The sequence below is a fragment of the Lygodium microphyllum genome, chromosome 1, assembly GCF_053477565.2.
Source record: "Lygodium microphyllum isolate KBCC chromosome 1, Lygodium_microphyllum_v1.1.10, whole genome shotgun sequence".
Taxonomy (NCBI): Eukaryota; Viridiplantae; Streptophyta; class Polypodiopsida; order Schizaeales; family Lygodiaceae; genus Lygodium; species Lygodium microphyllum.
In genome coordinates this window covers 49475050-49547138 of record NC_141135.1, presented here as the reverse complement: position 1 = coordinate 49547138, position 72089 = coordinate 49475050, and the positions used below count along the sequence as shown (strand labels likewise).

At 40.6% G+C, this 72089-nt stretch overlaps 1 protein-coding gene and 1 pseudogene across 2 annotated transcripts; both read right to left on the bottom strand.

Annotated features, from left to right (window-relative positions):
* Positions 1-17348: 17348 nt before the first annotated feature.
* Positions 17349-19346, bottom strand: LOC148041089 (ribonuclease TUDOR 1 pseudogene; annotated as a pseudogene).
* Positions 19347-31389: 12043 nt separating this feature from the next.
* On the bottom strand, positions 31390-44978 carry LOC148041088 (ribosome biogenesis regulatory protein (RRS1) family protein). Of its 2 annotated transcripts, none has more exons than XM_087676783.1 (8): positions 44783-44978; positions 44386-44539; positions 43924-43975; positions 43685-43813; positions 32487-32613; positions 32220-32403; positions 31997-32110; positions 31390-31876 (listed from the first exon to the last, which is right to left on the bottom strand). In XM_087676783.1, exons 1-8 carry the CDS (start codon positions 44899-44901, stop codon positions 31727-31729), a joined length of 1029 nt encoding a protein of 342 aa, XP_087532909.1. In that variant the 5' UTR covers positions 44902-44978; the 3' UTR covers positions 31390-31726. The 2 variants fall into 2 exon arrangements, with proteins under 2 accessions (XP_087532909.1, XP_087532916.1); XM_087676790.1 differs by having other exon boundaries at positions 44386-44536; positions 44783-44973.
* Between the last annotated feature and the right edge of the window lie 27111 nt (positions 44979-72089).

The following is a 72089-nucleotide window of genomic DNA, read 5'->3' as shown; positions in this document are numbered from 1 at the left end:
AATTGTAGAGCTTATTACACCAGGAGGTAGCCAAATGTCGGATGAAGCAGTTGCACGACCTTAAAGCAAAGAAGTATACCTTTCAAAAAGGGCAATTAGTTCTGTATTATGATGCGCGTAGGGAGCTGTTTTCAGGGAAGTTGGAACCTAGATGGGATGGCCCCTACAAGATTGTCAAGATAGGGAAAAATAGGTCTACGGTTCTACTAGCTGATTTGCAGGGAGTAGAATTTAAAAATAAGGTTACTCTTAATAAGATTAAACCTTATTACTTCTAAGTATGCTAATATGAAAAAATGCATTGCAGGTCCATGCTGGGGCTGATTTGAGATGTGCAAAAGAGCTTAAAGCTGGTTGATGGGGCGGTTAATTTCTTATTTGGAGCACCCATATCTGGAGCAGAGATACCATCAGGGGAAACTTATCTGGTGGAGCAAAGGATACAAAGTGATTGAGCAAGAAGACGGAACCTTTGTGTGGGAGATCAAAGTCTTCTGCCATCATTGCTTACGAATGTTGACAAGTATCCCTATTGAGTTTAATGAAGAAGGTGGGATGGAACCGTCAGTTCACCCTCTAAACATGCTAAAATTTGACTATCATAATTACGAATAGAGGAGTTCATGATGGCAGGCTATGTAAACCCATTGTGGACGTACACATTATATTTTGATGGGGCGTCCAGGGGCGCTAATAAAAAAGGGAGTGTTGGAGTAGTAATCCGAGATCCCCAACGTAGAGTTACGATGAAGTTAGCTACTTATCTCGGGGTAGGATTCACTAACAATATGGCGGAGTATAAAGCCTTGATTATGGGACTGCATATTGCCAAACAAGGTGGTATTCGGCGGTTGTTAGTAAAAGGGGATTCCCAGTTGATCTTGAATTAGCTAGATGGGACATACATAGTGTGGAATCCCATCCTTTGTATGTATCATCGAACTACGATGACCCTACTTGAGGAGTTTGAGAGAGTGTCTCTTCAGCTGATCCCACGTTACTGGAATCAATTTGTGGATTCACTCACAAATCTTGCTTATGAAGAGGACCTTTTCTTCAACTGTGGTCCTATTTTGGATATTTCTATCAATAATGAGACAGGACCCGGTCACTTGTGGGGAATGTTATCAGAGCATGCAATATATGGCAGGCGATGGTTGATATGGGTGATGCAAAGAGTAGCCGAGACCAATCTACCATTGTTATCCTGGACCCATAGGCTGATTAGACAACATGTTATGCGTATGCCTCTTGTTATATATGCAGGAGGGATGAGTCATAATCTTATGCATTTAGCACAGGGCTGTGGGCCCTATTTTTCCTCCTTGGAAAGGAGCATATTATTGTATATCTGTACTATTTCGGGGAGGGATGTGTAGAAGCTATTTTGTTTGATCTTGTTAGATCAAGAGGGCCAATTTTACGAGGTTTTAAATGTTTTATTTCATTAGGCCAAGAGGGGCGATCAGTTTTTGTAGTGAAATACTTTATTTCATTAGGCCAATAGGGCCAATTGTCTGTTTAGTACGGGTGCGGTTAATGGTTTCTTGTTTTAGTCTTGTGCTAGATAGGTTCGAAGAAGAGATTGGAAGGAGCCTATGTTGTGCGGAAGCTTCTCGTGGCCCTATCTGGGTGATATCTCTCCTTTACGAGTACCGTGTTTTTATGCTATATGTGTCTGTGTACTTGTAGGGGATTTTCTTTTCTTGTTGGGGACCGGAGTCCAAGGCATGAAGTCCCAAGTTTAGGTTAGGTATGTCTGAGGGAGGGCTGAGTAGTTGTGGTCTCCTGTAAAGACATTGCCAGGCATTGAAAGACCTGTTTCAGTAGGCGGTTCTAGTGACCCTATTTTGCTAGCCTGTTAAGTAGCCATTCTAGGAGTTCTTGTTAGTTGTGAGGTAGTTAGAGAAGCCTGCCAGAAAAAAAAATGATGATAGAGAGAAAAAAAACCCTGAATATCTCAAAAGAAATAAATATATACAAAGGTGTGTAAAAAGGGGTTCTACCCCCTATAAAAATAGAAAATAAAAGAAAGGAAAATTTGGAAGCAGTTGATGTATAAAAAGCAATAAATCACAAACTTTGACAAAGAGATAGGGAAAACTCAGGCTAAACCTCATGCTTTGCCACTACCATACATCCACAAAAAATCATTATATTTTTTCTTATTTTTCTAAGCCAATCACTTCAGCATACTAACATTCAATTTATCTCCCATATTCCCCCCATGGGAACACTTTTTACCCACCCGAAATGGAAAAACTACCATTTTGCCACTCAAAAACCACATTTCGAGTTTACGAGAATTAATTAGAGCATGTAAATCATTGCAAAATCAAGATTTTCTGATACACAGAAATTACTCATGATGCAAATAGCACTCACACAAATTTTCATCCAATAAGAACATAATTATCATCATAAACTATCAAAAATCCTTTATTTTCTTCATAAAAATGATCATACAGTGTTTTTACGTAACCCGAGATGCCTTGAATGACTACATAACCAGCAAAGGGAACCTTCATTGCTCTCAATCCAATGCTGTAGTTCAATCTTCAGTATCTCCATCAATCTTCATCACCATTTCCTTCATTCTCCTTCCCCGATTCCTCCATCAAGATGGTACACTTGTGCGAAGAGGGGAGAGAGAGAAAGGAGAGAGAAAGACTAGATTTTGTTCTCTTCATCCGGACAGCCATTCCTTGTGCGAAGACCGGCGATATAACCAGCCAAGAGGGAGAAGTTGCCCCCCAATCTCTGTTCCATAGGGTACATTCAGCCTCCAATCACCATGTGGGAGGATGAGGGTGAAAAATGTGTCGCCCTGCATCACACCATATCCACGTTCTCTCTCCATGATTTTTTGCATGAAATTTGAGTGGGGGTTAAAATTCCCAAAGGGCACACCCCCTTTGGTCCAAGTTGTGTCCACACTTTCAAATCTTGGCCATTTGTTGGCCTCTTCCCTGTCCAGACTCCATTTCGAGCTCTAAAAATTCATGTGCATCCGGCTTGGCATCCCACACTGACTGGCAGCTCCTGTCATCCTACACGGAAGTCGGAAAAATTATCAAAAATCCACAAGTGTCGCTCAGGCGCCTTTTAAAAGCCGTCTTTCACTTGGTGCTTAAAATCGTCCCAGCTGTAGCCGCCGCCTTCGATGTTAAATATTTTTCCCCTAAATTTTGGATTTTTTGGCAAATTTTAGGCACATCTTGGGCTCAAAACTCCGCTCTTACTAAACAAATGTACTTCATTAGATATGTTGAATTTATGCGCATCTGGCAATTCATCTACAATGCCTTGTTTAGCAACTTCTCCTATGGAGATGTGAGACATATGGTTAGTCATGTAGTGCTGCTTCCCTTTATGTATTGCCACAAAGAAGTCAAATTCTAGAAGCAAAAGGAGCCATCGAGTGATGCGTCCTATAGCACAAGGTTTATTAACAAGATATAACAAGACTTGGTGATTAACAAAGAAGGTAAAAGGCTTAGCCAAAAGATAATGCCAAATTTTATTTATAGCAAACACCATGGCCAAACCCTCTCTCTCTATTGAGTATTTCATTTTGGTCTCAATGAGTTGTCTGCTAGCAAAGCTCACTAGGTAATCTAGGTTGTGTTCACCAGGTTGGCACAACATAGCTCCTATGGAAAATTTTGAAGCATCAATGTGCACATGGAATGTGAGTGTTCAATCTAGGGCTCATAGAATTGGTGCAGTGGTCAGAGCCTTTTTCAATTCTTCATATGCATGTTGGCATTCCTCGGTCCATTCAAATATGATTAGCAACTTATATAGAGGTCTAACAATCAATGCATAGTTCAACACAAACCACCGATAATACTCAATATGGCCTAAGAAGCATTGAACGCCCTTGTAATCAGTTGGGGGTGGAAGATTAACAATGACCTTGACCTTCAAGAAGTCCATGGCAATGCCGTTCTTTGACACTATGTGCCCTAGGATGCATCCATGCTTTACCCAAAACTGGCAATTCAAGGGATTCAACAAGAGACGATATAGTCGACACCATTCAAAGACTACTCAGAGTTTGTCTAAGTGTTCCCTCCAAGTAGATGAACACACAAGTCATCCAACAAAGACCTCTAACTCCTTCCTAAGCATATCCTTGAATATAGTGCACATAAGTCATTGAAAGGGAGCTGGCGCATTTGTCAATCCAAAGGGCATGACTATGTAGGCAAAGATGCTCCACTTAGTGGCAAATGCAATTTTATGTCTATCATTAGGATGCACTTGCACCTGATTTTATCTAGAGAAGATGTCTAGAAAACTATAGGCCTCTTTGCCAGTCACTCTCTGTGGCATGTGCTCAATGTATGGCAATGGATAGTTATCTCTCTTGGTAGCCATGTTTACCTTCTTGTAATTGACACACGCTCTAATCTTTACATTCTTCTTCAATATGATGACTATGAGCAAAACTCAGTCCATGTGCTCAATTTCGTAGATGAGTCCTTCTCTCATTAGCTTGTCAATTTCTTCCTTGATGGTGTGGGCATGCTTTGGATTCATGGGATACAGCCGATGCTTGACTAATGTTGTGTCTGGTGTCATAAGTATGTTGTGAGTCACTACACTTGGGTCTATCCCTTTGAGCTCCTCTAGGGACCAAGCAAGGATGTCTATATACTCTCGTAAGAGAGTAATGAGACTCGCTTCCTCTTCATCATCGACTATAAAGACACGTTAGGGTGTCTCCCCTTCCTTGGCTAAATTGACCTCCTTGACCTTGGTGGGTCCTTTGATTGGTTTGCTTGGTTGCCCTTGTCATTTGGCTCCCATCAAGATCACTACCCTATCTCTTTTTTTGAACTTTGTGGATTGCTTTGGTAGGTCTTGTGGCTTTCATTGCTCTTCTACTTGCATTTCCTTAGGCAACTTTTGTCGTTCCTCCCTTAACCATCGGTGCCTTAGGTGGACAGGTAGGTCCCCCTTGGTGCATCTAATTTTGGAAGGTTAAGGCACCTCAAGATCATTATCTAAGCTGACTTTCAACTCAAAATCAAACTCTCTGCCTTCACTAGAAGAGGGAGTCTCTCTTGGTGGTCACAACTTGGAAGGTGAGTCCGTTCTCAGTAGTGGTGCAGCACTTGGTTGGGCTAGGCCTGCCTGCTCGTAGTCAATTGTGCCTATGTGCTCCAAACAATTTTGATCACAATCCATGCGCATGACTCCTCTCTCTAACCTAAAGTTGTTCTACTTATGTGGTTTGGAGTCAACTCTATATTTGTTCAATTACACCTTCCCTAGTGTCGTATTCTATAGTGTCTACTTTCCCTTTGCTCTCATCACTGAAAGAACAGCAGTCTTCATATTTGTCGTTAGAGCTATCTTTGTTTGACTACTCATCATCTCCCAATTCCTAATGTGTCTCTTCTTGTTTCGTCGAGGACTAAGGCCCAATTGTACATTAAGTTTAAATTGTGCACCTTGGACCATCGCCACTTAGGCTCATCTAAGAGATCTTGGAGTGGCTTGAGATTCATTGTTGGATTTCCAGCCAACTTGTCAGTCAGATATCATAGGATCTCAAGGAGCTCTTGTCTATTGTTTTGGACTCAGAATGTGACAAGGTTGGGTCTTTCGCATAAGCTTCCAGCCATCATGAAGACTAGTACTAAGGGTGTGTCCTTGGGCTTTCCAATCATCTTGATGGCTTGTTCATACTCCTCATTGTCCGAGAGTGATAGTCGATGGTAGCAAGAACATGAATCCAGTCTCGCTCATCCTTAGGACATGGGATATACTTAGTTAAGGCTCCATAGGATTTCCTAATTTGGCTGTCACCCTTCAGCATGGTGGAGATGGCATCTAGATCAACCGGCATAGTCTTCTAAGTGTCCATCTCTACCCTTACAACCTCCATCCGATTGCCTAGGAAGATGACATTGTTGCCCCAGTCTTCTATGACTCTTGAATTGCGCATGCAAGGTCGGCCTAGCAGGATATCGTAGTCCACTCCCTTCATGAACAACCTACCAATCTTGACCAGTGGGTTACCCCAAGTTTGGAACACTTCATGGCTTAGCACACTAACTCCCATTCCTATGTCTACGATTCCCTTTCTTGTGACATCTCCAAGAGCTAAGACTCGTAGGATTGCATGTATCTCTGTGCCTTCCCAGAAAGCATTGACATGCAAGGACACAGGCACGAAGTGCAGCATCAAGCTCAGTATTTGTGTTTCTATGTCGTGCTCGTGCAAGTCTGTGGCAGCTTGCTCATTTGATTCAACCCACTATTTCAACACTTGTCATAGCATTGGATGTTGTCTAAGTAGATCTCCTAAGCTTAGAGTCACATGGGTGGTCACCAATGTATTAAGGAGGTTGCTAGCTACTTGCCTCTCTCCTAACTCCGGGGTTCTTGGCCAATGGCCTTGATGACTAATTTGTTGGCCTGTAGCATTTAGACTTTGTCTAAGCGGCACTGCCTGTGGTGCAATCGCATCCCTTGATTTTGGTCGTGGGGGTGAGACTGGCATCGTGCATGTGCTCTTGAGAGATCATCGATCTTATCTTCTAGTATGGGCTCAGCATCTTTTAGGTTCTCTTGGGCTTCCTTCACCCACTCCTTCACTTTCTCGATGGCTTTGAGTTAGTACTTCAGGTTGGGATACTCCCCGCCAACGTTGGCACTTCCCTTTTCAGTCGTCTTTGGAGCTCACGTTTCTACTTCTATGTCAATGAATTTCTTTCCAGCAGGCAATGTTGTGGCACCTTTGGTTTTGAGCATGACCTTAGCATCTGGTCTCTTCTTCCTCCATTTCGGACTCTTCTTTCTAATTGAGGTTGCATTGAGATGGCTAGGCCCTAGCAATGATATGCAGGCCTAGTTTGTCTGCAAGCAGGTCATTATATGAAATGGGATAAGTGTGGCCTCCCCATCGAGTGTCTCGACACCAAACAAACCCCAATGGGACCAATGGATTGTTTTCCAAATTAGAGGATGGCTTTTGTCTAGGGAAATTGACAAAGAGGTGAGTGATTCCACACTCATCGCATATTAAGTCAGTCTTGTCTCTATTTGCTTGCTCCCTCTTGGGGCAGCGCGAAGAAACGTGTCCTGAGTGACCACAAGTCCTGGCTCTTGGGTCTACCCTCCTAGGCCTCTGCCTCTCCCTCTACCTAATGCCATCACTAGTACTAGTCGGTAGTCTATTAGTCTATAAGGACTGCATTGCCTTCTTCATCGTATGACATGTAAGGGTGTACAATAGACTCTTTGCCATTCGGCTCCTCTACATAGTGGATTGGAGTGTCACTCGATGAATGGGTTACGTAGGGTCCAGGTGGCCTAGGGATACCCGTAGGGTTTATCTCCATCCTAGGGATGGCCAACTTAGTGTTGTTAGGTGCTGGGAGGGCCAATGGGGCTCCCCTTCCAAATAATTTTGGCGGCCTATTCACAAGGTAGGATTGACCGTAAGGCTACCATGTGGGATTCTCCAAGAGGTAATTCACAATGCATGGCATCATGATCGAACCTACCACAATTAGTGCAAGTTCATGACCTAGGGTCCCAACACTCAGCTAAAGGTGGTTTTTGCCACAATACACACATTGGACGTGTGGGCATGTTGGTCATCCCATCATCTCCTGCAATTTAACTATGTCCATCTTCATTTCTGCTAGCTCTTATCCTGAATCGGTGCCCTTTCCTTTGTCCGCAGCACTTGAGCATGATCTCTTGGTTGGCGTTGAAGCTCTCTCAAAATTCTTAGCATTGGACTCTTCTTGATTCGAGATCCTAGAGCTTCTCTCCTTGAACAGGTCATTCACTCTAATAGCTTTCTCAAAAACCCTTGCAATTGCATCTTGATGTAGGCTCAAGTTGTCTGCCAAGGCTTTGTAGAGCTCTTCACTTAGTATTTCATTAATGAACACCTTGGACACTGCTCTTTTGGTTGGTCTCTTGCCCATAGGGATTCTCTTGAAGAGGCTCCTCACATGGGTCTCGTAATCTTAGATGTCCTCTTTCTCTCTCTGCTTGATATTCATGAGTCGCACCAGCAGGTTATCAAAGTATCCTAGTTTGAAGAATCTCTTAATGAAGACATTTTTTTAGGCCATTGAAATTGGCTCACTCTGCATCATCTAAACTCATGTACACCAAGTCCTACCCTTATCACCGAGGCACAGACCAAAAGCTTGCAAGCATTGAGTGAGATCAGTGAGGTCCTTGGCCTTGCAGACCTGCTTGAACTGCTCTACGAAGCTATATGGGTCATCATTTGGGTGGTATTTTTTCAGTTGCTTTGCTATTACGGGAATTTTTTATTGGCTCTTAGAGCCTTGGTTAACTCCTAACCATGTCAGTAGCGATGTTGCTAATGCTGCAGCACTCTGATCCACTGCCATGATTATCTAGCATCTGCTTCATCATCAGAAGCTCACTCAGCATGAGGTCTCCCTCCAACACTCTCTCACTCTCTATCTAATTTCTGCCTGCTAGGGCTAGCACTCTCTGGATCTCTCGTACTTCCATGCTCTAGCATAAGCTCCTAGTATGATGATCCTGGTTGTAAGTGATTATGCCTTGAAGAGCTTTGCATGCTAGTTTCCTCTCCTCCTCAAGGTCCATTATGATGTCCTCTACAGGTCTATCACTATGTTCTAACCGGGTTTGAGCGTCATATTTTCTCACTAATTGCTGGATCACCTCAAGAAAGTCTCCTAGGTCAAATTCTTCATTGCTTCTACAAGCTGATGAGATGCCTTCTTCCATGTCTAAGATTTCCTATTCTGCCAGGTTGTCAATTAGGTTGATGAGGTCGGGTAGATCCACTTCCCTGCTAGTGTCGGTCATTGTTGCATTTGGATTTTCAGCTATATTCTTTGCTTGGTCCTACACTTGGGGATTTGATCACCCATCTATATCTTGGAATCTTCTCTTACTGGTGGGTTCTTTCAAGTTTTTATGTTTGAGTAAGTTCCTTGTTGATTACAACCAGTCCTCAACTTACCCTCACTCTACATGTGTGTTTGTACACACTTTTTCGTACACTGTGCGCAATCACGATTTTAGCTTTTCTTAAGTGTGTTTCAAGTGCTAGAAATCAGAGTGTGTCTAAGTGGCTCTTGTATGTATGATTTCTTGCCGTTTTTGGTCGTCCTTGCTAGTTGATAGGGTTTTCATTGTGCCTTCCGCTCAGTCAAGATTCGTTTGGGGGTTTACCACTCCGGTTGGTGCCGCTCACATTCTGGATTGCAGATAGTCAACTAGCATCTCCCCTACATCTTTGTCTTGTTGATTCTTCTATTCCTTATGCCAGAAAGGTGTTTCAAGTGTTTATATGGCCTTCGAAGGTTCATACAATCGATGTCTAGGTTTACGACTCCGGTTGGTAGGGGTTTACGACTCCGGTTGGTGCCGCTCATAGGCTGGATTGCAAATAGTCAACTAGCATCTCCCCTACATCTGCATCTTGCTTATTCTTCTATTCCTTACGCCAGAAAGGTGTTTCAAGTGTTTATATGGCCTTCAAAGGTTCATACAGCCGATGTCTAGGTGGGTCTTTTCCAGAATTTAAAAATTTTGGGAAAAATCAAATTAGGCCCAACAGGTTCAAATTGCAAGGGCCGAGTGTATGACTCCAACGGGCTGAGTGGCCGAGGGCCGAATGGTCAAGGACCAAGTGGCTGCGTGTCTCAATGTGTGACTTGGATAGGCCAAGTGGCCTCGAGACAGGTGGTTGAGGGCCAATTCTGGGACTCGGCCCTCGAGCCACTTGGATGGGCCAAACACATCGCATTTTTTCCCGAAATGACAAAAATTTTAATGAACCGGGAGATTCAAGGCTTCATACTTGTCAAGCACTTCCAAATCCAATCTATGGATTAAGGAGAAGGTTTGGATATACTTGTAGTGGGCAACAAACTCATTGGCGGCAAGATCAAAGTGAATCCACGCAATGGAGCGCTCTCTCTCTCTCTCTCTCTCTCTCTCTCTCTCTCTCTCTCTCTCTCTCTCTCTCTCTCTCTCTCTCTCTCTCTCTCTCTCTCTCTCTCTCTCTCTCTCTCTCTCTCTCTCTCTCTCTCTCTCTCTCTCTCTCTCTCTCTCTCTATGTGTGTGTGTGCGTGTGCGTGTGCGTGTGCGTGTGCGTGTGCGTGTGCGTGTGCGTGTGCGTGTGCGTGTGCTGTGTGTGTGTGTGTGTGTGTGTGTGTGTGTGTGTGTGTGTGTGTGTGTGTGTGTTACATGTAACCTATCTATCCTCTCTAACCTTGGCCTCACTATTCTAATTTCTCTTGTAATCATAATCTTAATCTAGAACATTTTAAAGGGTTTTGGTTATTCTAATTAAGACTTTTTCACATTTCTAATGGATCAATATGGTCATGAGGATTGGCCATGAGTTTTTCAAAGCATAGTAACAACTAATATTAGGGAAAACCATACACTCATAAAAATGGTTGTGAACACTATAACCACAATTGAAATGAAATTTAAATAAAAATCAATATTAATACTTATTTCATTAAAATTACTATCGCAGTGAAAATTCAAATCAAAATTAGTATAAATACTCATTTCATCTAAATCATAATTGCATTATTCATTGAGATGAAATGGTCCATTCAACCTAACACAAAGGTATTCCTATCCTAATATCTATTCGATCCTAATCCTAAATAGGTTAGTGTAGAATGCATGCAAACTAGCACCAAGGTCTTCCTATCCTAATGTCTATTTGACCCTAATCCTAAATAAGTTGACGTGGAATACATGCAAACTAGTCCCCCAAGTTATTACTAAAATCTACCATTTGTTCATTCCTATGTAACATATATTCATTCCTAATCCTAGACACATTGATGTAGGATGCATGCAAACTAATACCAAGGTGTTACTATATATATATATATATATATATATATGTTAATTAATTAATATTTTATGATTTTTAATAACATAAGAATAAAGATATTATTCAACCATGTAAAGATAGGCTTGTTGATATTATTGAATATTGTAGTGTTATGAGCTCACATTATGGCTATTTTAATTCTTTCTTTCCTAAGTAAATGCCTAATAATCATATTTTCATATTTTTTCAATACCAAAATTGGATGGAAAAATCTTGTTTCCATTTGGTATTATACAACATAAGGATCTTCATTAGTAAGGATGGTTCATGAAACATTATACCCAAATGTCATAGCAATTTTTGCCAATGGCTTGAACCTTGCTTAGACACTTGGCTTCCCTTTCCTATATATTTTCATCTTTTCAAATATTTTATAGTGCTCCTTAATTTATAAAATATCCTAGATTATGCACCCTATTTTCTTATCTAAACTTCTAACCATTAACAAGACATAATGCTCTTATGCAATTGACCATATATCAACCTTACATCTTTCTAAAAAAATATTCCAAAAATTACATACAACCAAATCAAATCACAAGATACTTGTTGTGGAAATAAATTATGGATTAATGAAGTGGTGATGGCTAAATACAATGCTAGAAAAATAATTCATTCAAACTCAATACCACTATTAGTATTTATTTCTTTAGCATGCCCTATGTCTGAGAAATGTTAAGGTTGCTACCAAATGATTTCGCCATTAACGTCATCTTGCATTTACCTCTCTATAATGGAAAATTTAGTGATTTTGTCATATATCCCACTAAATTGAAAGATAATATGGATTCATAATGAACCAAACAAAAAACAAGCTTGAGACATATCAACTCACTATCACTTATATTATGCACAATATAAGACTCCAATATTTTAGAAATAATTTAAGGTCTCCCTATTTCAAGACTAAGTTTTCAATTTGTAAAGTATGAGTATCATGATTTTTAAAAAAAATTATTCAATCCATCTCTCTTTAAGGTGACATTTGTCTACCTGCTTTGTTTGTGGCCAAAGCTCAATCAAACTCTATTTGAGGTGAGCTTTCCCTACCCTCTATGAGATTGAGCTTTGCCTACTCTTTCTAAGATTGAGCTTGACCATGTGACCAAGCTAGCTAAAACTCTCATTCACATTTAAATTTACCTAAATTTTATTAGATTTCAACTCTCTTTTTCATTAAGCATATTCACATGTCTATGAGTTTTCCGCCAAGCATATTCACATGTCTATGAGTTTCTAGAACTATCCTTACAATACGTCCATTAAATAAAGCATCCCTAATATCTTTATCAACTCTACAAAATCTATTGATATGTGTATGGATTATTTTTTTCTTTTTCATTTGTAAGCCACATTTCACAATGTGTTTGGCTTATCTTCAATGGGAAAGCTTATAGATGTATCAAAGCCTTCATGATCATATTCCTTTATAAATAATAAAAATGAACATTGATATCATTTTTAGGACATGCTTAAAGGGTGCATCATCTACTGTATTGGCCATCCCAAAGTAGATATTCTACTTCTAGGATCCCTATTTCAATGCCCATTGCATCATGGAAAAGCTTTCCTTTCTCATGTAACCAAGAATAAATATCTTGTTTGTAACATTCATAAGTGCCTCAAAGTGTTTGAATACAATAAAAAATCCCATGATGTTTGCTATGCACACCCCTCAGTTGGTTGATTACACACACATCTAAATGTAAACTTTATGTGTGTGATCCTATTCATGCATGGTTCCCATTTCAAGTCTCCTTCTAGACACCCCTCAATTTTTTGATTAGATACACACCTAAAGGTAGACTTTTTGTGTCTGATAATATTCATGCATACCTACCATTTCAAGTCTCCTTCTAGACATTTGGTTTCCTCTAGTTGATCTAATAGTCACTTCATATACTTTTTAGGTTTTTAGGGAAACCTAACCTAGGTTTTTCCAACTTGAACATTTGATTTGATTCATTCAATGCACATGTCTTTCAATCAATTATATACAATTTCTTTGATAAATCATCCTCACAACTCTTCCTAGCTATTGCATTATCACTAGAGAACATGTTGAATATAGGAAGAAAGTACTATGTGCACAACTCAATCCGCTTGACTCTTTTCATTCTATTAGCTATATCAATATTATTTGCATCCTTAGCACCCTTTGCAAGACATATATTTTTTTGTAGCATTCGTATATATTTATTTGCTAACCCAATCATACAACAAAAAGTACTCCTACTTGGTCTTTTACCACCCAATTTTCCTTGCCTTGCACTATCCAAAATCTCGAGCTATGTCTTGTAAATGTCTTCTTCGCACATGATGACATGTACAAGATTTTGCTAAAAAGTTAACCCAATACTCATTTTGGAAATACTAATGAATCTCTACATTACACAATGCAAATAATTATTTCATTTTCTAGAAAAAAATTGTACAAACAAAATATTATAATTTTAACAAAGTAGTTGAGAGAATAGTTGATTAGGATACTTGCATCCTATTGTTGGCAATATTTGACAAATCTTGTCACAAAAGGCGCAAGTTTTAAAGATCTCTCATATATTATCTTTTGGGCTCTCAAATTCTTTAGGGTATTCTTGTAAGTCTATTTGTTGAAGTGCTCTTGTATTTATTCATTAAACAATATGGATATGGTAGCAAACACCTCAGGTGATGTATTCACCACAACGTTCTAATATAATGTTGCTTTATACTCTCATTCTCTCACAAAATTTCACCTTAATAAGTATTTATGTAGCATAAATCGAGTGTTGACCTCTGAAGATACAATAATAATGATTTTTCAATCAAAGTCTTATGTCAATAATATAAGGGAATGAAATCATAGCAATGTACTAATAACAATAATGTTTCAATACAACTCTTCTTTCACTAAAAGGGAGGAATGGAATCATAGCGATCTTCTTCACAACACTTTTTATCCGTGTCATGATACTAATAGCAATGCCATATTGTAGGAAGAAGCTAAAATAATTACGACATTTTTGCCATGTTTGTTAAGAGAGAGAGAGAGAGAGAGAGAGAGAGAGAGAGAGAGAGAGAGAGAGAGAGAGAGAGAGAGAGAGAGAGAGAGAGAGAGAGAGAGAGCATGCTTGAAGGAGGAGCTTGGTGAAAGAGGAAATGCAAAGGAGAAGGCCATGAAGGATAAAACTATGAAAGAGAAGGAGAAGATTGTGAAGGAGAGCTTCAAGGGAGAGGGCATGAGTCTTCAAGCCTCAAGGTAAACCATTTCCTTCTTCCCTTTCTCTATCCTTTCTACACTGTATTTATGGGTAACACACACACACACATACACACATAGGGGAGAGGGAAAGGAGATGGAGAGAGAAAGAGAGGGACATGGAACTAGGAAAGAGGGGGAGAGGAGAGGAAGAGGGAGAGAAAATTGAAAATTTTTAAAAATAGAGGTGAGAGAGAGAGAGAGAGAGAGAGAGAGAGAGATGCATGCAATTGGGAAAAGAGGGAGAGAGTGTGAGTGAGAGCGAGTGAGAGAAAGAGTGAGAGAGAGAGAGAGAGAGAGAGAGAGATAATTGAAAATTTTAAAAAATAGAGGTGAGAAAGAAAAAGAGAAAGAGAGAAAGAGGGATATGGAACTAGGAAAGAGGGGGAGAGGAGAGGGAGAGGGAGAGAAAATTGTGACATTTTATGCAGATGGGAAAAGAGCAAGAGAGAGGAAGAGAGAGAGACAAAAAGAGAGAGGGAGAGAGAGAGAGAGGAAGGTGGAGATGGTGTTAGATATGCTCAATGCCCCACCCTCATTAGGTGCCACCAATGATCCATGGTGCTCTAAGTTGTAAGGCCCCCATTATGAGGAGAAGCCATGTGTGAACCCAGACATTGATTGGGTCCTAACTTGCATATCAAATAAGGTCTATATGATCAGATGGCAAAAAAGTGACCTTTGTGGATCTAGCCTTTGGCTTAGACAGAGTAGTTATGATGGTACTAACTCGAGGCACAATGCATCGAGTTGTGGGGTATGGAGGTTATCAGGGATCCCTATTTTGGGTAGATGGGGAATTTCACAAGGAACAACAATCCCCTTACAAGGGTTTGAGAGCAGCACCTCTAGCTTGACATTAAATAAAGAGAATATTCCCTCAAATATTCACTTTTCATCTAGGTAAGGTTCATAATATAGCTGGATAGACCACCCAAACTACCTTTTCAAGCTATAAAAAGTAATATCCCTCCAAATCCATTATTCATCTTTCCAATCTGAGTTTTTCCAACTACCCTTAAGTTCTTCATCTATCATATGCCATGATTCACAATGGAAGTGCATAGATGGAAAAAGCCACATTTGTATCAATTCATTTGGAATTTGTAATGAAGGAGACCTAGGAGAGAGAAGGAAGAGACTGCAGAGAGGAGAGAGAAAGGGAAAGAAGATGAGAGAAGAAGAGAGAGAAAGACTACCAGAAGAGAGAGAAAGACAAGAAAAGAGAGAGAAAGAGAAGGGAAGCCATGAAAGTTGGAAGGAAGGGTAAAAGAGACTTGATTATTGATAACTAATGCCCTAATTGGATCTCCCAACACCTTAAATACCCCGTCTCAGTATAACTAGGTATTCCCACGCTAACCCACGTCCTACCCGTATGTCCCCACTCTTTTACATTCCATCCTAACCCCGAAGGTTTTGGCCCTCAAAAACAAATAGAGGACTTATGGCTCACAGCAGAAGGAGGGGTTGCAGAGTACTACTTTGTTTAGCATTACAAAGGAGAATATAGGTATAGGGAAGTACAATCTCATGTGGAATTGGGGCATACAAATGTGTATATGATGTATACGACATGTGCAAGTTGATAGTGTATGAGTTTGGCCACCAATTCTTGACAATTAGGGTCTGACAAATAGTGGACAGCATGCTGTCCAAAACATGCCTACTAAAGAAAATTGGTCACAACTGCCTATGGGCAGCTCTGATTTAGGGTGTGACATGTCAAAACAAAGCTCATGAAGTGTACTTTCAAGCCATATAGGTGACACTTGACTGTCATTAATGCAAGGTAAAAACTATTCTAGAATAGTGTGATGTCTGCGAGTTGTCTGCAGTGCAGACTAGGGCAAAGTTAGCTAATCCTCAGTCAAAATTGCACCCTTGAAGTAGGGGGAGGGCTGCATTGGTGAAATGTTGATCGAGGTAGGGCTTTTCTAAACCCATTCCTTCCCCAGGATCAAACGGATAACCTACAGGATAAGCATCAAGAGCATAAGGGTCATCCATACAAGCATGGATGTCTGTACTACCATCAGGGTCAAAAGGATAATTGTGATCCAAGGCATCCATTGTATCATAGAAGTGATTTATGGTGTCATCTTCAAGCATTGATTGTGCCACAAGATCCTCACTGACCCATATAGTAGCATGCATTTACTTGTCCATAAACACATTGGGAACCACTGTGCCATGTAGAACTAGAGCAGATGAGGCTGCAATTACTATTGCATTCACTACATCAACCCCTAGGCATTGCATGTTCGTGAGCCCCACACATTCATGGCTACTACCGGGCATTCAAAGTTAAGGTCCTTGGGCTGATGGAACACCTGCTCATGAATCTACAGTAATATGCTCCCATCATGTTTGTGACCCCCACATATTCATGGCTAATACTAGGCATTCAAAGTTAAGGTCCTTGGGATGATGGAACACCTACTCATGAATCTAGTAAGATGCTCCCATCATGGTATTGTTCGTGAGAACCATCATGTTGCGCATATGGATGCGCCTGCTGCACATAGTAATGATCAAGTGACTGATGATATCGAGCACTCTGTTTGCTAATAATGATGTTGTTCCCCATGTAGATACTCGTATACATTTGCATGATGTTTGCTATGTACATAAGGTTGTCTAGATGGTTGTTCATGTATGTGACCAGAATGTAGCTCATAAGAACATACATAGTCATCAAATGCATGCTGCTGCTCAAAATATGCACAATCATCATATACATGCTAACCATAAGTAGGCACATGATGCTACCTTTGCACATCATCCAAACCATGCATGTGGTCAAGGCACTATAATTTCCATGAGAATGCCCATGCTGCTGCTCATAATCATGTTGATCCGTCCTTTTAATTGCAGCCATTTGAGCAACTTGAGTCATAAGGGCTACAAGTTTGTCATTGATTACCTTGGCTTGATGTCGGTGACAGAGAGGATTGAGACCACTCGGTCCATCTTAGACATGAACTGATTGTGTTGCTCAAGTAGTTGATTGTGGCTCGTAGCTCGGAGAGCTTCTTGTCGCCATAGAGTAGCAGTCAATGCATTCGTTCAGGGATGCCAAGAGTGAGAAAAGGAATTGGAACTAGGAGCCACAACTAATTTGTTTTGGCATATACTATTGTCTCTTTGTTGGTGCATTTTATCCATCAATTCCTTATGTCTTTCTACATCCCTTGTATCAAGCCATCATGAAGTGTGGAGCAAAGCTCTACATTCTTGGTCACTAATCTTTCTTTTATCATTGTCCCACTTTTTCCTCCTCTCTATCTGAGCAAAGCCAGCAGCAGCATTCACAGACTTGGATGGCTCTACCTCATAAAGAGTTACACTAAACTTAGTGCATGTGCCTTGGCCTTTTACTTTTCCACCAGAAGTGTATTTCTCAACTACAGCAGCCATGAAACTCTTATGTCTAGTAGTTGAACCGAGATATTCAGTTGCCTCTTGTCCATGGTCTTCTTCCAGTTCAGGTACTTTGATATAAGCAAGGCTACACAGTAAAGCAATCCCTGGGGTGCCAAAGATAGATGGATCTAAAGGCCTTAATTTGGAAAATGAAACTAGTTCCTGGTTCCCATAATCAATGTAAAAGACTTCATAGTCATTTCCTGACTATTGGGGAAATTTTACAACCATCACCCGATTCCAAGAACCATCCACTGAAAACTATGCCATAACATCACCGTGTTTCGGTTGGAAATTCACCGATGCATGTGAGTCATTCACTCTTAAGGCTTCCAACTGCATTTGGATACTCGAGACACGTGCATCACTTGCAAACTGAGCATAAAACTTACCACCTCCAAGTACTTGTGTCATATGTACCTTGAGAACTTCCTGCTTAGATTTGTTAGCATCAAACAAACTAGCAGTATCCGCTTCCTGTTGTCCTTCAACATAGTTTCCCCATACCTTTATTGGTTAGTTTTTAGCACTTTGCTCAGCCTAAACCAATAAGTGGCCTTCTATAGTACTATCAGCTGAAAACAAAGGATGAAGCTTTGTTAGCCCACAACCTCTAGAAGAGAGATAGCCACATTTGTTTTGGAATCCCATAAGGTGCCCACAAATGTGCCCGTTCTGTCAACTGTCTCTACCTGAATCTCTACATCCCTCTATAGTATTTTGTGCCTCATAAAAGCTATCGCATCATCTGCATATGGTTCCCCATGGCCCGGGCATCTTACCCTAGACAAAGAGAATGCAATGGCACAAGTTTCTTTTGGTACAAACAATTTGTAGCGGTGCCCACTAAGCACATCATTACAGCAGAAAGCCTCTTTGCTCTCTGAAGGAAGGCTTTGAAGGAAGGGTAAAAGCTACTTGGCTTTCTGTATCAGCTTGAGCTTTCTGGTTTGCATTATGATCCCCTGGCCTAGAAGTTGGCAGAGTTAAATCATTCAGGTGCATTACTGGAGGTTCTCTAGCTGAGTGTACTCCTTTCTTTACCTTCGTAGCTCTTGATTCAGCTACAAGTAAGGCATCATAGTAATTAGACTGGTCTTCAAAATCACTGTGCTGCCTCGCAACCATGGCCATTCCTCTTAATACCACCATTTCTGCAACATTGATGCCGTGTCCAATCAGACCAAAATTATTGCCATCTGACCTTTGCATACTAGTCCCTTCCATCCGCCTAAAATCATTGCCACAATCTGCATTAAAACCAGGGCCTTGTACTCTTCTAAATACATCATCAAGTTCAGGACTAGGAATCCCAGTCCCTTCCATTCTCCCCAGAGTATCATCTTCAGGCTGTAGCATACCAAGTCCATCCATTCTCCTAAGAATGCCGTCACCTACAGGATGGAGCATATCAGCATCTTCCATCCGCCTTGCTACAATATCATTTTCAGCATGCAGCATTCCATCAGCACCTTCAATTCTTCTCAGCGTACTATCACCTTGAGAAGGTAATGTTCCAGGTCCTTCCACTCTCTTGAGAGTCTTGTCACTAGCAAGTCGTAGTATTCCATGACCATCTATCCTCCTAAGAGCATTGACATTTTCAAGGTGAAGCACATCAAGGCCCTCTCTTCTCAAATTGTTGTCATCCTCAGGGTGAAGCATAGTAGCACCATCAATCATCCTTAAAGTGGGATCCCCTTCAGGGTGCAGTATACCAGGGCCTTGGGGGCGCAAAATGCCAGCACTTTCAGGGTGCAATAAACCAAGGCCTTCCATTCTCTGTAAAACATGATTGCCCTATGGGCATGGCAAAACTAGACCATCCTTCCTTCTAGGCATGTTCATCAATATGCAACAATCAAGGTCCATCAATACACCTCACAACCCCAATAGGCCTGGGGATGCCCATGGGCCTATCTGCACCTAGCAGCCACTGCTCTCTGTCATACATCCTTAGTTCCATCATTGTCCATAAGGAGATTCACAAATCTACTCTCAAGTATGTCTATAAGCTAGTACTCAACTCAATTCATTCATGAACATCATAGCTATGAGAGGAAGGCACAATGTCTTCCACTTTCCCGTGCATTCCTATAGGCTACATTCCGGGCTCATGATGTATTAGCATGGATGATTTTCCCAAGATAGAGATGCAATCTACACCCCTGCAATGCCTAAACAAACGGATACCCTTATACCTCAAGAAGTGTTTCAATCTGCAATCATGTGATGCCTGAACAAACAGATACCCTTACTAGAACAAGGAAGACCCTTCAACAATTCATTTGATCACTATTAATCCCAGAGCATATCTCCTCATGGTATTCAAATGAAGAGACACGAATTTTGATGGGAACCTTCAATTTTATGTGTTTTGACAAACAAGGAGTGCCATGGGGAGACAGTGTCTTCTTTATGTAGATTGCTGCCCAAGGAAGTGCATTCTTGCATGAGACAATTCAGGGGGAAACATAGCCCACAACATTGTAGTTAGGGCTGCAAAAGAGGGCATGCATCTTACGCCAAAGGTGCTAGTAATGTCTACAGTTGCCTGTCGATTCCATGGAAGATGTTGCATTTAGAGAGTTTCCAATGCTACATTACTCTCTAGTGAGCATGTCTTTTTACAGCAATGCTTTGGGCAGTGCAAGCCTTGAAGGTGTATTTCTTGCTTGGAATCGCTTCTATCAAAGCCTGAGGGCTACAGAACAGGGGCTTGCTCTCAATGTTGATATATCAGCCACTGGTTTCTATGAGAGTGTACCTGTGATAGAGTTTCTCAGTAAGAAACTAAGACAGATCAATCCACATAGCCGCTTAAGTGATGCCAATCATGTTTTAGTGAAGAAAGCACTCGCCAAACTGAAAATTGAGTGGCCTTAAGCATAGCTTGAGCAAGCAAACTAAATTGCAGCTGGTTGTCCTAGTAGTATGCACCTATGATTCAACGGTAGATCTTACTGCGTGTTGTCTTACCCCAGACTGCGTGTCGTTGATTTCTAGACCCTAGGAATAATTGGAAGACAAGGCAAGAGAGGCTGCTTCTGGCAAATTGGCATCGAGACAGCAGGCTTTAGGGTAGAACAAGTTCGATTGGGTGAGGGTCTACCCTCTGCAACACTTCGCAACACTCGGGGAGATCAGGGAGTCTGATATGGATCATTGTGGTCTACAAATGGCTCAAATATTGGATCCTGCAACTATTAACAGTGCTCCAGTTATAGTAAGTAGACTACAGTTCAACACCTCAATCAAAATGGGTGATGTCATAGTGTCTCTTGTAGCAGAGCAAGACACCACATAGTTTGCTTTGATTTATTCTTCACAAACTTCTTCTTCTTCTTGGGACCTTCACACCCTCAACTAGTACTCCAAACACTGAGGATGAAGTGGAGAAATCCATGACAACACCCATTTGCAAGGGAGGAGCAAGGTCTAAGAGATATGAAAATATCTTAGCTTGGTACTCCATGGAGGCTCCAAAAGGGAGCTTATAGGGAAGAAAGAGAAGCCCTCTTTTCAAAAGTAACTCTGATTGGATCTCTCATTAACTCCTGAGAGTCCTTCTTGGCAAGTTTACCTCTAAAATTTGACTAGGGATTGAAAACGAATTGCCATTTTTATCCCCCTTGCCTCCAATTTTTCCAAGCCTCCTGCCATAGCTTGTGTGGTCTTCAAGAAAGCTGCCATCCCCCTGTGGTACTCCATCACTACTCCTTACAACTCCTGTCCTTGCTGTACCTATTTGAACTAGGGCTTTTTTTGTAAAATGTAACTAGATGCGAGAAAAGAGAAAATCAAAGGACCAAATACCTATGCTCTGATACCAACTGTAATGAAGGAGACCTAGGAGAGAGAAGGAAAAGACTGTAGAAAGGAGAGAGAAAGGGGAAGAAGATGAGAGAAGAAGAGAGAGAAAGACTAGCCCAACACCTTAAATACCTTGTCAGTATGACTAGGTATTCCCATGCTAACCCATGTCCTACCCGTCTATCCCCGCTCTTTTACAGAATTAAAGAAGTTATTGTTCTTCTCATATTTACTTTGTATTTTCTACTCTTTGCTCAAATTCTATCCACCGTTGTGTCATGTACTTGTTACATATGGAGATAGAGAGAAAGAGAACAAGATAAAAATATTAAAATTGAGACACATAGAGAGAGAGAGAGGAGAGAGAAAATGGGAGACAAAGAGGGGAGAGAGAGAGAGAGAGAGAGGGATATGGAGATGGAGAAGAAGAAGAGGGAGAGAGAAAATTTCAAAAAAGAGTGAAAATTTTAAAATTTTAAAAGAGAGAGATAGATAGAGAATGAAATTTTATTTCAAAATATTTTTTACTTTAAAATATTAACTTTTTAATAAAAATAAATTATTTAAAAGTACTAATTTTAATGTAGAAATATTTACAAGATAAGAGAGAAAGAAGATGATGTAGAGAAACAAAAGGCATTTGAGAGAGAGAGAGAGGGTGGGGAGGTGGGAGGAAGGGAGCAAGAGAGTGTGTGAGAAAGTGAGACATTAGGTGAAATATGGACTTAAAAAGAACCTTGTAGGAAATTTATTAGAAAAATTTAATCTTAGATTAGTCCCTCTTCCATGGTCATCATTGCATGTCTTTTTGTCCCCTAGCTTCCTTACATTCCTAGGCTCCACCTTTCTTTTTTTTGTGGATTCCACCTAGAAAGAAAGGAGGGAGTCTCCCCTACTTTTCACTCAACTACCACTTTTCATCCTCCAAGACAGAACCCACCATTCTTCAAAAAGTGCCATATCAATAATTCAAATTTACTTTTACCCTAATAAATGTTTTTTTTATTTTTCAATGAAAATAAATTCTTTTTCTCAAAATGTACCTATTCATAGTACAAGTTGAAATACTCATTTTTATAAATTATTTTGTATTAAATTACATCCAAATCAATTTACTTTTTGTAATATGTATACATCTATTGTCTAGGACCCTATAGAGGTAGTTACATACCTAGTTTATGCTTCACTACTTTTCCTAAGTAGCACATTAGTAGGGTGGGTTAATTTGACCCCACAAAGTGACTTTTTTTTCTTCCCTCTCAAAAAATGATATTTTCCATCTCTAATGGTACCTAACCATATTATCCATTAATCTAAGCATTTTTTTTGCTCTAACTTTCCCTCCGATCCTTCTAAATCAATATTATACCAAAAAACTCAATCTACATCATTTTCTCTCTTACATTACATCTCCTACTAAAATCACTTAGGGACATAAGTAACTATAAGAGAAAAGTGGATTTGCATGTTTATGTGGAGGATGAAAAGTATGTTATTACAAAGATCCCTTATAGCAAGAATGGCCTAGATGTAACAACTACTTTCTAATATCGTTTAGAGAAAAAGAAAAATATTGATTGTTGAATAGATCGTTTCTTGTGTCCAAATGACCTTAGCACTAGGCTAAATCCACCTTTTAATTCAATTTCTTACTTGTTCACTTTTGTTGGGAATGATGAACAAGGTCTATTAGCTTATTGCAAATGCTTAGGTGGTAATATTGATATGCATCAATATTATCAATCAATGTTATATAACACTCATCAATCTTTGTCATGATCCCAAGATTCTTTAAATGTGTTGCAAAAATCCTTGTAAGACTAGGAAAACAAAGTGCAAAATGTTGAAGAAGAATTGAAGCAATTCTAAGACAAGAAACAAGAGATGACAAAGGATGCACAAAGAAATTCGATCTTAGAGGATTAGAATTCTCCACTAAAATTACTTTTGGAAAAAATGAAGAATGATAAGAACATTGCAAAAGCAAAGTTACAAAGGTGCAAGCAAACTCCCATGGGTTATAATAAAAGAAAATATCTACTACTACTAATCTTATCATTATCTCTGAATAGTAGAGTGTGAACAAGGCATGTTCAAGCATTGAGACTCATAATCTCCCATTAACCAACAATCTAAATTTACTATATTCCCTAATAATATGTATTCTTTTTAAGGAAATTTTTCAATGATGCTAGAGGCCAAGGAGAGGATTAGCAATTTTTTAAATAATCTATCTTTGACTGCCATATTCCATTTATGAATGTCATCCCTAATCATAGCATCATCATAACAAGAAGGCTCACTACAATCCATGACCATAACATAGTCTAGAGATGGAGTATATCTATCTATTGGTCTAAAAACCCTTGTAGACCTATGTAAAACTGGCTCAACAAGAGTCTCTACCTATCCCACCTATCTATCCTATAAGATATGAGGTTTTCCACCATTCCTTGGTACTCCCACCTCAGCATTTGCTAGCTATCCAAGCCCAATAACATGTGGAATAGGCCATACATTATGCTCATATGCTAGTTGCCTATCTTCTTAAAATACCACTCTGCAATATCTCAATTTTTTGATAGTTTGCTTATGCATCTTATCCTTATTAAAAATGATAGTATGGTTGTGTTTACTATCTTCTTTAATTTAGGACCCCAGAAGCGATAGTCAATTTCATCTAACTCCCCATAGCCAAGAAAAATGCATTTCTTAGACTTAGAATCAAGCTTACTTTGCTTGTCCCTAGGTATATGCATAATGCATTGCAAGTAAAAAAGCACAAATGATCATAAAACGAAGTCCCTTGCTAGACCATAACTCCTCTGGTATCTTACTATCCAATGGCTTGCTATAGGAGAAGTGTTGATCAAATGCACTATTATCTTCACAACTTCAACCCAAAATCCATTAGTGAGATCAGTATTAGAGAGCATACTATGGACCCTTCCTTGAATGATCATGTTCATCTTCTCAACCATACCATTTTGAGGAGGATTCTCAGGACTTGTCAACTCTCTCTTGATACCATAGTTGCATAAAAGTTCATAAGGCCATGTGAGGTCTACTCTCAATGTGATAATCATTAGCCCCCACATACTTAAGCTTCTTGTCTAACTGATTATTCATAAATATCACGAACTTGAAATGCATCCAGCATATCACTCTTTTTGCAAAGAGGATAAGCCCAAACCTTCCTTATGGCATCCTCTATAAAGTTAACAAAGTAGAATGCTACTCCCAATTAAGCTATGGGTATCGGCCCATACAAATATCTATGAACTAAATCAAGAAATTTTGATTTTCTATCCCCACTACCTCTCTTATGGAATGTTTTAATTTGCTTTCTAAAGGGGCAATGGTCACAAAAATCAAGGTTAAAAAATTTTAGATAAGAAAGATAGTTCAAATGGCACAAAGCTTTCATTCCAACGACTAACATATGCCCCAAACAGTGATACCATAAAGGAAAAGATGGTTGTTTAGTAATAGCCATAATATGGCCTTTAACACCAAAAACATGCAAAGAATACAAAGCACCAGATTTTGGCCCTTTGGCTACAACAAGGGATCCCTTATGCTACCCTATGCTAATTAAACTTTTTGTCAAGATTGTAACATGTTCTACAAGACAAAAGAATAACCATTTGATAGTAACAAGTGTACATCCCCGATGCAAACAATATATTGCATACAAAATTATTTACGAGATGATATACCCTCTCTTTCTAGCAAAGCGTAAGTAGAGAATCACTCTCTATGTGGAGTGACATGAAATGATGCTCCACAACCCAACAACCAATTTTGAGACATCCCATTATCCATGGCAACCAAAAATGCATCACTCAAAGAGGATACATACAAAACATCACCATCATCACTACTACATGCATTCATCTCCTCTATCTTGGCCTATTATTTCTCTTCCTTTTTGCCAGTATCCTCATTTGATTTTTTCCCTTTTGCTTGCACTTCCACTTGAAGCAATCATTTTTTGTGTGTCTCATTTTAATTACAAACGCGACATTCCACATCCTTTTTTTGTGTGACTTGCTTCTTGATTTACCTCTCTCATGAGAGTTCTCCTTGGCATTTGAACTTCCTCTCACTATTAAGTGTAATGGAGCTCTTTCTTTTTGTTCACCTCATCAATGAGCAAACTACTCTCCACATTAGCACTCGTAAGACCATGTGTTGTATAGAGTTACTAATGGCAATCCTAAAATTATCATAACTCTCAAGCAAGGTGACTAACAAAAACATAGCCTTAACCAATTCATGGAATGTAATCTTTTGAGATATCAACTATCTAAAAATAGTATTAAACTCATTTATATGGTTAGACATGAAAGTTCTCTTATCCACAAGTTTCTTCAACCAATATACATGCAAGATGCACTCAACATAATAATGGAGTATGCCAACTCATCCAATTCCTCTCATACATCTACATCCATGTCCTCAAGTTTAATCCCACTACATTTGATCGATTTCACCTACTTTTTTTAGACCAATACATTGTACATTTGCTCTGTCCAATATCAAAATTTTATTCCATCATGGTTTTCAATATTAAACAACACATTCTTTTAACACAATGAAAAAGATATAACTATAAAATAATGCCTACTCAACCAAAAATAGCGTCATATCCAACAAGCTCAAACTAGACCAACAAACTACAAATGGAGTGCTCGCAAAGCCAAGCAATGGTATCCAAATATCAAACCAACATAAAAGTGATGTAAAAATGATATTTTAGCACTCCCAAAGGAATATGAATTTTTTACAAATTTTTCCAACTATTTTGGCTATCTTTTGAGCATGAAACACTGAAGACCAAGTACATGCAAACTGCCTTCACAAATCAATTTCGGAATGCATAATCTATGTAAAAGCATACACTAGTATGGGAAATTCTTTAATATAACAAATCCATCAAAATATATGCGCAATCCAAAGCCAAGAGTAATCTTGAACCTTTGAGTGTAAACAAATTGTAATCAGTTAAGGTTTAAACCTTATAGAAAGATTTTGTATAAACAATAAGCACCCAGAATAGAGCTAATGTGAAAAATGGTGCCCTTTTCTTCTAATGGATCATTTTTGCTCCTAGGAGGCATCAAAGATCAAGCAATTACATTTTTTTACATATATGAGAAAGATCAATCTTTTCTCTTGCTTTGACAAACACAAGGAGAGCCTCTACTTAAGGCCCATGTTGAGTCCCTTGCTTAAACCCTCTACTTGCAACACGCAAGCACCTACTTCCAAGAGACAAATTGCCTCCTTGCTTATGCAACCTTGTGCTTGTATATATCAACCCCATGTACCAATATTTCTTCTGAAGCATCCAAAGACAAGCTATTCCCATCTACTAATGGCTACCCAAATCAATGCCAAAATGGACTATTGTCACCTCAAAATCAAGCCTCAATGGCTCAAGCCTCTGTTGAACTTAGATTTAGATCTTGAAGAAGAGAACAATACCTCTATCAATGTGTGGGGTAGCAAGTATCAAGAAGCATTTTTTCTCAACCTTCATGACAAGCTTCACTCCTCACCTAAATCACAAACTCCTACAAACACCAAACATTGCTCTAATACTAGTTGAGAGGAAAGCATTGGTGAGATGTGAGGTAGAAGCTATGGAGTGCAAGAGGGTTGAGAGAGAGAAGAACACAAGAGAGTTATGTGGATATAAAATGAATGGTGTCCTTATTCTTTTTTATCTTCATTTATATATAATTGTACATTGTGTATGTATACAAAGAGTGTCCACTTGGCTCTTGGCCATTGGGCTTTACCCCAACAATTTGGTATTCCAAATCTAATGGCAATGGCCCATACTTTTACAAAACATATTATATACTCATGGATCATCTTTTTTAAAGAAGCATAGACTTTGAAGATGTGAAGCACCCAAGGTATGAGGAAGTATCATTATCGAGCTCTTGGGGCATATTTCAAGAATACTTTCCATAGAAGTGGTCACATCAGGAGTAGCTACCTCATAGAAATGTTCAATTGATTTTATAGATGCATCTTTGGCCATTCCATCACATTGGAGAATGCAATGGCTATCACATTAGCTAAATCTCTCAAGCAAGAAATTCGAGCACACAACAAAAAAGAGTGACAAAGCACATCTATAGTGAATGCACATGCAACATGGTGCATGATAAGGCGAAGGGAAGGATACAAAATGGGCATGCATATAAAACCACATGTAAATCTCCCTTAAACCCTTTTTAGGAATTTTCATATAAATAGAGCTTCTTCTTTAGCTCATTCTTTATTTCGAAGTTTTTTTGCTCACTCATCCACTATCATATCAAGCTGATGTCAATTATTCACCAATGCACCAAGGCTAGGTAAGAAGATCCCTAGTTTCCCAGTCTACCAACTCCACCAATACAACTTTCTCATCTAGCATTCCTCCCTCTCTCATCAATACAAAGGTTCAAAGACCCTCCCGTAATCAACTTTGGAGACTTTGAAAAGAGATCGCAAAGAAGAAGACTCTGCTAAAGATGAAAAAGCAAATTAAGTAAAACTATGGACCACCATTGTGCACAAAAAGTTGTCACCTTTGTCCACCCTACCCACCTCATCCCATCCGTCTTTAGCATTAGAATTGGAGAATCCTCACTTATATCCTTACAAATAATAAATAATTATATGTATTAGTGATTTTAAATATATAGAAAAAAATATGAGTTGGCACAAACCATGAAAGGCCCACCACTTATCTTAAAGCTTTTTCAAATTTCAATGAACTACAAATGTCATGTGTGATCTTCAACTTCAATTTTTCAAGTGACCACTTGTCTAGAATGGGCCATTCCAAAGAATTGAGAGATGGACAAGCAAGTAATTCAAGAGACCATACAAATTAACCAATATAGGCACTATATGTATGAATTTATAAAAGAAAATATTGTGATCTAGAAGATATTGTGACAACTTTCCAATCATCTCACCCACATCCACATGTAGAGCTTTGTATATCCCAGAAAAGCTTCTCAAAGGCTCATCCCTGATAAAGTTCAAAGGAAAAATGTTGATAATAGAGAAATTAAAACCTCAACAACAAATAGAAAACTAAAAACATGAAACTAGTAACTTACAATTTGAGAAAAACTTGTTGAACAATCCCAAGAGCTAATTTCAAGTTATTTGCACCATATAAATGTTAAACTAATGCAATAAGATAACCATCTTGAGCCTCCTAATACCAAGTATTCTACCTTTTCAATGATTCTGCAGCACACTAGGTAACAAACTTAATGAGGCCCAATTGCTAAATGTTACATGTAAACCCATGAATCCTTCTTGAACATTGTTCCTTCCCATTTACCATGATTTTTATTTGCATTGTGTACATAGATAATACATATGAAATCATCAAGCTAACATCTAGATACCATTGGAATGGATTTGAGAAGAATGCTACTTAAGAGAAGAGCAATAAAAGTAAAAAATCTTCAAAATAGTGATAGAAATGGAGATGGAAGATATGAAGAAGCTAAGGCCCATGTAGAAGATATAAGTGATTGTGTGGCTATGGATGTGTAAGCATAGGAGAGATTAGATGAAAATATTTATGTTGTAGAGATAAGAAAATGACCAAAATCAAAGCATTTCTTGCAAAGATGTCAACAAATGCTTTTTTTGACTATACATGACATAAAAAGAGATTTTGGAGGGCAAAAAGCACTTTCCAAGAAGAGAGGTGGGACTTTGAAATTTTGGGCTCCCTTTTTGGACACCTAGTGGAACCCACCTAACACAAAGGTAATAAAAGTGAAAAGAGGGAGAATAAAGAAGAGGACATGGAGCGACAAACCTATAAGTAGAAGGCCCAAGGAAAAAAAATAAAGTAGATAAAATGACAAACCAATTCCTCTTATTGGTGTACCTCAAATCTCTTGCAATTTCGAGTCATTACTTCCAAGATAAAGGGCCCCTTTTAAGTCTATGTTTCCCCTAATGTGAAGGCAACTCAAGGAGTTGTTTCAAGAGAGGCCACATATTGCTCTTGTAGTATTTAAGTTTAGACACATAAGTGCCATCAAGAAAGTGAAACTCAAGTTTTAAACTCACATATCCACAATACTCAACCCACACTCTAATCAATAGTCTACAATCCCGTTTGTGGTATTTAAGTTCATGCATTTGGATTTGTGTGAATGTATGCAAACTCCAACACTATGAAGCTATTGTTTGTAGTTGACAGCTTCTCTCCTAAGTGCCAATCTACTTTTTGGCCCACAATTCAATGCTTGCTCTAGCTTCCCATTACATATGTCCAATTTTCATGGAATGGACATGAAGAGCAACTTCTTAGATGGGAAGATTTGAAGTGTGACAATTTTATTATTCAAAGATTAGGAGGCTTTCCTCTTTCATTTATGAAAGGCTTTGGCTATTCTGCACCAACAATTGGTTGCCACTAATCATTTGCCAAGACATCCCCTATTCAATCAATGCACTAAGATAGTTTTCAATTGCTCCTAAGCATTCCCATGTAGGCTTGCATGAGGATGCTTGGGTATGTCAAAGGCCTCACTTCTCTCATTCAATTGTATCACCTAAAAATAGTTACTCGTATTCATATTGAGCCAACAACATCAAGCTTGCAGTCACATGTTGATTTTGCTTCTCTTTTGGCCCTTGATTAGTTGATGGAGCCAAAAGTAGCTTACCATTGCAAAATCATTCAACAAAGGCAAAGTACTACACATGCTACAACACTACCCTCGAGCTTATGTATCTTTGGCGACTTCTAAGGAGTTTAGAGCACTCCCAATGTCATAGGCTACCCCTAGCTCTCTATAACATCCAAAACATGCCATTGCCCTTGCTCAAACAACCATGTTTTATTCACAGACCAAGCACATAAGTATGCATCACCATCTTGTTCATGAACATCAAACAAAGAAAAATTCAATGGGAGTTTACTCCTTCGCAATATGACAGCACAAAGGTCTTCACCAATACTCTTATCAACCACCTTGGGATCCTTTCTATTAAGTCAACATATAACCTCCATGATTGTATTGCTTCATTTGTCAAAGTGAAACCATGTTTTGCTCTTCATTGTTCGTATACTATATGTTTGCCCCTTTAACCTTTTTGGCTCCTTCCTCTCCAATGTATTGTTGAAGGGGTGTTCAATTTTGGTGCGTCTTCCTGGACAAAAGAATCAATATATATCCTTACAGATTTGATTTGTTCAATGCCTCAAGAATCCAATGCCATCTTGCATGTATCATATGCAAGAAATTTCTACTAACTACATGCTCTTTCTTACAACAATAATATTATATCCATGCAATGAATGCACACGGGACCACAATGACTATGACATAAGACTAGTCTCTTCACCTCATTTGGCACCATAATTTGAAAATACTTAACTCTAGTATCTTCCCTTCATATCATTCTGAATTATTCTTAGGGTTAAACACTCTGACACTCTTGTTGCAATAATTAGTGAAAGTTCAGCCATCTAAAAAAGAATACTAAGACTTTCAGGTTTCTAAAAGTGTGATGCTTTTGCAAGAGTTCTAGGATTTTCTTTGCAGGAAGGCAAGAATTCAGATTCACTACACTTTTGCCTCAGCGAAGGCCATATCTAAGGCAGTTGTTCATGTATAGACATGATTTCAAATTCCTTTTCAATTACAAGGCAGATTAATCAGCTACAAGGGAAGTAACAAACACCCCACCTTACAGTACTTCTAACCAATATAAACTTCATACACTTCATATTGTAGACACTTCTGACTCCCTGCAGGGGTAGATGTAATTCAGAAGAGTGGACTCCAAAGAAATCTCCCGCAAGTTCATGCACAACGCACAAACTCAGTTCAAGGGTGAACTTACAGACTAAAAATACAGACTCCAATCAACTGTGAAAATGGAGCTGTCAAAACGAAGGTTGCTTCTGCTCCCAAGCCAATGAATTCTTCAACCCTGGTAACAGAGTTCATTCAAACACAAATCTTAAACAGCAGGTCATCTCTCTGCTCCTGATTAGGCAAGATGCCAAAAAAGACACAACAGTATCTGCTGGGGAGGTGTAAGAAGCCCCATATCTTAGTTTGAACAAGCTGTGATCACCACAGGTAGAGCTGTAATAGCCACAGGTTAAAACTAGAAAAGGTTGGAGTCGTGGCAAGATGTGATCTGATTACAATACCGCCTTGTTCATTACACAAGGTGTGAAAAACTCTGCATATGTTGATCTCTACTGGCATGAACAGGAAAGCACAAACAGAAGCAGCAACCATGCTAGATAGCTTCTGCACAGTCGAGTGCTATCATTCATTCATTTGTGTTCACCTCAACTCTCTTTTTTTTGAGCCGTTGCTAGAGTTCCAACCCTTTCTACCAGCCTTCTTCCCCACCTTCCACTTCTTTTTCTTGCCTGCCTCACCTTTCCTTGTGTGAGCATTCTTTTCCTCCTCCACATTAAAAACACTCACAGCCTGTACACAAGCATGAAATCACTAAAAGCTCAGAGAAAAGCAGCCTGCAAAAACAAATGAAAATTTGCTAAGAATACAAGGCTTGTCCGCAAGAGAGCCTTGGAATCCAATTCTCCATACCTTGTTCACATCGATAATCTCATTAGAATTCTGAGCTAGGACTTTACTCAGAACTCTCTCAAATTGTTGCTTCTCTTGAAGTCCAATCCCTGATCCCTCGGCAACCGGAAGAAACTGCAACCAATATCAACTGATGATGGCCCCACATAGCATATAAATTGTGATATCCTGCTGTTTTCACACAATTTGAAAACAGTTTGTGAAAAGTTACAGGAAAACCCACCTTCCTGAATTTTCCAGTGTGCTTAGGTGGTTTTTCTCCATGTCGCTTTTTATCAAATTTTCCCCCACTTGCCGTGGCAGTGCTCGCAAGCCCAGCCGCAAATCCTATCTCATCTTTGTTGAGCTTTTTCGGAGGCTCCTTTGTACCTGTTATAGGTAGACTTGTCGCAGCCAACTGCACGGTGCTGCAATGAATATTAAACACAAAATTTAAACCAAACAAATTCAACATGGAAGTAATTTGAGACAAAGCATTACATGAACACACCTTGGCAAAGCACTCCTGCCCCCAACTTTAGCAGCCCTCTTCAAGTTCTCCAACTGATTTCTTTCCTGCTTTGCAATACGTGATTTCTTTTCAACACGTCTTTGCATGAATGGATCTGTACCTGGATCTGAAGTATCACCAGGAAGATGAGAATCATAAATATCTTCCAGGAAAAGGAGGATACAAAAGGAGGAAAGTCAGCCTCCCTCCCTCCACCCCCCTTCTGTGTGTGTGTGTGTGTGTGTGTGTGTGTGTGTGTGTGTGGCCAGGAGTTGAACAACAAAGCAGGTTTCATGGAAGGAAACAGAAAATTGTAAAACTTTAAAACAGCAAGAAACAAGTTTTGTACAGGAAAATACATATATGACATTTAGGTAATACGTTAATGAAGAATACGGAAATGAAGCATGGTTACTCTTTAACTTATAGACAACCTTCATAAGATCTGAGAAACTCATTTGACTTGAGAAACATTGCTCTCTAATTAGATTCCAAAAACTTTGGGCAGTAACTTGTAAGGTTTATGAATCATGACAGTATTATAGCCCTTAATCATGACTATTAATGAATCGTAATTCATGTTCAAGTCAACTGCTATCATCCATCATGCATCTTAAGTGAAAAGTAGTTACTTACATATCCCAACTGTGCCCACTGCACAACCCTACAAACAGGCTATAACAAATCTTCCAAAGTAAAGGTGCAAAAACATGATTTTTTTAAATAATATTTCAAATAGGTCACATTAAAACATGTTTCATAAGTATGAAACATTTGGCGCCTGTGTGAAAAGAGTTTCTCATGTATGCACGTGTGGGTGTGCTTGTGCATGCATGCATGCATTAGCAATTGCTACAGATGTAGACTCTCCTACCACGACAGCCACAAGCAGAATTCCTCCTTGTGTTGGCTGTTGTTACTCTCTTTGCAACCAATAAGACTGTTGTAGTTATTAACCAAGTTGTCCTTGTCCGTGACCTCAAGATACAAGAGCTCTCCCTAATTGACGATTAGGTTGGTAGGCAATCTCTTACAAAATGAGCTTAAAATCTCAAAGGTGTGTAAGTCACATTGAAGACTAATGGCAATCCACAAACCAAAGGATTCTAGGAGCTTTTGCTTGAGATTTACATAATATAGTTGGCATCAAAGATAACCTTTCCTAGCTTCTTAAGTTCATTCTCCATTGCTCAAGCTATTGGTGACGAATTATATGTTCCAACATACTTTGTCTCGCACTGAAGATGTAGCTTAACGTTTACTTTGTGAAGGCGCAAACCTCCCTAAAATGACGATAATAAGGTCAGTCACTGTTGCAAGGTTCTTCAAATCTCAAGTTGGCATCATTATGCACCAACATGGGCCTCTTGATCATGCCCCCACTATTGATGCATCTTCAATAGGAGCTTCACAGATTTCTTTCAAAAAAGTTGTAATAAGATCAATTTGATGCTAAGAAAACACAATGGAAAATATATGCTAATCACTTTTGATAAGCAGGCATGAACAATGCACATGATGAAACGCACATGGAGAAACACACCACCTAGTGAATTTCAGCAAAACTTTCAATTGTGAAAAGCTCCAAAGTAGGAACACCACCATAGCAATGTGGAAAATGTGAATGAACTAGCATGAGTATTAATTATAGATCGACAAAGGATGTCCAGCATAAGCTGGGGCAGTCCTGACCAAAAGAGATCCAAACATATCAGCCATGAATGGTCAAGCCAAGAAAGCAAACCCATAAAATAGGCGCCACACAAGAGCTAGACAAAACTCTCAACACATCCCATCAAACTCCGTCTTTAAAACCATTGCTAGGCCAACAATTGGATCATCCAGTGGCTGTCCAGCCTATGCAACTGCTGCCACATCATCACCAGCCCCAAAGCACCCTATCTACAGCTGTGTTTGCAGTCCTGCTGCTGAAGTCAGCTGCTACACTGCCTCTTCCACCTCTTCAGCCTGCATTTACACCTCTTGCTGCCAGGCAATAGGTTTTCCCATACCTTCATTAACTCAGACAGACTTCACAACTGCTGTAGCTACTATTTTGGCCTTTTCACCTGCTGCCCTCACCAGATTTGGGGCAAACACTGCTGCATTTTGAGTCAAACCGGTTTCTTCAGCTGCCACCCAGTTCTTGGAGGTCTTTGTTAGTCCATCCAACTTCTATCAACTGGTGGTTACAGCCCTCCGCTTTGGTGGACATCACTCTCCAACTACTCCCTCAACCTGCTCCCACGAGAGTCGTCAACTATTGAACAGCTCTGCCTTTGAGCATCTTCCACACTCTTTCATTTATTTACGGAATTCATTCATTACTTCAGAGTTGTCTTTCTTCAAGAATTTTTGTTTTCTCTTGGGATCGTGCAGCGTCTTTTCAAGCTTCTCCATCACTAGAGGCCTTGAGGAAACATTATGGCCTCAACAAGGAGGAGAACGCATCATCTCTTTCTTCTTCTTGGCCAGATGCAAGGTTCATGGCAAGAGTGGGGTTCAATGAATTCTTGCATATCAAACATTCTCGCCACTCTCAAGACACTCTTGAGAGCCTTGCACAACAATCAAGATCAATTGATGGGGCTGGCCATCTCTCCACTCAAAGAGGACATGCTACATTCAAGATAAGTAGCGACCCGTCTTCTTCATCACAACTAGGTCCAATGTCAAGTTCATATAACCTTTTGAGTCATATGAAACAAAACCCTTCCCTCCATTTTCTTTTGGTGTGCAAGATCCAAATCATGAAAGGTTCAATTATATTGACTTCAATAGAAGAGGCTCTAGAAACAAACATACATCCACAAGTATAGCTGACATTGTATCCTCTATTTCACTACTTCTACCTAGCTCCTCTAGCTAGGATGATTCGTCTTCCTTTTTCCTCCTTTGGTATCGACATCCTTGGTTGAGAGGGGGTTCCTACCCTTCACTCGGTACCCTATAGGTTTTGGCACTTGTTTTCAACATTGGTCCCCCTTCCCTCTGTACTTACCCTTTGCATTGCATGATCATCGTCACCTTTGTATAAAGGCGATTAGGCAAATGAACAATTTTCCCAAGAGGGACATTGTCCAAGTGGCACCTTGTTGCATATGAATTCTCATCATGTAGGAGTCATTATGCATCTCATTGCACACAACTATTTTCACTAGGGGCTCTATCACCACCATACCTCTTCACCATTTTTTTTTCCTTCATCACCAACATCCTAGATGAGTGGTTGGGATAGTCCTCTATTTTGTGATGTTGGTTCTAACCATCTCTCTTATTTTCCCTATGAGCATAGTTAATGCATTATCCTTCAAAAAAATTTCAAAACAAAACCAAAAAAGAAAAAAGAGAACTTCAAAGTGGTTTTATATCACCTTTGCAAGTCCTGCTAGGCCGCTAGGCAACCAATAAGCATTTTTCGTCCAATGACTTGGCCTCTCTAGGGTGGCCCTTTCAAATACTAAGGTAAGCTAACCATCACTTCTATAGTCTTCGCAGAGTCTTGGATAGCCAACATGCATCCATTGGCCGATGCCCTAGCTGCTTTGGGGTGGGACGTCTCTGTGTAGAAACACAACGTGAGGTACACTCAATCCCTCTTTGGTTTCCATTTGGAACCTAACCTAAGAGAGAGTGTTAAAACTTTTAAACATGCATTACATATAAAATCTTCACTAACTCTTTCAAACAATCCCAAATGTCACTAATTTCCAAAGTTTCTGTGTCCCATAAGTCAAAATCTTAATTTTGGAAAAATCCACATCTATAAATAGGAGACTGTCCAACCACTCCTTTCATTCTTTTTTTGCAAGTCCCAACCATCAGCCCACGCCATCTAGAGGCTGTCCAACATATGCAACTACTGATGTATCATCACCAAGCTCCAACCCCAAGGCGCCCTGTGTACAGGGTTTGCAATCTTACTGCTAACATCAACTGCTACATTGCCTCTTTCATCTGTTCAACCTGTCTACAACTGCATTTGCAGTCCTACTGCTAACATTAACTACTGCATTGCTTCTTCCACCTATTTAGCCTATGTTTACACCTACCACCAAGCAATAAATTTTTACACATCTTCATTAACTCGGACAGACTTCACAACTGCCACAATTGCTGTTTTGACCTTTCCAACTGGAACCCTGACCAAATTCACGCAAACTGAAACCAACCTTTCTCCTCAAATAGGGTGGTAAATAACCTGATTAAACACTATTTACAGCAATTAACAAATTCACAAAACTGAAATGCACACTTTACAATATAATCTTGGATATTGGACACCTTATTGACCCCAAAACTGGCGCCCCTTTCGGTAATTATTTAACTTAATTGAAGAAGAAATTGATGTACAATGGGATTCTCCCAACCCCTTTCGATTTTCCAACTCCCCTTGCTGTTCAAAATGACCAACAAGTCTTTAATCTTTTTAGCCATTTAATCCGGGCAATTAATTGGCCTTCACCCACTTTGATGGAGATGGAAAATGCCCCAAATTCAATTATTTGCTAGTCCCTCCACTTGAATAGGCTAAAAACAACTTCAGCCCTGTTGAATCCAAGTCTTGGAGCTTCCAATTTCTGGCACACTTCTCGAGCCTACTGTTAAACCCTAATTTCTGCTCTGCAGATTAGGGTTTACAGCAAAGAAATCTGAAACTTCTCAGCCTCTAGTGATCTCAATGCTGCAATCTTTGAAGCAAGGCTGTAGAAAGGCTGGGAGATGAGAGAGAATGCTGAGAAGAGAGAAAATTCAGACTTTCTTCGCGAAGAATTGAAGAAAATCTGTCATTTACTATTGCCACCCTATCTCAACAACTTGTAGATGAAAAGAACTGAAGAAAATCAGTCATTTACTGTTGCTCCATGTCTCAACAACCTTTAGATGTTGCCACCTGCTGTTGATTGGTCTTCTCTTGCTCTTGGCTATCTCAAAAGGTCCTCCAATGGCTGCAAATCAGACCAACAGCATCTCCTCCCTCTCTCTTGTATGCTAAATACACTAAAAATGCCTCTCCAACCTCTAAAGACGTTTTTCAAACTTGCATGGGCATTTTTGACAAGTGACAGCCTTCCCAAATGGTTTTTCCAGCATTATCCATAATTAAATATTAATTTTCAATCTTTAAATACTAAAAATTAATCTAATTATTTTTTTGTGCCCTGAAAAATAATCTGACTAGCCAATAATTAAATTGGCTAGGCAACTTCCATTGCCGAGTGTCTCTACGCCATCTTTAACCATTAGATTGGTGTTAGGTACCATTAAACACCACTTCCTTGATGTCACCAACTGACACTTATGGCCAAATGAATGACCTAAGCCCACAATTGGCACCAAATATCACCAAGTACCTATGCAGCATAACTTATAACAATTTTTACCTTTAACATCCCGTGATTTCTTCAAGTCCCAGGCTCGTAAATTTACTCTAGTCCTAGCAATTACACCTCACATGTGCAACATTTACTTAACCATGTGATTAAAAATTAATCCACATATTAAGTGAGGTTTCAAAAGTACATGTCCTCATGACACAGACACTATTGCATTTTGACTCATCAATTTCTTTGGCTATTGCCCAATTCTAGGTGGTTTGCACCAGGCCATCTTAGCTCCAATTAGTGGATACAGCCCTCATGATCTTGTCAGAGTGCAGCGGTGCAGAAGCGTAGGACTGAGAGAGAGAGAACGCAGAGAGAGAAGAGAGAGAAAGAGACAGTGGAAGATGAAGATCTGCTGTATAAAGTGTGCTGAATACAAAGATATGCAGATATATACACGGACGCAGTGCGCTGGACTGCGTGTCTCCACCTCGACGATGCAACCTGCTGTTCACCTCGAAGTCCGCTGCTACAGTCTGCACTATCTCCTGTCTGAAATCTGCGAACAGAGACGGAATCTGCGTGTGTCACCGGTCTGTAATCTGCGAGCAGAGAAGTGTGGGAGACTGCTGGGGCAATCTGCCAAAAAACAGGGCGCCAGAAAATAGCCTGTCGACTGCATTAAATGAAGCCGACTGACTGCACTGGTCGGACTGCCACGTGGCAGTCCGACTGTGCAGTCCGACTGCCTGTTCGACTGCACACCTGCCACTATACTGGCTGTACCTGCCCTGCTGCCCCTGTTCAGGCTGTGATCTCTAACACCCCCTCTCAGAGCCTGGGCAAGGTAAAAGCCTAAGGGATCTGGAATGTCTCCGAAGTAGTGCCTGGGGAAGTGCCTTCGTAAACAAATCCGCAAGATTGTCCTTCGTCTTGCAGTACTCCACAGTGATGGTCTCATCCAGAAGCTTCTCTCGGATGAAGTGGTACTGGATCTCTATGTGCTTCGTCTGGGCATGAAAAACAAGGTTCCGTGCCAAGGCAATGCAACTCTCATTGTCACATTGCAGCAAAGTAGGACGAGTCTGGGGGCACCCAAGCTTCTCCAATAATCTCCGAAGCCACACAGCCTCACATGTGGTGGAAGACACGGCCCGATACTCCGCCTCAGTAGACGAAAGGGCTACCGTGGGCTGCTTCTTGCTACTCCATGAGATAACACCTGCACCCAAGGTAAAACAATAACTTGTAGTAGACCGCCTGTGGTCCACATCACCGGCCCAATCCGAGTCGCTCCAACCTGCAAGTACAAGATCTGAACCATCTGTCCCTGCGGGGTAATGAATCCCTAAATCAGACGTCCCCCTCAGATATCGAAGTATCCTCTGAGCAGCCTGTCAATGCACCGTCTTAGGTTCACTCATGAACCCTGCCAAGAGCCCAACAGCAAAACAAAGATCAACCCTAGTGTTGAGAAGCCAAAGCAAGGACCCAATCAACTGACGATAGCGGGAAGCATCCGCCAAAGGAGAAGCTGAATGGGAAGTGGTCTTCCAGTTCGGATCCATAGGAGTAGAAAGTGCCCGACAATCCTCCATCTCAAAAGACACCAAGAGCTCCTGTACATATCTCTGTTGAGAGATGAAGATCCCCCTCTGAGACTGATAAATCTCATGGCCCAAAAAAAAATGGAGTAGACCCAAGTCCGTCATCTCGAACGTCCGATGGCCAAAGCAAGGACCCAATCAACTGACGATAGCGGGAAGCATCCGCCAAAGGAAAAGCTGAATGGGAAGTGGCCTTCCACTTCGGATCCATAGGAGTAGAAAGTGCCCGACAATCCTCCATCTCAAAAGATACCAAGAGCTCCTGTACATATCTCTGTTGAGAGATGAAGATCCCCCTCTGAGACTGATAAATCTCATGGCCCAAAAAAAAATGGAGTAGACCCAAGTCCGTCATCTCGAACGTCCGATGTAAAGCTGACTTCGTCTCTTGGACCTGATGTGCATCATCACCTGTGACAATCAAATCATCAACATATAATACAAAAAGCACACAACCATCCTCGGAAGTGTGAACATAAAGCTGTGGATCGGCCTTGGAACGCCAATATCCCAACTGAGACTGGAGGAACGAATCAATCTTCTCATTCCATGCACGCGGAGCCTGCTTGAGGCCATACAAGGCCTTCTTCAACCTGTAGACTTTCCCATCTGAAGATCCAAAGCCAGGAGACTGCTCAACATAAATCTCCTCCTTCAAATCACCATTGAGGAAGGCCGACTTCACATCCAACTGGTAAACAGGCCATCTCCTATCGCCAGCCAAGGCAAGAACAGCTCTAATGATTGCCATACCAGCTGTGGGGGCAAAAGTATTATGACAATCAATCCTTGGGCGCTGGGCAAAACCTTTAGCAACAAGGCGAGCCTTGTGCTTATCCAAAGAACCGTCGCTAAGGTATTTGGTCTAAAAGACCCACTTGACGCCAATCACCTTCTTATTCGGGGGGTGGGGCACGAGTGACCAAGTGCCATTCCTCTCAATAGCCTCCAACTCGGCTTCCATAGCTTTCTTCCATGGTGCGGATTGTAAAGCCTCCTTCACGGAGGTGGGCTCTCGATCCTGCATAACACGGGTCATCAAACAATAGTTAGAGCAAACAAGCTCCGTAGAATGTGCTTGGTGCCGCCGTGACCACTACGGACCATCCTGCGGTCCCCACTCCTCAGGAACCCCCTCGATCCCTGAATCACGGAGTGTCACGGGCCCAACGAGGAGGAGGCCGAACCTCGCCTCGTCTCTCTCCATCAGCAGAAGACACTGGAATATCTACCGGTGGTAACTCCTCAAGGGTGACCGGTGGAACAGTAGACTCTGTGTCAGAAACGGAATCATAATCAAAAGGCACGGGCTCCAGTGGAACTGTAGAAGGAGCCCAACTTTCCCCTGGATCTCCAAGAACGGGATGCTCCTCACCCGTTGATATAGCCGGAACCTCCACAAACCGCACATCGCGGCTAGTGTACACATCCCGCTTGACAGGATCATACAATCGATAGCCTTGGGACTGGGAGCTCTAGCCAACAAATACCTGTCTTCAGGAAGCTGCTTCAAATTTATCACGATGAGCCTTGGGAATGTGAACATAGGCATCACACCCAAAGACCCTAAAGTAAGAAACATCTGGCTTCGTCCCAAAGTAAGCCTCAAACGGGGTCATCCCTTCCACGACCGAAGTAGGGGATCGATTAAGGATGTGGACTACAGTAGCCGCAGCCTCGGCCCACAGAACTTGAGGGGTCTGTCGGTGTTCCATCATGCTGCGCGCAATCTCGATCACACTGCGGTTCTTCCGTTCAAGAATGCCATTTTCTTGAGGAGTGTTGGTATTGGCAAACTCCTGGTGAATACCTTTATCTGTACAAAACCGAGCAAACTCATTAGAAACAAATTCAGCGCCCTTGTCGGATCGCAAGGTCTTCAACCTCCGGCCCGATCGGTTCTCCTCAAGGAGAAGCCAATCCTTGAAGTGTGAGAAAGCTTCTGACTTTAATGCCAAAAAGTAGGCCCATATCATCCTGCTGTAGTCATCCACGATCAGCATGAAGTACGAGCTCCCACGCAAGGACTCATTTCTCATAGGGCCACATAGATCCGTAGATACAAGCTCCATCGGTGAAGTAGACCTCCGCGAAGCTGTGTGGGGAATGGCATCCCTAAGCTGCTTCCCCCGAATGCAGGAGACACATGGCTGCTGGCTCACCACTATATCCGGCAACCCTCGAACAAGCTGTCCACGTGACGCCCTCCGAAGATAATCATAGTTCAGGTGACCAAACCAAGCATGCCATAACTCTGACTGTGACTGAGAGGTAAGAAGAAGAGTAGAGAGGGTGGTGGAAGACTTCAATTTATAAATGCCGTTCTCCTCATATCCGGATAATAGAACCTTCCTCGATCCACGATCAAGGACTCGCACCGTAGTACTGTCAAACTCTTCCAAAAGGCCAAGGGAGCAAATCTTATGAACTGACAGGAGATGGTACCCTAAGCCTGGTACATGCAAAACCTCTGAGGTATGGGTACCACCTCGTCCATCTGGAATAAGCTGCATCTTACCCCGACCTGCAATAGATACTGAAGAGCTGTCTCCAATGAGAATCTGCCCACGCGAGGGTCGCAACTGGGCAACACCATCAACACCATCTGATGAAGGAGTCATGTGCCGGGAGGCACCACTATCAACGATCCACTCTCGAGCCTGGGGAGCCGTCATCACAGCATCAAAAGCATTCGGTGAAGCGTCCTTAATGACAGCTAGATGAAGAAATGCAGCTGATGAGGATGCAGCCACCGCTCCAGAATCCTTTGTGTCCTTCTTGTTGGTGTCCTTCTAGTCTTTGTCAGGGCATTCCTTCTTCCAATGGCCAGTCTTTCCACAAATATGGCATGTGGAGTCTTTGTCCTTGTCCTTCTTAGACTTGTTATCCCCCTTCTTCTTCTTCTTTTGGTCCTTCCCCTTCTTCTGAGAGGCTTGACCTGTCAGCGTCTCCGACTTGGAAGCATTCTGTCCCTTTAACTGTTCCTCTTGGTCCAAGACCATAGGAACCAACTCTTCCCACCGAAGAGTAGACTCTCGCTCTGAAGCAATAAGGGCAGAGTAAAATGTACCGAATCGTGGCGGCAACTGGGACAAAAGTGTGATCGCCATGTCTTCGGAGGAAATCGGCTTCCCCGCATTCTGAACCTGCATCTAAAGCTGCCTTAGCTTGTTAATGTGCTTCCGCAAAGAAAAAGACTTGTTTACGGACAAGGTCCGCATCTGTACCTCCAAAGAAACCCGCTTCATAAGGGTCATTCGATTGTACATCTGATCAAGCTCCAGCCATATCTCCCGAGCCACCGTCAAGTGCTCGATGTGAGCAATCACGGCTGTAGTACATGATAGAAAGAGAAAGGAACGAATCCTCATCACATTTCAGCATTCCATTTCAACACATCCATTTGGAATGGTGTTCTCATATTCAAGGGCTTAGGGACAATCGTTCCTTGTTACTATGGCTATTGGATAGCTCTACCTTTGAGCATCTTGTACATTGTTTCATTCATTTACAACATTCATTTATTACTCCAAAGTCACATTTCTTCTTTATTTATGTTTTTGTGTTTTATGTTTCTGTTTGAGTTATTTGTGTTTTAGTCATGTTTATACATTTTGCGTTTTCTCAATGCACACCCTAGTATATCTTCACACAATCCCTAAGGGTCCTTACAAGCTTTCTTAAACTCTTCAACTTTAGACATTTCCCACCATCTAACGCTAAGCTCTATAGATGCCTAAACCTAGGGTGTTGAGATATAAAAATCCATTCATACCCACTAAAACATTGAATGGCCAAGAAGTGTAGCAAGCTTCTAGATTTCTACAATTGCCGACCCTTTCAAGCAACTATGATGGTATGATGGGAACACAAAATGGACCACACAATTGGTAATTTGCCTACTTTACAACTACCATTAGCATCGGTTGAGACCATGTTCTGTTGTAGTTGTTTAACTAACCAACTTTGGGTCTTCTTATAATCTCATAGCACTCTAGCAAGTGTCTCCATGGAGACTCCACACCACAACTAAAAGCAATTGCAATAGTTCCCAAACGAGAGCTAAACTTCACATTAACAAGGGTTCCACTTTGATTAAAGCTTCAATACATAGATGATGTGAAAAAATAAGTGTAGGTGAGGATGCTCATAAGCATCTGAAATTGCCTTAGCAATAGTTTTAAAAAACACGCATTCATCAATAGTTTTTCTCTAGCTAACCTACTAATATAAAGGTAAGGAATTATAAAGAGTAACAAATGGTTACCATCTGATGACTTTGCTTCAATAACAGGAATATCTTGCTCATCACGTACTCGCTTGTAGCCATAACGACGCCTCCATTCATTTGATTGCTCATCAAACTCAAGCTTACTACGCTTTCTTTTCTTTATGCCTTGATATCCCAAACCATGGAAATTAGTAAACAACACAATAAGTAAATTTGCACCATAAGTAGACAATGAACGATCTCTACGAGGATGTAGCTTATTTATCAAATGGTACCTTTATTTTGAGCAAAAATCTCCCACTTAGTTGGTGGTCTAGGTTTAGGAAGCTACATCCACAAACAAAAGCTTGATTAGCCCACCGTAGCCTTTTACGAAACCCAAGCATTGACAACTTCTTGACTATCGCCTATCCCAATCATAAATGGAAGGATTACAAAAATCAAAACATCAGGTGGCAAGCCCTCATATTGAGGATGACTGAGCTCCCTTTAAACATCAAAGAGGCTTCTAGTTTATCACATAATTAATGAAGATGCTACCTTCAGTCTGCCTTTAAAAATTTAGCAAACAAAATTCTAAATGTAAAGCTGCATAAATATGAACTGCTGATGAATTTTGTAAAAGCATGAAGAACCAACCATCTCAAATGTCAAATCCTTCCTCAATGCAAGATGAGAAGGATTCAAACAAGTATTAACAAGTACAGATTTCCTTAACCCTATCAAACACTACTCACAGGCTTTTCTCTGGGCACTTGGGTGGTGGGCGATGGCAGATTGACAAGCCGACCGATCTTTTCAACAGTTGATGGAAGGTTGAACAGCTTGTCAGCAAGCAACTGCAAAGCCTGCTCACCTCGTTCGAGGCAGACCTGCGTGATGTCATCCCTGCTGGACCAAAATATCAGAGACTTGAGAAACGAACAGAGAATCACATTATTATTTGCAAAGTCAAGACTTTTAAGCAAAGAACAGAGAATCATCATTCCTGCTAAGTCAAGATCATCATAACAGTTAGAACAGAACCGCGTCCATGCTGGACTAAAGAAAAGCATGGACTTGAGAGGTTTTCTTGTTTAAATGTTGCCATGAACACTCAATTCACGAGTATCTTCCATCAAACAAGAGCCATACCTTGAAGAGGTGGAGGCAAAGGAAGCGTCGCGGGGGTCAACCACAAGAAGGTTACCGAGATCGAGAGAAAAACGCTCTGTGGTTTCGTCGTTACCAGCACTCGCTACAGCACTGCTCATTTTCGACTGCAGACGAGAACGGACAGGGCGAGAGAGAGAGAGAGAGAGAGAGAGAGAGAGAGAGAGAGAGGGAAGCACGGTGCTTTTAAACGGGAGGGATTTTGGAAAAGAACTAAAGCTCTAAGGTAGCCTCTAATGGCTAAAAGACAAAAGCAAGTGGGAAGTTTTCATTAGAAACCTTCAAATTATCGAGGTATCTAGATCCTTTTGAATTTATTGATTTAAGGTATCATCATCAAAGTATTTATAAAAATCCTTAAATTTATAAATTCAAAATTGAAGGACCTAATATACACGTACTTTAGGCATATACTAAATATATTTGTAAGTTGCATTACTTACTTAAGGTTCGTATGCATGACTTGCTGCACCACCAATGCTTCTTGCTCAAATTGTTTGCAAATGGTGTCAAGCCGTTTACACACCGGGCTAAATCCCCCACCGATCCTGAAAATAGTCTGCTTATTTGATTACACACCAAACATGCCCATCCTAAACACCAAAGGAGTCATGCCCTAGTGGTGGGGCTCAAACCCTATCAAGTGCAAAAACATTTTTTTAATAATGAAGGTCTTGGCCTATAGTGATGAGGAGTGGATAAAATCTTGGGCGGGGGAGATCCCCCCCGCCCCCCAAAAAAGTGTCCACCAACCGATAAAAGCAAACCAAATAAGATTGCCACACATTAGCCCACAAACACTTCCATTTTTGCAAAAACTGAGTGTCCATCGTGGTGTATAATCGGCCTTAATATGAGCAAAATTTATCAATGATTAAATCACTTGGGAAAGGGTTTTTTTTTTTGCATTTTTAAGGAAGGGTTGGGGCTAGTTATTGTATGCACAACATGACATGTGGCTTGCTCCAACTATCTCTTAGATGCTACAATGCTAATGGCAATGTCTACAATCATGACTCGAGTTTAGCACATCATGGTGACCTTCTTACCCCACAACCTCTCTAAGCATAGTCATCTCTAACATCCACATCACAATGACCTCACCTAGCAACCATTAGCCTTTGTCTGCATCTAGCTAACACAAGCACACTCTCTCTCATCTGCTAGCAAGGTTGGCTAAGACCTTCTTCAATGACAAGCTTTTGGCATTGATTAGTGGACTAACAGAAGAGTGCACGTGATAATTATATTAAAAGTGACACTAAGGATCACCCATCAACCCTTTGATTGCATCCATTAACACAAACACACACTCTCGCATGTGCTAGTGAGGTTGGCTAATGCCTTCTTCATTGAATCCATGTGATAATTGTATTAAAAGTGACTCTAGGGACTGTATAAGCTTAAGGAAATCTCTTTGCATGTGGCACTAACACAAAGATGAAATGAAAGGCTTCAAACTCTATGTGAAGGTAATTTTGCTTGTGCTTTAGGACACAATAGATGGTAACAATATTAATCTTTTGTTCTTCCATTGGCTTGCTTATATTTTTACTTTATCTCTTTGATGAACTTGACCTAGCTTAATCTATCAATTGTTACCAATGTCACATGGCATGACTTTTCAAAGATCTACAACGTCATGTTTGGCTAACCAAGTAACTAGCCTCACATGGTGAGGGGTGTTGCATTCAATATCAACAAAGAATTACAAAGATAGGAAAAGGTATGTCATTACTTGAGCTTGTGTGATTCAATGAGTACTTACATTATCAATGTTTATTACCATTGGATGTAAGAACATGCTTAAATAATGGCCACATAATATTTTGCCTTGCTTCTTTGAGCTTTAAAAATTTATCCCTAGTTAATTGGAGTTATCTAAACATGGACAACTAGTATTTTACATTTTACTTTATCTACACGAAATAATAACTGAGAATTCGTGACCTCTCTCTCTCTCTCTCTCTCTCTCTCTATATATATATATATATATATATTGTTGTCAGTGTATTACTCACAAAAATGTGCAACTAGTTAGATCAATTGGCAAAATGAACAATAATAGAACATCTTTCTATGATTATGTTGTGCATAAAGTTGCATCAACGTCATATAATCTTATGGCAAATAATTAATAGAATCCTCGACGAATTTATAAATATAGGAGCATGCCCTCCCCCACTTATCAAAGTGCAAGTTATCCTAATATAAAGGCATCAAAGTCTATCACTAGCTCACGATCTAGATTTGTCTCAGTACTTGTTTCTCCTCAATTATACTGTGCAATCTTCCTCCTTACCACTTGCTAGAACTTGAGGAACTCTTATGATGCTAAGGTTTATTACTCAACATTGTAATACATAGTGTTGCGACAAATAAGAAAGCATGAACATAGACATAACTTGAGAAAATCAAATTGTATAAATAATATTTTTATTATTGATTTAATTGAACATATAGTGTGTAAAGCTATGTGAGTGAGAAATAGTATGTACTGTGGAAAGTTAGCAAGGTTTCCTCAGGAAATCTAGGAGGACAAGGTGCCTCAAAGGTGTATATCTCGTTATTTATATTGTTATGAGAGAGAGAGAATAGTGGTAATGTTGGTAGAAATAAGTGGCACAAATATCCTATGGTCGTGTGTAGAGATCCTAAATGTCCTTTGATGTAAGTGCATCCTCGCTTGCACAAGCTTACAACATTAGTGTGTTAGTTCCCTAAGCACAACTTCAATAGCCTTATGAGGCACCAATGAGCAAGAAGAAAATAATGACTATAAGCATATGATGCCAAAGCTTGAATATTCTAGGTTAGTGGTCAATTCCTACTCTTTTTCCATGATTTCATGAGTAGTGTGTCTAAGTAAGGGATCAAGAGTTCCATAACACTGAGCTACTTACGCATGCATGCCACTAAACCTAGATTATTCCAAGTTAGTGTGGCTACCATATCAAGGTTGACAATTGGCTTGTAGAAGATAGATAAGCCATTCTGGCAACTAGCTTCCAATTTAGAGGTATGGAAGGAAACAATACATTTCTTCAAGAGGAGAGGAGGAAATAAGTGTTGGGATTGTGGAGTAGGAAGCCCATATAAATTTTTTGGCATCAATTAATGGAGGTGATTTGGATGGTTGGCTAGAATTCAATGCACTAGTAGCCTTCACCGATGGTGGAGCATGCCTAATTTTCAAGTGTGAGAAGAGTTACTATATCAATAGCATGCACATTGGGATGGCCTACAATAGAGAGCCAATTTCGTGGTCATTATAATGGATTCCTTGTGGGCATTCATCGTCCTAAGGGTCTATGGGGATGATGGCCCTTAGCCTGGCAACTCATAGGCATGATAAAGGATAGTTAGTGCCAAGAATGTCAATGTTTAGCAATAGGAGTTAATACAAGGATTACATCCATAAGTGTATTAGCTCTAAGGTAGAGAAATACTTGAGATAGATTTTGTTTTTCAGGGACAATCTCATGAATTGAATCAGCAAAGGCTAGCTCATGGCTTTATGCATGGCAAGTGTTTGAGATAAGCTTCATGTACAATTGCCCACAAGTTTATCTTGTAACAAAGGATTGGGTACTATATGCACCAAAAGTGCGAGTCATTAAGCATTTTAATCCTGACAAGCATGTTTCCAAGATTGAAAACATGAAGCACTAAACATGCATGAGCATGCATGTGCGTGTGTTACCCATTTACATTACATGATAAAAATGTCAAGGCTTGAGAAGTTTCTTTAGAAAAAGAGTGGGTTTAGGTTTTGTGGCATTACAATACTAATACTAAAACATTCTAAATTAACCGGCATGGTGTCATAATATTAAATTGGTACTTGTTAAGAGGGTGACCAAATCCCAATACTTGTCTAGCAATACCTAAGACCTAGAGTTAGCTCCTAGCAACATTGTAAGTTGACATTGTAAATTAACTAGTGTAGCATCATAATATTGATTTTGTACATTGACATTGTCAAGAGGGTGACCAATTTCCAAGACTTAGAGACCAAGACTGTCAACTTGTCTAGCAACACTTGAGACCTAGAGTTAGCTCCTAGCCTTGAATCAACCAATCTAATGTGCAAAATCTCATTAAGAACTTGCATGTAAAGTAAGCTACATTTTTGTGATTGGTGTTATGGAACCTAGTACAATGTATCATAATGTATGATATCAACTTCAAAAAGTGCTAGCATGGATTTCCTCTTAACCTAGGACTTAAAGCCCTTTCAAAAACATTAATGAGTATTTTGCCTATCATAATGTTCATCGTCACTTGCAGCTCTGCAAAGCCTATTGCCATAATGACAAATGGAGAGAGAGAGAGAGAGAGAGAGAGAGAGAGAGAGAGAGAGAGAGAGAGAGAGAGAGAGAGAGAGAGAGAGAGAGAGAGAGAGAGAGAGAGATAGCCCTCATGACTCAATCTTCACATATGTCCTAATTCTAACCATTGCAATTCAAACCAAGGCCATATTGGAGAAGGTAGCATTAAGCGTTTCTTGTAAGTCATGGTGGTGCCTAAGAGAAGAAGCAATAGAAGGAAGGAACCTATGGATTACGATGTCATTGAAGCTAATGGGACTCCAAAAAGATCCACCATGGGAATTGATAATAAAGAAACAATCAACCTTCATGTGTTAAATTGAAAAGTTAGTGTTTTTATTAGCATAGACACGCTATTAACTTATTTCTTATCCTTAGGATTGCTTGGAAAATAATGGGTGATTAAAAAGAATATTCTTCAAAATATATGACAATTGGATTTATGGAACAAATGGTATAGACATAGGCAATTGGACTAGCTCCAAGGTTCAATAGTACAATTGGAGGAAAAGTGGATAAGCTATTTTGGTATCCAAGGTCTAGAGCCAAGTGATGAAACACGCCAAGCACATTGGTGCTCCATTACTTTAGTCAGAGGACTCAAAGGGGCTAAGTGAGTAAATCCCTCAATGGTATATGATACAAATGTAAAGACTTTATGATCCTCCCTTGATCTGGAATGGAAGAAAAAATCTAAACAAGAGGTAAAACAACTATATGGGTTTGGAAATGTCACAATGAGTGTAATTAGGGAGTAGAATCCAAATAAAATAAATGATTTATTCATTGGTGATTGATTTGTTGATGTGTTCTGCCTAAAGGATCTTGTATAGGAAAATGAAGGAAGTTGATTGTCTATGTGAAATAGCGTAATAGCATAGACTTCTTACATAAGACAACTAGGTGAATGGGGTGAAAAGTAGATGGGTGCAAATCTGAGCAACCCCAATCTATGAACAAGTGAACCCAATAAGTTAGGTAGCTTTTCAAGATAAAGGAGTAGTTAGATCTAGAGCTTTAAATCAAGCTAGAGTCCTAAAACCACCCTAGTTTAGGAATATAAAGTGTGACTATGCTAAGACAAAGGGGTTGATGCATTGCTCCCCCTTATTTCACACTCTCCTTGAACCAAGCGTAAAACTCGTTTGCTACCAAACACCCATAGATAGCCAAGGGCACAACACACATAGGTCTAGAATCGGCTTAGGATATGAACCTTCAAGTTTGCTTCTTCTAGGATGAGGCCCTGTTGTTCCATTTTGAGGTAGAATCTAAGACATCTGATTGTTTAAGTCCATGTATCCTACGCTTTGATAGCTATAACGAGGTGTTTGAGTGATTACTAAAGGTTAACTCCTCTAGCCTAGCTAGTAGCAAATGCCTCACATATAGATGCCAGGTATTGATCTATGAATATCTATATTGAGTTTCTCAAGTGACCAAAGCTAATCATTGTAAAATTTTAGTGTCTTGCTTGCTAGTATGCAAGTTATAAAGTCCTTCGATAAATTTTTGAAGGTCTAGAGTAGATCTGGGCATGTATGATGAGCTGGAATCTACAGAGGGTACATTGGATAACCCAAAAGGCTAAATGGAAGGGTGGAGGTCTGATGAGGAAACCCTAGGTACATAATGTATGATAATGAATAGAGAGCTTATCCTTGTGTGCTAACTTGGAGTCTAGTCTGTCTTCTTTTTCTCTTCTCCATTCATCATAGTTAATGAGAGTGTGAGAGTGTATGAGGAAGGAATCTTGAGTGAGTGAGTGCGAGGGAAGGGGAACTTCTCCCTTCATATTCTCTTCCTTTCTCTTCCATTTCATGGAATATTGGAGCTTGAAGTATTGACCATTGGAGCTTTGAGTTTTGAAGCCATTTCTCACTTCACATTGAGCTTTGCTTTGGAATATGGAGAGCATGCTTCTTTGAGCTTGAGAGAGAAATATGGACAAGGGGCCCCAAAGAAAATTTATAATTGCTATTTTGCTATGTTTACTTAAGAATTCTTCACTTGTACTCCTTTTTCACTTAAAAATTGTAGTGTGGTGGTTGGTTAGCTTTGTTATGACATTGTGATCCATTGTTAGTGGATTCTAATCCATAAAGGTGACAAAGTGCCTCAAATGAATTTCCACCAACTTCCCCTTATAAAAGTTTCAAAATCCATCAAGCAATAGGAGGATGGTTAATAATGAAAAATTATAGTGAGTCATTATGACATTGTAATGAATTGGTTTATAGTGGAAGACCAAAATTAGAAGGGCTCAAAGGTTTCTTTAGGTACCATATAGTGAGACATGAATTGGAATTGGAACCGAGCTTAAAGCCAACAAAGCAAATCATTGGAGCAATTGCAATTAACCTAGAAGTAGCTTGAAGCCAAACCTAATAAAATAAGTCAATTAAGATATGAACCAAGGGAAATGAATTGATTGACCTAGGTTCTAAGACTAACTCTTTTTCAAAACAACAAGGCCTTGTAGCAACCTCTTAGTGCCTCAATGTTGATAAAGCAAGGACCTAAATTGGCTTATCGACTATCTTGGATTATTAGTTGACACCTAATGACCAAGATAAGGAAGGAGGTTAACTTTTTAGAATACTAATTGTGTTGTAGACCATATGAAGGTGACCTTTGATAGATTTAAAAAAGGTAATCTCAATAAGCACTAGGAGAGAGATAGTCCAAGAACTTAGAGACAAACTAGTATACCTTAGGGCCAACACTAAAGATGCCATCAAGAGGCTTCTCATGTTTAAAGTGGAAGTAGAGACAAAGAACAAGGATAGAGTGGGATGGTTTTAAACAACTTATAACCAACACAAGAGTGCATGGATCACTCGTTGGCATAGTCATTAACCCATTATAATGACACTTAGCGTTTAACATAAATTCTATAGATGCTATTGTTGGATTAGCCACACACTTCTTGTCTAGACTAGGAGGTAATATACAAAATAGGGGTATTGGCTTAAAAACACCAATCCTTGCAAAACAAGTTGACAAGTATAAGATCAAGGATGACACAGACAATGTTGTAGAATAATTCAAATAAGTTTATGTATCCATTGGTTAGTGGAAAATGATTGAACAGCTCATGACTTTGGTGTGTGCTTAGGAGAAAAGTGCAAAACTTGGTTCAGATCATAGATTGTACTATTGAGAAGGCTTAGTTCTCCATCGTAAATGACTTATTAACCACGAGGTTTGTAAAAATTGGATATATTGAGAATCTCCTTATTTGTCTAATGAACATAACATATCTAGAGGATGAGTTCATGAGAGACAATGTCTCAAAGATTTGGAGCATGATACAAGGATACTAATTACCTAGTGGCCTAGTGATAGAGCTATGGAAAATTTATTTGTCAAAGGCCTTAAGAATAAGAAGTTGTATGATGGCTTTGAAAGGTAGAGCTCTAGTGGAAGCATGCAAGCAGGAGCAAGAAAAAGCAAGAGCTATGGTGGATGGAACAGGAGAGAGAGAGAGACAGAGAGAGACACAGAGAGAGAGAGAGAGAGAGAGAGAGAGACGCTATATGTGAAAACTCCAACAATCACAATGTGTAATTGGCCTTCTCTTATTCAATAATTACTAAATGAATAAAAAATAAAGAAACAATGATTGACGCCCGCTACCTGTAGTGTATAGGTACAATGTGTAGTGAGTAAATGTGGGTAGCTAGGCATAGGTGCCTTTATCCCCAACAACCTCCCACTTAAAGGCAAATGTGCCTTAGTGAGGAGTGAAAGAAAAGAAGAAAAAGTACAACATGTACATAGAGTATAATAGGATGAGAAAAGACATCATCTCATTCTATGCCCATCATCTTCCTAAAGAAGGCAAAATGTTCCAGAGACTCTTAGTGAGTGGATTTGTAGGATTCTCACCAATCAAGATTTTGACAGTCTCAGTGGACTTGTCCTCTACCACCTCCCTAATGAAGTGAGTGCACCTCTATGTGCTTTGTCTTCACACCCAAGAATGAGAATCACCTTTTTGCATAACCTCCTGATAGGTAAGTGGCTCAATAGAGTTTGTCACCATGACATAATCCATAGAGGGCTCATAATGATCAAGAGGATATCAAGCTTTAGTAGAGCATCTAAAAGCTAGTTGTGGAGCTTGTATGGCATGACCTCTCTATCTAAAAATACGATCCTACACAATGGGCAGATCATGGACCACTACATCATCAACAACTATTACAGGTTATCTCACTAGGCTTGGTTGTACGGTAATAGGATGATATTCCTCTTGAAAGACCACCCTTGGTACCTCAACTACCTACTCATACTACTTATGCATCCTATCTTCAAGAAGCACAACATCATGATTGTGGATAACCTTTCGAGCCTATGGATCCCAAAGACGATAGCTAATCTCACTTGCATGACCATATCCAAGATACATGCACTTGACAGACTTGAGATCTAGCTTGTTGTGCTTGTCCTTGGGAATGTGGTAGAAAGCCTCATATCCAAAGACCCTCAAATGAGCATATGATGGAGGTTTTTCAGACTATACCTCCTCTGCAACCTAAGAACTAAGAGTAATGCATGGGAGTCTATTAATTAGATGTATGGAAATAGTAATTGCCTTAGTCCAAAAGTATTGCAGTAAGCCTACATGACTAAGTATACTATAGATGCTTTCCTAAATAGTCTTATTCATGTGCTTTACAATACCATTCTGGGGTGGTGTGTATGGGGGGGTGATCAACTGACACTTAATACCTATTCATCTCAAAACTTCTCAAATTCCTTGGATACATACTCACCCCCATTGTCAAACCTCAGTCATTTTAGCATACATCCAAAACTGGTTCTCAATATGACCAACAAAGCATTGAAATGCAGCTAGAACATCTAGTTTCTGCTTAATAGGGTAAGCCCAGACCTTATACAAATAATCATTAATAAATATCACAAAGCATTTCATGCCACCCAATGACCAACAAGGCATGGGACCACATACATCAGAATGCACAAGAGCCAAAGGCTCACCCATGTGCATAGGGCCAAACTTTTTATGAGTGTTACGTGTCTACTAGCCATAAAGATAATGATCACATGAATCAAAATGCGAGTAGTCAAGAGGTGGAAGATATTACAAATGAGTAAGTACTTCCATTCCACTCAAAGACGTGTGTAAGGTGATGATGCCATGAAAATACATGTGGTAAATCAGTCACATAAACAAATACATGGTCAAGAGACCCAGATACAAACAAAAGATAGAGGCTACCAACCTCAGTACACCTTGAGCAAATATAAGGAGACCACATGTAATATTCCATGCAGAATCACCAAAACAGACATGATATCTTGTATTATCCAACTATCCAAAAGAGAAGGCTTTTGGTTAAAGCCGATACATGACATACATTATACAAAACAAAAGAGTTACATGAAGTAAATTGCAATCTAACATCCCTAATGCCAATGATATCCAATGCAATGCCATTTCCTAGTCTCACAAAACCCGTGATGCTGCAATAGGTATGAAACGAATCCCAATGTGGGGTAACATGGAAAGAAGCCCCATAATCAAGTCGCCAACATTGAGAGTAAGTAGATGCAACATCAATCAATTGAGAGCATCAAGAGATGAAGCAACTAAGATATAGTCATCATTAGGCTTATACCGCACTACATTTATCTCTTCAATCTTCACGTTGTACTTACTAGTGACAATGCTACGATCATTAGACTTTGAATTATCCCATGTTTTTCCCTTGCAGTACGAGATTGCCCATGAGACTAAGACTTGCCCTTGTTGGGCTATGACTCTCTACAATGGTTATTATTGCCATTACCATAATTTCTACCTCTAACAGTCAATGCATGAGAAGTGCAGGTTGCATCGATCCCTCTAACAATCAATCCAACTATGGGAAAATAGCTAAGAAAGCGAGCTCCCATTGCTAGGGATATCCAAGCATCAACCAAGACACAAAAAATGAAACTAAGAATGACTGAGCATAGATCATCAATCCAAAGACTATCACAAACTCAAAGTGTTAGTAAACCCCACACCCCATAAGCATACACATCAGGCATATAGAAGATCTCAATAGCAACTATAGAGATTGGTCAAATACACAACTAACTGAGCAAAGAGCAATGGCACTCAATACATAACCAATATGCAAGCATATATCATTAACAAATTGCTAACATAAGCAAGTGTTGGTGTCCAAAGCATACAAAATCAAATTAGTCCACGAGGGCAAAGGTAACTACATCCAAAAGTATACAAGAGATCATATACACGAACCAAGAGTCCCACTATCTCAAAGAACCAAGCTTTGCCAAGTAAGTATAAGTGTCTTCCATTGGAAGCAAATCTAAAATACAAAGTGAGCAAGCAAAGCTTAAGACATATGCATCAAAGCATCCATGAAGCCTAAGCACATCACAAATCTATCTAGGAGCATAATGTCCAATGAGGCTTCAATATCCATAAGTGAGTAAGCACAAAAGCTCAAAGCAACTAACAAAAGCCCAAGTACATCAAATGTAGCTCAAATCTAAGTGCCAAAGCACATCATAACCATATCCGATCTCATACATCAATGCTAGACATCACCATAGACTAGAAGCATACCCGAAATTCGATGTAGGCACAATATGCATTCAAAGCATGAAGCTCACTATTGTGTGCTTGTTGCCCAACTATTATTATAGAAATAAATACTTCAATGACTAATCTAATCAAGCTCTAGTCAACCCAAAAGCCTTTTTGGAGCATCAATGCATCATCCCAGCATTGCAAACATTTTTCATAAGCATCAATACGACACAAACTAATGAAATGCTTATTATCCAAAAACTAAAACTATTTTGTTTTGTGTAAAATAGAGTATTGAAAATTGCATAGTATCAATGTTGAGTGCTCAAAATCTATAGCTCTCATTGTGCTCTTCGTTTCTAGCTATAGAACACTTGAATCTGATATATTGGAGAAGGGATAAGGAGGGAGTTTGTTGAAGAAGGAGGGAATCATGATGAAGAAGGGGGCATCATCATCTTCTTGGGGCGCCAACAATTATATATATATATATATATATATGAGAGGCTTCCCAAGCCATCAAAACTAGGAAGATTTCAAGGAAATTGTAGTTGGAGCAGAGCAAGAGAGGAGCGTTGAAGCCAATGGCTTGTAGAAAACCATCGCCATGCCTTACCTCTCTAAACATGGGATTGGAGCTTCAATATAGGTCCTGCCTAATCTAAAGTGATAGGGTAGGAAAATTGTCTATTGCCTTCCAATTGCTTCAGTTCGCTCCTGATTCCGTGGAAGCACGATGGAGATATTCAATTACCCTCTTCTCCTTCACAAGTCGTCATCCCTAACTCCATGGAAGCCATAGTTTCAAGCTTCAAACTAATCAAAATCTATCTAAAAGAGTTGCCATTCCTAAGGCAACAATGCAATTGGCCAATGGATCTCTCAAGAGAAGAGAAATGATGAGCTCTCTATTTGGAATGACTGGATAGATCCCCCTTGGCTGGATTGCAAAGGATGTAGCTTCCAAAGACACAATTATGATTCTTGTACTTTACGTAAGTGCCTTAACTTGTTTAACAGAAATAAGTGATCTAACATAAATATTTCTTTGGTCTAGAATTTTTATAAAATGTATTTGAACCTCAGTTTTAACTCTGGATAGTTGTTAGAATTTATGTAGGTTTTATTTTATATTTTAAAAATAAAAAATAGTAAAAAATGCTTTAAAATAGCTTAAAAAGCGTATATATAAATTTTCATAAAATATTTGGTTGAACAATTATGAGATATAATATTTTTTTATAAATTATATACTACTAAAAGTATTCTTAAAAAATTTCAAAATTTTTGGAAGATTTTCAATATGTCTTAAAAATCAAAATAGTTATTTTTAATGAAAATTACAGTATTTTTTGATAAAAATCATGTTTTTAATTTAACAAAAATTAGGATCTTCTATAGAAAACCTGAGAATATAGTTTTGGAGGTTTTATGAAATGTTCTTGGGGTTAGAGAAAAATAAAATTAATTTGATGTTATTACTTTGAATATTATTAATATAAAATATGGTGTGTCTAACTTTATGCAAATTAAAAGTGTTGACAAGGTATTAAGTTATACCATATGGGATAAGGGAAATGTTTATAAAGAAAATTAGAGTTTATAGGTTTGAGGAATGTTAAATTGATTTGATAATAAAAGGAATTAGATAGAATTATTGGGTCTATGCTCTAAAATTAATTCCTAGAAAAAAAAATTCCTAGGTTTAGTATTTTAGTGTCCAGTATAGAGATAGAGACGAAGTGTGAGAATATGCAAGTTTATTGAGTTCTCGATATTAGATTAGTTGGAGTACTACAAATGAGGGTCGTAAATATTGAGGAAGGCTAGAATAAACAATAGAAAATAGTTATCAATATCACCTATTCAGTGCAACAAGTCCTAGGAGTTGGCTTGACAACCTAGTTAAAAGTGGCTTGGCTAGTCATAATAGGAAGCCTTGGACATGGAAAAGGGTAGCTCAGGCCATAGGAGCAAGGAGGAGCTTGACCTAGGAGACTTTCCTAAGGTTGTCCAGCAGTTAGTGAGCAAATACGATGCTCAAACCCGGTTAGAGTATTGCGGTAGACCTGTAGATGACATCATAGCAGATCTGAGGAGGAGAGGAAGCTAGCATGTAGGGCTCTGCAAGGCCTAGCCACGTGCAACAAGGATCAACAAACTAGAAACTTACACTAGAGCTTAGAAATGCAAGAGATCTAGAGAGTGCTAGCCCTAGCAAAACAAAAATCAGTCAGAGAGCGAGAGAGTGCTAGGAGACCTCACAATGAGCGAGAGCTCCTAACGAAGCTGTTGCTAGATAACACGGCTACAAAACAAAGCACTGCAGCATTGGCAACATCACTGCTGATAGGGTTGGGAGTTAACCAGGGCTCTAAGAGCCAATAAAAAATCCCAGTGGTAGCAAAGCAGCTGGACAACAAGCAACTGATGACCCATACAGCTTTGTGGAGCAGTTTGAGAAAGTTTGCGAGGCCAACGGCCTCACTGATCCTACTCAACTCTCCCAAGCCTTTCGACTGTACTTAGGCCACAAGGGTCAAACTTGGTACACAAGTCTAGATGACATGAAGCGTGCCAATTTCGATGGCTTGAAAAATCTCTTCATTAAGAGATTTTCTGAACCTAGGTACTCTGATAACTTGCTGGTGTGACTCATGAACGTCAAGTAGAGAGAGAAAGAGGACATTCGAGATTATCTAACCCATTTGAGGAGCCTCTTCAAGAGAATCCCAATGGGCGAGAGACCAACCGAAAGAGTGGTATTCACGGTATTCATCAGCGGTATAGAAAGTGAAGAGCTCTACATAGCCTTGTTGACCGGCAACTTGAGCCTACAGCGAGACACGCTGGCAAGGGTCTTTAAGGAAGCTATTAGAGTGGACGACCAGCTTAAGAAAAGAAGCTCTAGAGGCTTGAATCAAGAAGAGTCCAGTACCAAGGGTTCCGAGAGGGCCTCAGCGCTGAGTGAGAGAGCATGCCCAAGTGTGTAAGACAAAGGGAAGGGCATTGACTCGAGACAAGAGCTAGCAAAGATTAGGATGGACATAGCTAAATTACAGGAGATGATGAGACGATCAACACACCCACATGTCCAATGTCTGCATTGTGGCAGAAACCACTTGCCGATTGAGTGTGCAGACCCTAGGTCACGACCTCGTGCTAATTGTGGTAGGTTCGGCCATGACACCATGCACTATCGATTACCTCGGAGACTCCCATATTCGCAGCCTTATGGTCAACCCTACCTTGCGAACAAGCCACTGAACTTCGTTGGAAGGGGAGTCCCATTGGCTCTCCCAGCACCTAATAATGCTAAGCCATCCATCCCTTGGATGAAAATAAATCCTACAAGTATCTCTAGACCACTTGGACCCTATGTGACCCACCCATCAAGTGATACTCCAGTCCACCATGTGGACAAACCTAGCAGTGACGAGCCTTATGTAAACCCATATATGTCATACGATGAGAAAGGCAACGCAATCCTTATGGACTAGCAACTAGTGCTTGTGATGCATTAGGGAGGGGGAGAGGTAGAGGCCTAGGAGCACAAATCCAAGAGCCAATTGTGTGTTGGAGTTGCGATCACATCCATGACACATTTCTTCGCGTTGCTCTAAGAGGGAGCAAGCAAATAGAGAAAAGGCTGACTTGAGATGCGCTAAGTGTGGAATCACTAATCTCTTTGTCAATTGCCATAGGCGTAGATCATCCTCCAGTTTGGGAAACGAACCATCGATTATGTTGGGTTTGTTCGGTGTCAAGACACTTGATAGGGAGGCCGCTCCTATCCCATTTCATGTCATGATCCGTACGCAGGTGAAGCAGGCCGACATATCATTGCTAGGGCCTAGCAACCTTGACGCAACCTCAGTTGGAAAGAAGAGTTGGAGACGAAGGAAGAAAAGACTAGACGCTAAGGTCACCCTCAAGATTGGAAGTGCCACAGACTTGCAATTGCATGGTGCAGAAACTCAAATACCGAGTCTAACATTGCATTCCATGCCTAAATCCTTGCACGTCAATGCTTTTTGGAAAGGCACGGAAATGCATGCGGTACTACCAATCGTAGCTCTAGGGGATGTCACAAGAAAGGGGATTGTGGACACAGGGGCAGGAGTGAGTGTGCTAAGCCATGCAGTACTTTAGACCATTCGGAGTGATTGTGGACACAGGGGCAGGAGTGAGTGAGGGACACAGGGGACGTCACATTGGCTAATGGAATGAAGGTGAAACCATTCGGAGTGTTGAGAAATTGGCCAGTGAAGATTGTAGGAATCCAATTCTCGATTGACTTCATAGTCATGAAGGGAGTGGACTATGACATCCTGCTAGGCCAACCTTGGATGCGCAATGCAAGAGACGTAGAAGATTGGGACAACGGTCTCATATTCTTAGGCAATCGAACAAAGGCTGTAGGAGTAGAGACAGGCACTTGGAAGACTACGCAAGTCAACCTAGAGGCCATCTCCACCATGCTGAAGGGCGATGGAAAACAGACTAGGGGATCTTATGGGGCCCTTACCAAGTATATCCCATGCCCTGAGAATGAGCAAGACTAGATGCATGTTCTTGCTACGATCGATATGCCATTCTCAAACACTGAGAATTATGAACACGCCATCAAGGAAATTTATAAGCTCAAGGTCACACCTTCAGTGCTAGTCTACATGATGACTGGGAGCCTAAGTGGAAGACCCAATCATGTTGCATTCCGAGTCCCAAACAATAGGCGAGAGCTCTTGGAGATTCTAGGATACTTGACCAACAAGTCGGTAGGTAATCCAGCAAAATGAATCTTAAGATACTCCAAGACCTCTTGAACAATCCTGAATGGTGATGGTCCAAGATACACGATTTAAACTTGAGATACAATTGGGCCTTAATCCTCGACCAACAAGAATAGAATTGTCAAAACCAGGAGAATGAGAAGCAACCAGACAAAGACAACTCTGACGACAAATATGAGGACTGTTGTTCCTTCAGTGATGAGAGCGAAAGGGAAATCGATATTCTAGAGTATGACACTGGGGGACGCATAATCGAACAAATACGAGTAGACCCCAGACCATGCAAGTAGAGTGCACTTAGAGTGGAAAAGGGAGTCAGACGCAAGGACTGCAATCGAACTTGGTTGGAGCACACTGGTGCAATCGACTATGAGCAAGCATGCCTAGCCCAACCAAGTGACACACCATTGCTGCGAATGGACTCACCTTCTGAGCTACGACCACCAGGAGAGAGCCCCTCTTCTAGCCAAGACAGAGAGTTTGATTCCGAATCGGAAGTCAACTAAGATAGTGACCCTGAAATACCTCAACCTCCCAAGACTAGATGCACGAAGGGGGATCTACCCGTCCACCTATGATGCCGATAGGTAAGGGAGGAATGATGGATGCTGAGCAACAAAACGCGGATGCAAGAACTGTGAAAACTGCAAGACCTACCAAACCAATTCACGAAGTTCAAAAAGGGAGATAGGGTAGTGATCTTGCTAGGAGCCAAACGACAAGGGCAAGCAAGCGAAGCGATCGAGAGACTCGCCAAGGTCAAAGATGTCAATTTAGCCAGGGAGGGAGAGACCCCACGACTTGTCTTTATAGTCGATGACTTGGTTGAGCAAGATGAAGCAAGTCTCATTACTCTCTTGCAAAAGTATATAGACATCTTTGCTTGGTCCCTAGAAGAGCTTAAAGGGGTAGACCCGAGTGTGGTGACTCACAAGATACCCATGACACCTGACGCAACACCGGTCAAACATCGACGACCATATCCCATGCTGTCAAGGAAGAAATTGACAAGCTAATGAGAGTAGGATTCATCTACGAAATTGAACACACGGAATAGATTTCCCCCATAGTTATTGTATTAAAGAAGAATGGAAATATTAGAGTGTATGTCAATTGTAAGAAGGTAAACACAGCTACAAAGAGAGACAATTACCCACTATTGTACACGAGCACATGCTCGAGAGAGCGACTAGCAAAGTGGCCTACAATTTTTTGGACAGTTTCTTTGGATACAATTAGGTGCAAATGCATCCTAAGGATAGATATAAGACCGCAATTGCCACTGAATGGGGAGTTTTTGCCTACATAGTCATGCCTTTTGGATTGACTGACGTGCCAACCACTTTCCAATGAGACTGATGTGTACAATATTCAAAGACATGCCGAGAAAGGAGTTAGAGGTCTTTGTGGATGACTTGTGTGTTCACTCTACTTGGTAATAACACTTAGACAGGCTCTGAGTAGTCTTTGAACGATGTCGGCTATATCGCCTCTCATTGAAACCCTTGAAGTGCCAGTTCTGGGTGAAGCATGGATATATCTTAGCACACATGGTGTCAAAGAATGGCATTGCCACAGATTTCTCAAAAATCAAGGTCATTGTCGATCTTCCACCTCCAATTGATTACAAGGGTGTTCAGTGTTTTTAGGACATATAGGGTATTATCGATGGTTTGTGTTAAACTATGCATTGATTGCTAGACCTCTATACAAGCTGTTGATTATATTTGAATGGACCAAGGAATGCCAGTGTGTGTATGAGGAACTAAAAAAGGCTCTAACTAGAGCACCGGTACTACGAGCCCTAGATTAGACACTCACGTTTCATGTGCACATCGACGCTTCGAAATTCGCCGTGGGAGCTGTGTTGTGACAACCTGGTGAACACAACCTGGACTATCCAGTGAGCTTTGCTAGTAGATAACTCACTAAGACTGAAATGAATTACTTGACAATGGAGAGAGAGGGCTTGGCCATGGTGTTTGCCGTAAAGAAATTTCAACATTATCTCCTGGATACGCCTTTTACTTTCTCTGTTGACCATCAAGTCTTGTTGTATTTGGTTAACAAACCATGCGCTATAAGATGCATTGCTAGGGGGCTTCTTCCGCTTCTGGAGTTTGAATTCTCCATGATGGTGGGTAAAGGGAAACATCATTACATGGTTAACCATCTGTCTCGCATCCCTACGGGAGAAGCGGCTAGACAAGGCATTGTGGACGAACTGCTAGATACGCATCTATTCCGCTTAGCCAGTGAAAAAAATTTATTTAGAGCTGACATGACACCATATTGGGTAGATGACATAGTTTAAGTGCTTGAACATGGACTAGTGGAATGATCAATAGAAAAGGCCCGACTCAAGCGGCTCATCCTGAAAATCCAACCCTATCAGCTGATAGCTGGTCAACTTAAGAGACTGGGGTAAGATGGGTTACTACGCAGATGCGTGTGTGAGCACAAGATGCATGACATGCTAGCATAGGCACCCGACGGAATTGCATGAGGGCATTTCAATGGAGACGTGACAACCTATAAGGTGTTGTAGTCCCATTAGTCCTACAACACAGTATTCACAAGCCAAATACATCATTGTGGCTACCAATTATCTGACAAAATGGGCAAAGGAGCAAGCTACGAGAAAGAATGATACTCGAACCATTGCTAAGTTCCTATGGGAGCAAGTGATCTCACTATTCGACTATCCCATCGAACTAGTTGGCAACCAAGGCACACACTTCATCAATGAAGTGATAGCTCACCTCATGTCCTCCTTCCTAATCATCCATAAAAAATCCTTGCTTATTACCCATAGGCAAACGGTCAAGCCGAATCAACAAATAAAATCCTAGTAAACGTCCTAACTAAAGTCATCTCTGCTTCACACAGTGAGTGGGATAACAAGATGACGACGGCCTTGTGGGCCTACCGCATGGCTGTAAGACCCCCTTTAGATTGACATATGGTACAGAGGCAATACTTCCCTTGAAATTCTTCATACCAAGCCTCAGGATAGCCCTTCAAGAACGATGGGATGGAAAGGGGCATGTATGAAACGCTTGAACACTTAATGGAAACCCAACTTCTAGCCATCCATGCACTCATATGCGAGAAGGAAAGATGAAAAAGCTGGTTTGATAAGCATGTCAAGCAGCGCAGCTTCAAATAGGGTGACTTAGTACTACTATATTCAACCAAAGGACATAAGCAAAAACTGAAGTTTTGGGGGATCTCACTAGAAAGGGACTGCTTACCCATGAACTGCCCATCTCACTAGAAGGGGACTGCTTACCCATGAACTGGAATACAGAGCTATTGGTGTGGGAGCAGTGGGAAAATCCCCACCAACCCTTCGACTTCACCTTCCGATATCTAGCGGGCTTGAGAAAACTACTATCCAATGAAGCAATAACAAAAGTAATCACCATGAGAAGAAGGCTTGGTGAAAGATGGTTCGCTGAAAGAGAGAAAAATCCAATGGCTTGGGGGAATCCCTAGATTACTAGGAAAACAAGGTTAGGAGGTATCCCACATGGTGAAAGGCTAGGAATCCCAACCTAAGTGGAGGAGGAGGTTTTGGAACGGCAACGTGGATACGTGGATGTCGTTTTGTGGCTCTCTACCCTTCAAACGGAATGACCCGACCTATCTACCATATCCTCGGAGGGTGGGAGTAGTTTTTGACCCTAGCATCCATGGTCGATACGACTTTTTGAAGATCTACATCGTCAATGCCATAAAACCAGAGGAGGCACTCGTCTTCTCAGAACAAGATCTATGGGACTCTATGGCCCATTTCCTCATGGAATTCTCCTCTTGCCTAGACCCCGCCTTTGTAACAATATGTAATTATATTAGATTACTTAGGACTCTCCTCAAGCAACCCCCCGCACTAGTAGAGTACCATCTTTCACCGCTCTTTTTTGACATTAATGCAGGAATAGATGGGTGCGCCATGACTCGATTAATGCTGTGTGCTACTTTACTCCCATCCTTTTGCATGGCCCTCCTTAAGGACATGAACGGTAGCCAATTCACCAAATGTAGCCATCCATTCTTGTCCACCACACCTCTTCACGTTAGAATAAGTGAAAAAGGGTACATGCTAAGTAGGCACTTCCTTAGTAAATCATTAAAGTCACTAGCCTCCCCATCCCATGCCCATGAACCCAGAAAATGAATCTATTATCTTGTACTACTTCACCAAATTCAAGAAACTATTTATTTAAAAAAAAAGAGACAAGAACAAGAATAAAGAAAGAAAAAAAAGGCAAAAAAAAACACACATGTAACCACCGCAAGTTGCACATCGATCATGGTCACTGCATCTAGGGGTTCTCAAGTTAGGTGCGTTCAGTGGCCTCGGTCAGCCGGCTCCGTCCCTAACTCCCTAGCCTCATTTTAATTCCCCCTTCACGCTTAGGACACATCAAGGGGGGGCAGGACACACCTACGAAGATAACACTCACCTACGATTAGTAGACCTGTCATCCTAAGCCCCCTGCACCGCATCTCATGCACCAACTGGGCCCTCAAGTGTGGGACACCACCGCGGGCTTGCCCAAGGTAGACCCATCTCCCAATTCCACAAGCATCGGCACCACGCACTCCACAGTAAGGTAGACACACCCCCAAGTAGTGCACATTCTTTTCTTCCGAGGTACAAACAAAGGCTCCCACCACTAACTCCAGAGACCCCCATCATCCATGCAATGTACTCACCATCTTATGCGACATGTCAACATGCAGGCAGAAAAAAGCAAGGGGCGGACACAACAGCCCCAATCAAAGAGTGAATGAAGAAGCTCATTTAGAACCGTGTCAAAGACGGCAGCCATGGAGGGCCTTTCAAGTCCACAAATCCCTCCAACACCAGGGCCTTTCAGTTCCATAAATCCCCCCAATATGTCCATAAATCTCTCTAGCACCAGGGATCATATCCAATGCAAGGGCCTTCCAAGTCCACGAATCCCTCCAAGACCAGGGCTCATTCCAAACTCTATGGCCTTTTAGTTCCATAAATACCTCCAACACTAGGGTTCATTCCCAACTCAAGGGCCTTTCAGTTCCATAAATCCCTCCAATACATCCCCCAACACGGCTTGTTTACAAACACAAAAAGCCACCTTGCTACCCCAGCAACATCATCTGACTCACCACCCAGCAAGTGCCATAGGACTGGCACTTAACTAGGAGAGGGGTAATGTTGACCCTAAGATGGCAGACGAACAAGGTGGAAAATCCAAATAATCTAAAGTAGAAGACAAGGCCAAGAAGGCAAAAGCGGAATGGAGGACGAAGGCACGCCAAGAAAAATCGAGAAACATAAGAAGTGTAAAAAAGTCCTAAATTAAGGAGAGGCGCACAAGAAAAAGTATCAGTCAATATTTTTGTAAAAGAGTGCAATGCGCACCATGATTTATAAGAGCACCGCAGACTCTGACCCGTGCAAATTATAAAGGTAGATGGGCGATACGAAGGAAGCTAGGAAGATAGGAGAACAATGGAGAAAAGGGCCTAGGCTAGGGCCGGCCATGTAAAAAGGGGATGACCACCCAAGGGAAAGAGGGTTTTGTATATAAAGTTCAAAAAGTGAATGAGAGCTCATTCTTTGGTGCGTGGCAAAGTGGACTTTTCTTCTCTTCTCTTCTCTTGCTTGCTTGTGAGTGCTTGAGAGAGGAGGTGTGAGTGAGGGAGGGAGCGAGTGTGTGAGGGTGAGGGATCTTGGAGGTGAAGCCCTCCTCCATCTCCTCTCTTCTTATTCTCTTCTCTTCTCTCATCTCGCGCGTGGCTATGGAGGATGGAGCTTGGAGGTGGAGGTTTGAGGATTCTTGAGCTTGCATCAAGAATCATGGAGCTATCAGAGTGCTTGAGAGAGAAAGCAACTCAATCGGGCATCAAGGTAAGCTCACTACACTCGTAGAGCACTTGTAGAGAGGAATGGTGCATCGGCTATGTGAGAGGTAGCCATAAGTGCTTGTTTGAAATGCTTGGTCTTGGCGGTTGAACTTGAGCTCATCTCTACACTCTCACATAGCCGATGTGCTATCTCTCTTTACAAGTGTAGTGAGCTTACCTCCATGAACAATCGTATTGCCTCCTCTCCCAAGCACTCTGGTAGCTCCACGATCCAAGTGTAAGCTTCAACCGAGCTTGATCCTCAAGCTTCACGCTCCAAGCTCCATTGCTACGAGCAAGAGAAGAGAAGAAAAGAAGAGAGAAGAAGATGGAGAGATTCTCCACCACGGTCCCTCACCCTCACACTCTCACACTCCCTCTCTCAAGCACAAATTCAAGTAAGCAAGAATAAGAAGAAGAAGAGAGCTACTTTTGGCCACACACAAGAATGAGCTTCTCATTCACTTTTCAACTTTATATACAAAACCCTAAATCCCTTTTGGGTGGTCATCCCCTTATTTTTTTACATGGTCGGACTAGGCCCTTTTCCCATTGTCCTCCTATCTTCCTAGTTTCTTTCCTACTACCCATCTACCTTTACAATTTGCATGGGTGAGAGCTCGGTGCTCTTAAAAAATATCATGGTGCACCTTGCGCAATTTTACAAAAGTATTGACTTGCACTTTTTCTTGTGCTCCTCTCTCCTTGATTTAGGATTTTTCTACACTTCTTGTGTTTCCATATTTTTCTTGACATGCCTTCGTCTTCCGTTTCACTTTTGCCTTGGCCTTGTCTTCTGCTTTAGATTTTCTAGATTTTCCACCTTGTTCATGTGAGGGTTAACATGCATATCATTGTAACCTCATCCTTAGTGGCGGTTTAAAAAAAAAAACTATACATTAGATGATTAATACTCATAGGTTTTTATTGAAGCCAATCAAATTTGGTTAGAAACTTGTCGTACAGCTTGAGATGTTCTATTGATGAAGAGTACTTTGTAGAACATAAAGCCCAAAACTAGCAAGTTGCTTGATCAAAGTTTGAGATGTGGTGGCTTTCATATTTCACAAAATTTTTTAGTTAACACTTAGGTTATAACTTTGTAAAAGCATAGAAGTAGCAAATGAAAAAACATATAAATAAGCTAAACGAGCAACATGTTAAAGAGTTGGCACGTCTCTTCATTGTTTTGTAATTATGGGGGAAGATGTCATTCCCCTATCTTTTGGAAAGATATGCACTTTTCTTTACTTTCCTTTATTGTTCATTATGATAAAAGGGAAAACATGTATACTAACCTTGAGACATTATATATATGAAGATTGCAATTACCTTTACTAAAGTGAAGCCTATAATCATGGGATAAAACTGAATGAGGAAACTACATTTTATTAGTTTCATTTGAAAAAAACAACCAATTATAAATTATTTAATGATAAATAACTAAGTAATGAAATAAATATATATTTACCTCTCTAATTTACACCCACACATTTTCTGTGTGTGTGTGTGTGTGTGTGTGTGTGTCACTTGCAACACTATATGCTAGCTAAATAAATAGCTAAGTAATTAAATAACTACATATCTGGATGTATCCTAGGTATTCAATCCTATTAGTGAAGAATATACATTTTCTTCTCTTAGCATAGAGTTGATTCTCGTGGAGTGTTTGTAGGGAAATCTTTAAGCGGCCTTCATGTTCCTCTAATGACTTGGAGTACACTAAATCATCCAAATATGGTTGAAAGATGTCTTGCATCAGACAATTGAATGTTGCTGGTATCCAATCAAACCAAATGGCACAAGCAAAAATTCATAATGACCATACCTAGTTCCGAAGGCAATCTTTGGGATATCCTATTCCTTGATTTAGATATGATAATATCTAGATCTTAGATCAATCTTGGAAAAGACCTTGACTCTATGTAAGTGATCTAGGAGCTCATCAATCCCAGGTATGGGGCATTTGTTCTTGATCATAACCCAGTTTAGTTCTTTTAAGTTGATGCAAAGCTGAAGTGATCCATTCTTCTTCTTTTAGAAGAAAACAGATGCTCCCCAAGGCGATTTGCTTGGGTGGATGAATCCTTACTCTATCAGCTATCTCAATTGCTACTTAAGCTAAATAGCTTTAGGCACACATACATCTTGTACAATTGTTTTGATACTAGTTTAGCTCTAGGAATCAAATCTATCTCATGATTAACCTCACAAATAAGAGGTAATAGTATTAGTTCTTCTAGAAAGACATTCTCAAAGTCATTGATCTAGGAGGGTAGAGTCTCTTCTTTATATTGGGGTAAAAGGCCCTTGGGCCTACCCGTGTACATTGTGACCGCCCATTCTTTATTCATATATAATATGATAGTGTAATAAGGATGTCAGTTCAATTGGACATCACCTACATTGTGTGTGCTCTTCTCTCCTGCATCTTCCTCTTCTCCTTCTCCACTGCCATTGCATCCCCTTCAACTGGTATCAGAGCTTTGGATCAGAGCTTGATCGTGGAGCTTGGCCCTCAGTCCAGATTGAAGACTTAGGGCTTGGAGCTTCAATGCTAGCCATGGCTTCTTCCCCCCAAGGTAAGATTTCATCTCCCGCCTCTCCTCGGCCCTCATAGGCTCTTTGTAGGTGTTCCTTGGCTTCATTGGGCACCTTGTATGCCCCCATTTTCCCCCTTATCCTCAGCATAACCAGCATACCGCACAGTAGCAGCTCACGTTGTTTTTGCGCCTATTTTAAAATCTGGCTCAAAAATCCCATTTTTTCTCATATCTCAGGCATTCGGAACCCGTTTTAGGCAAGGTAAGAGTCCAACTTGGGATTTTGGCACGCTTTGGTCGCAATGATGATGTCGGATCTACCAAATTCTGATCACAAATTTTTTTATAATAGATCTGAGTTGATTTACAACAAGAAAATGTCGTGCTCTTAGCTTATATGATGCTCCCGAGGCTTGGTATTTGATGCTTAAATGCTTTGGGGATGTTTGCCCAATGTTTTGAGATGCTTTGGGACTTGTTTTGAGCTTCCATAGCTCAATTTATGTAGGGATTTACTGCTGTACATTGTTTGGGTAGCAAGGTTTTATCATGGACGGCTTATGCATAATGCTCTTTGTTGACATTCGGGTGTTCTGTTGATATATTGATGCTTGGCCATCATGGTTTATGCCCAGATATGCTATTTGAGAGCTATTGAGCCTTGATTTGGATGCGGACACTTTGTTCTTGGTTGGGATTTATGCTACCTTGGTTGACAGGTTATCTTACCTCCAATTTGGTCATGCCTATGGTCTACGGGTGCTCCTGACTACTCGGGATGATATGCTGATGTATTTGGATGATGCCACTTTTATGTTTATGCTCCTGGATGCTTCTTAAGGAAAGAGTAGAGCTCAATTCTTGGTTTGCTATCATTTTCTTTGCAGCTGACATTTCACTTGACAGGGTTTATACCCCGTGCTACCCATTATGGGACTGATGTCTGATGTGGATGCTTTTGGGTTCGGCTACAGTATGACAGATATTTGGGCTTGATTCAACTTGCATTTGAGAATTTTGTGGAGAAGTTTGCATTTGGTTGGCTTATCACTCATGCAGCTTGGATGCTATTTGGCCCTTAAAGCCCCAATTATGGATCTTGAATTTACTTGGATGCAGATACATGTTTGAGTAGTGCTTGCTCCATTGTCTTGGTAGCTGGTTATTGAGATTTCATTAGTCATTGATGCTTGGTTCTTTGCGGGTTACTCCTTGATCACTAGACTTCTTGACAGTGCTTCGGTTTAGCAGTTATGGCTTTATTGCTTCTGTGTTGCCTAGCTTCTATGCTAGTTGGGTTGCTTTTGCCCGTACAGGTCAGAGAGTAGTTGCTCTTGATGCTTACCTGACTATGCACTTTGTCTATTGTCATGTACTTTACAGAGCCACTTATTTGGATGTTGTTGTACAGATACTTGGGCTTCTCCTAGAGCTTGACCATTGCAGGATCTTATGCCACTTACTGGTCTTGCATTGACTTGGATGCTACTATGTGGTTTGATGTATTGCGGAGTCTTGTTTGCCATTATGGTTATGGGCTGATTTCATGGCTGAATAACATATGCTCTTTTGACAGATGTCTTGGTCTTTACACTATTGTGGTTAGTTATGTCTTGCACTTAGCTACTACGAGTCTTTTTCATGTGGGAGCTTCTACATCCCTAGTTGATGCTTCTGTGCTTCCCTCTCCAGTGAGGATGGAAGAGTACTTGCAGTAGCGTGCTTCTACCACTTGTGCTTCTACTGGTAGTTGTCTTGATGAGCAGGTTCCCTATGTTGGGATAGCCCTCGACTCCTTGAGCTCCGTGGATGCTATGGATAGCCCTATTCATAATGATTTGGATTTCTTGTCGTCTTCTACAGATTCTTCTTCTACAGATGTATGCTTCCATTGTGGGAAGCTTGGGCATGTAAAAAGAAAATGTTTCAGATGGATTAGAGAGCAACAGAGACAGAGACAGACTCAACATGAGTAGAGAGTTAGAGATACAATAGATGCAGCAGGTGTTACCACTCTTACTAGTGGTGAGGTACATGCAATTACCCATGATGATGCAGTTGAGCATGTACTCCTATCATCTTGTTTCCCTATAGCTTACTTGCTTAGTGATCAGGCCTTTTGCATTTGGTTGGCTATTGGATTCTATGGCATCTTGTCATGTTACTCCACATAGAGCATGGTTCTCTACTTACAGGGAGTTTCACGGATGCATTTCTTTGGGCCTTGAGCAGACTTATGCTATTCTTGGTATAGGTGACATACACTAGCTTTGCCTAATGGGACTTCTCTTATGCTTAGGGATGTTTTACATGTTCCCATGCTCAGTAAGAGCTTGATTTCTGTCAGTTAGTTACATGATGCATGTTACTCTATTTCTCTTCAGGATAGGTTATGGAAGATCTGTCGTGGTTGCTTGCTTTTGGCAAGAGGTTCTAGAGTTGGTTCTCATTACCCAGTGCATGTCTCTCATGTGGGAGATTCTATGGTTGCAGTTATTCGGATACCACATGCATTGTTATGGCATTATCGCCTAGGCCATATGCACCACAGAGAGATGGAGATCTTGTCTCATTCAGAGTCATTACTACCTCCTATGTCACTTACGGATCTTGATGCTTGCCCTGATTGTACTCTTGGTCTTTGCAGAGCCCCCTTGGCTTATGGCAATCATACGAGGCATGCTCCTCTAGATCTTATCCATTGTGCAGTATATGGACCTATGACTTCCCGGTCACTTGGTGGAGCATCGTACTTTGTGACCTTTATTGATCATGCTATCCACCGTGTTTGGGATTTTCCCTTGGTGCAGATTGAGGATGCTGCAGTTATGCTTGATAGGTTTATGGATTCTATTGGTAGGAGGCCTAGGTGCTTGCAGATGGATTATGAGAGTCATGCTCTCTCTCCCCGCTTTTGGACCTCTTGTCAACAGTATGGCATTGATTTCTTGTGCCCATGGTATTATGGGATTGCTCATGGCATGTGCTTGACCTTACATGCAAAGGTTGCTTCTATGCTTACCACAGCTGGGTTGTCTTATGGATTTTGGACTGAGGCCCTTATAATGGCAGTATATTTGGTTAACAGCACGCTGTGCTTGACCTTGGATCGTATTACACCCATGAGGCATGGAGTGGCATGCAGCCCTC

Excerpts from the sequence above, each read along its gene's own strand:
- LOC148041088 (XM_087676783.1), bottom strand. The coding sequence starts at position 44,901 with ATGAGCAGTGCTGTAGCGAGTGCTGGTAACGACGAAACCACAGAGCGT. Across the intron at positions 32,614-43,684 it reads TGAAGCAAAGTCATCAGATG|ATCCAGGTACAGATCCATTC; the intron begins GTAACCATTTGT and ends GTGATACTTCAG. Across the intron at positions 32,111-32,219 it reads ACACTGGAAAATTCAGGAAG|TTTCTTCCGGTTGCCGAGGG; the intron begins GTGGGTTTTCCT and ends TATTGGTTGCAG.